This window comes from Pelophylax lessonae (assembly GCF_965119305.1).
Source record: "Pelophylax lessonae genome assembly, chromosome: 11".
NCBI lineage: Eukaryota > Metazoa > Chordata > Amphibia > Anura > Ranidae > Pelophylax > Pelophylax lessonae.
The window spans coordinates 55,152,870-55,204,853 of NC_138778.1; the positions used below are offsets into that span (position 1 = coordinate 55,152,870).

General features: G+C 45.0%; 1 protein-coding gene across 1 annotated transcript; it reads right to left on the reverse strand.

The window, feature by feature from the left end:
- Nucleotides 1-468: 468 nt before the first annotated feature.
- CCNDBP1 (cyclin D1 binding protein 1) lies at nt 469-43,339 on the reverse strand. The gene is made up of 11 exons (XM_082271694.1): nt 43,219-43,339; nt 41,210-41,263; nt 34,317-34,396; nt 27,940-28,021; nt 24,593-24,689; nt 24,424-24,497; nt 17,071-17,147; nt 15,187-15,440; nt 4,997-5,057; nt 3,872-3,918; nt 469-778 (listed from the first exon to the last, which is right to left on the reverse strand). The coding sequence occupies exons 1-11, from the start codon at nt 43,274-43,276 to the stop codon at nt 670-672; spliced, it is 993 nt and encodes a 330-aa protein (XP_082127820.1). The 5' UTR covers nt 43,277-43,339; the 3' UTR covers nt 469-669.
- Nucleotides 43,340-51,984: the final 8,645 nt, after the last annotated feature.

Below are 51,984 nucleotides of genomic sequence, written 5' to 3' on the forward strand. Positions count from 1 at the left end.
ACAACTCTGGACAAAAGACGGCCGATCGGTCGGCCAACAATCGGTGCGTGTGTACGAGGCTTAAGTAAAGAAAAAATCCAACAAGGAAAGCGTCTGTCTAAATTGCAACAGCAAGCTCTAAGGCTCATGTACACTGGCCTACTTTTGCCACGGCAAAAACGCAGCCAAATTGTGTTTTCTTGCAGTCAAAATATTCCTGAATGCGGAAGAATCGTGTTCAGGATAGGAGAGGGAGGTTGAAGCCCGCCTAAGCGCGGCAGCTCCTAAACTCCGCTATGAGCCTATGTGTACATGGACACATAGGCTTTATGGAGTGCAGTTTAGGAACTTTGGCCAAAAAAACACTAAAAGCTCCTATAATCAAGTTCAGGAGCTGTCACTGTAGGCTAGTTTACATGAAGCCTAAAGAAGAGGAAATCCCGTACAGAGATCACACTTCAACTTATCAGTTTTGAGTGAACAAAACCTTTCAAAGAAAAACAAGTTTGTTATAAGTGCTGGATAAACAAGTCTAGAATAGAAGAATCCTTTCTGTCCTGGGAAGGAGTTATGAAAATCTGTCTCATCCTTACATATGAAGCCCACTTCACTCAGAAGCTTTAATAGGACTTGCTGAAGCAGCACCTCACAGTTTTGGAATCCATGAGTTAGGAGTATGGAGTTCTTTAATCAAAGAGCATCCTGGGTTAAGGTTTTAACTTTGTTCATGTTGTGATCAATGGCATTGTTGAGAAACTGCACCCAACCGGTTTCACTGTCAGGACATACATGGCTTGACCTAAAAGAAAATAGACATAAGGCACAATAAAACATGTATTCTTGGGATTTAAAACATTTTCGTTACTTTGTTGAACACACAGATATAACAAATTAAAAAAAAAAAAACAGATTTGGTTTTTGCTCCTGAGCAGCTTCCAATCCCATGTCCCTGCCTGAGTTATATAACCAAACGTAAAGGTTACAGGGCCAAACGTTTCGGGATCCTAGGCAAAAAATAAAGCAACCACTGGGAGAACATACAGACTTTAACCACTTGCCGACCGTCGCTTGCTTGTGAGGGTCTAGGGAGCGAGCGCGCGCCCCCAGAGGCGCGCTCCCGCGTGGTCATGGACCCCCCCGCGCGTGTGACCGGCGGACCCGATGTCCGCCGGCCACTCTGCGATCGGCGGGGGAGAGGGAGAAAGTCAGGCAGCTTGTGTAAACAAGCTGCCTGTCATTCTCCTCGGTGTAAAGACACTGATCACACGGATCTACTATGTAGATCCGTTGATCAGTGTCCTTACAGCTCAAGCCACAGCCAATCACAGTAGAAAGCACGCCCCTAGGGACACACACAGCCCCTCCCTCCCAAATAAAGTTAACCCCTTCACTACCAGTGTATTTTTACAGTAACAGTGCATATGTATAGCACTGATTACTGTAGAAATGTCACTGGTAACCCCAAAAATGTCAGTCAAGGGTCCGATCTGTCCGCCCCAATGTCGCAGTACCACAAAAAAAATCACAGATCGCCGCCATTACGCGTTAAAAAAAAAAAACAACAAAAATGACAAAAATCTTTCCCTTTGTTAGTAAACGCGATAACTTTTGCGCAAACCAATCAAAATACGCTTTTTGCGATTTTTTTTTCCAAACATAGGTAGCGTAAAACAAATTGGCCGAAAATGTTAAAAAATTTTGATTTTTACATTTTTTTGGGGGGGAATTTCATATAAAAAAATGTGAAAAATATTGCTATTTTTGCAAAATGGAAGCTATTTTTTTGTTTATAGCGCATGATCAAAAAATCGCACAGGTGATCAAATACCACCAAAAGAAAGCTCTGTTTGTGGGAAAAAAAGGACGCCAAATTCGTTTAGGTACAGCATCGCACGACCGCGCAATTGTCCGTTAAAGTCACGCAGTGCCGAATCGCAAAATACCCCCTGGTCGTTTAGCAGCCAAAACCTCCGGGGCTTAAGTGGTTAAGGGGTTGATTTTCTAAAACTGGAGAGTGCAAAATCTGGTGCAGCTGTGCCAGGTAGCCAATCAGCTTCTAACTTCAGCTTATTCAATTAAGCTTTAACAAAAAAAATAAAATAAAATCTGCAAGCTAATTGGTTTCTTTGCAGCGCTGCACCTGATGTTGCACTCTCCAGTTTTATTAAATCAAACATATTGGGGTTGATTTACTAAAACTGGAAAGTGCAAAATCTGGTGAGGCATTGCATAGAAACCAATCAGCTTTCAGGTTTTTTGAAAAAGCTTAAATTGAATAACTGAAGTTAGAGGCTGATTGGCTACCATGCACAGCTGCACTAGATTTTGCCCTCTCCACTTTTAGTAAAATCAACCCCTAAAGCTGGCTACACATTATACAATTTACTTGTACAACTTTCCTAATAAATAGGTAGAACCAGACTGATGAGGTCATCTTTGCATTCTCCCTTTCAAGAGGAGCTCCACCCCCCCCCAAAAAAAAAGTTAAAAGTCTGCAGCTACAAACACTGTAGCTGCTAACTTTTACCATTAGGGCACTTACCTGTCCAGGCATCTGGCTGTGTCCTCCCCCGAGCCAATTCCTAAAAATTGGGTCTCGGGTGCGGACACCTCCATCTTGGTAAAAACTAGAGACCCATTCCCCCATTTCCCCCCTCCCCCCCAAAAAGGTGCAAAATGTGGTAGCAGAGGGGATGGTGGTGGTGGTGGTGGGGGAGGTTTGGAGGCAGACAAGTGGAGCTTCCCTTTTTGGCTTTTGGGTGAAGCTCTGCTTTTATTTGGCACTTTCTTTAATCGACATGTCTTCTTGTAGCAGACCTGAAAAGTACTAACCAATCCAGACTAAGTTTGCCACACAGGATTACAAGATGCTGATACCCAGGCAAATTTAGCCTCTTGTAATCTTCTGTGTGTTATTGCATATGAAAATAAAAACTTATATAACAATTGTTCGATTAATACATAACTGCAGTAACTGGTATATTATAGATGTGTGTAGAGCTCAGCTATATGTAATTTAGAGGCCAATAACATCATCCCTGTCCATTCTGGTGCGTTTGCTTACACATGCTATGTTGGGCATTAACATGCATTCAATTAAATGAACAGACAACACACTACAACGGACTGAAAATCGTACAAGAGTGTTTTGAGGATCACATCACACGCCATATTTTAGGTTTTGGGGCTTATCTCGATAAGTAAAATGTGAACAATCAATGGATTTCTGCACAGCTAAAAGGGAGCTGGATAGGCAAGAGCGGAGCAATCTATGAACATTTGCATGGCTGAAGGGGTTGGACACAGCTAGAGAAGCACAATGTAGGCAAAGAGTAGATATTAGCACAGCTGTGGGGACAGGGCTTAGCTAAAAGGCACCTAGTCACCAGTTTATGGTTTCTGCACAACTGTGGAGACTTCGCTTTCTGCATAACTGAGAGGGCAGGGCTTAGACAAATGCTTGCTGGAACTGTCTCTGCTGGAAAACATTTATAATATTTGGGATTACAGCTTGTATTTAATTTCTTTACAATTAATATCCATCTTTCTTGGAGTCCAATACTTAATACCTTTGTGTTCTTTATGTTCTTTGCCAAGCATACATAACTGATTACAACAGCATGTGCGAAGGGGATCTAATTACCGGTCAAGCATCTTGACAGTCACGTGTTTAGTGTGTCTTGAGGACATTATTCAAAGCTAGCTACTTTCCTGAAGTTCCTGTTGATATCATCACCAAACTGTACTGCCCCCATGTCTTTAGGGCTTCATCTAAATACTTTTTTTATTTTTACACTTTGGCATCCCCTACCCTGCCTCCTAATTACTCAGTATTTTTATGAAAAATGTATGTGTGGGTAAACCATGGTCAACAATAAAAAAATCCACAAACCTTGTGATCTCGAGCACTTTCTTCAGCACAGAAGACAACTTAGCGGCCTATAACATGGTATAGGAATAAGTTAGGATAATCAAATATGTGATTCAAACCAAAAAGGTACCTATATTAAAGAAACACAATACTGGAAGAGGCAAAAAGACAAGTTTGTTGGCAAACAGAACAGATCAAGGAAGCAGAGAATGCCTTGCAAAGATGCTGCTTAATGGTACATAGTAGGGAACGGATACATAGGAACAGCTGAAAAAACTCACAAGCATGATAAAAAAAAAAAAAAAAAAAAAGACACACAACCAAAGTTATAATCATTTCTTCAAAAATGTTTTGGCTGGAGTTGGGCTTTAAATGGTCAATCCATCCAAAAGTAATATTGGAGTTATTAACTTAGCATGATAGGCAGAGCCAGCCTCTAGCTTCTTTTATGTCTTAGTTACTTCAAGAGGAGATCGCCAGGTCATGTTTCCTGACTGTATACCTAGACACTATGTTCCACCCAGTATTCTGAATCCCAAGTGTGTAGACTCAGGAACCTAAAGCAGAGCTCCACCCAAAAGGGGAAGCTCTGCTTTAAGGCCTCCTACCCCACTCCTGGTAAAGAAATGGCACTTTTTGGAGCGGGTACCTGATTTTGACAGGTACCCACTCCAATCGCCTAGGCGATCAAAGTGGAAGTTCTCCTTGTGGCAGGTCCCAGAAGACTACGGGACCATCCACAATGAGTATGCGCAGTGAGAACCCAGATTTGAAGCCGCAAGCTGTCACAGCCAGGTGCCCACAGTTAACATGCCAGTACTGGGGACAGACGACTGGAGATGAAAACAGCGGTGGTGAGCACACCACTGGATAGTGGGACAGGTGAGTGGCTAGTTTTTGTAGCTGCTAACTTAATTTTTACACAGGAGACTGGAGCTCCTCTTTAAAAACACATATTCCACCAATAGAGTTTCCAAGAAATGTAGGCAATGGCTGCCATCTACCAACAGTTGTAATATCAGTTTTAGATGGACTGACCCTTTAGGAACACTAAAGTATGGCTTATTAGCAGACAGTCACGTTATTAACTGAAGCAATGGAAAGACCAATGCATTTCAACAGATATGAAAGGAGGAAGATACGTACATTAAAGCGAACAGCTGCTTGGTTCATAGGAGGGTACATACTTAGAGCCAACTCATCCACACTGTTAAAAAAAAAAAATGTATATATTAACAAAACTATTTTTAGACAATCATGTATTTTGAAAGTACAGTGTATATATATATATATATATATATATAATATAATATATATTATTTTTTTTTGTGCAAATATAGGTACAAAAGTTAAAATGTACCAAACTGAGCAAAGACAAGGAAACAAAAACATAGGTAAGCAAGATTCCAGTCAATGCATCACTGTCCAATTGAGCAAAAAACTGAATTTTTGTAAAATCTTACCGTAAAATTCCTTTCTCTGAGTCCTCCGACAGTCGCCGCCACTTCATAATCTTCACTAATAGGGTAATTGACCTTTGCTCCGCAGGAGTAGCTAGGCAACAAGATTTGTTAATATCAAAGCTTTTAGCATATCACACCCCTAGGGGGTGGTCCCCTCAGTCAATACCTCCCTGCCTCCAGCATTCTCAACTCAGTTTCAGTAGCATAGCAGTAGAGTACATAAACAAACCCCAAATGAGGGGCGGGGGCGGCGACTGTCGGAGGACTCAGAGAAAGGAATTTTACGGTAAGATTTTACAAAAATTCCGTTTTCTCTTACGTCCTCCGACAGTCGCCGCCACTTCATAATCTTCACTAATGGGGACATCCCAGAGCAGTGTAGACATGAGGGGTGGGAAAAACGCAGCCGCGCCTAAAGCAACGCAGTACCCACATCAGAGAAAGGAACCTTACCAAAGTAAGAGAACCAACAGGGCAACAGGAAAACGTGCTCAACAGGAGCAACAACCCAGGAAAGAACAAGTAACCCAGGGGTAAAACACCCCAACAGCCAAGGACCCAAACAAGGGACCCTAAGGCACTGCCGCACTTTACGCCCAAAGGAAGCATCTGCCGATGCCTGAACATCCACTTTGTAAAATTTTGAGAAAGTGTGAACGGACGACCAAGTCGCCGCCTTACACACCTGGGCCACAGAAACCTGACGACGATAGGCCCAAGACATACTCAGAGATCTGGTAGAGTGCGCCTTCACAGAGAAAGGAGGAACCTTCCCCTTCAAAGCATAGGCTTGCACAATGGTCTGTCTGATCCATTTGGCGATGGTCGCAGCCGACGCTGCAATGCCCTTCCGAGGACCCTCCGGAAGGACAAATAGAGAATGCGACTTGCGAAAGGATTTAGTCGATGACAGGTAAACCCTGATCGCCCGAACAACATCCAAGGAATGCAAGGCCACCTCCTTTGGATGCTTAGGCTTCACGCAAAGCGAAGGCAAGACAATGTCCTCATTGAGGTGAAATTCCGAGATCCTCTTCGGAAGAAAAGAAGGATTAGGTCGTAAGACCACCTTATCCAAGTGAATCACCAAGTAGGGAGAGCTGCAGGACAAGGCCGCCAGCTCCGACACCCTGCGAGCCGAAGTGATTGCCACCAAAAAGGCAACCTTCTTGGACAAAAGAGACAACGAGATCTCCCTGATCTTCTCAAAGGGAGCATGCTGTAACACGGACAGAACAAGGTTCAAGTCCCATGGAGGTAAAGGGTCCCTCCGAGGAGGGGCCAAGTGTCGCACCCCTTGAACAAAGGTGCTAACCAAAGAATTAGACGCCACAGGGCGTTGAAAGAGAATGGCCAGCGCAGAAATCTGACCCTTAATCGTGGCCAACGCCAAACGCTGGTCCACGCCCGTTTGAAGGAAAGCCAACACCCTCGACACCGAATATGAGCGAGGGGAATACCCCCTGGACTCACACCAGGCAAAATACGCTTTCCAAGTACGGTAGTAAAATCTTCCCCGAAGAGGCTTTTCTAGCCTTGATCAAAGTGGGAATGACCTCAGGGGAGAGACCCCTATCCTTCAGGACCTGGCTTTCAACAGCCAGGCCGTTAAAGCCAGCGACTGTAAAGCAGGATGGAATATCGGCCCTTGAGACAGGAGATCTTCTCGAAGTGGCAGACGCCACGGAGCGTCGACCGCCAGATTCACGAGGTCTGCGTACCAAGACCGGCGAGGCCAGTCTGGTGCCACCAGAATCACCGTGTGCGGTTCCGAGGCCAACCTGCGAAGGAGCCTGGACAGCAGCTGAATCGGTGGAAAGGCATACATCAGACGATACTGATGCCAGGGCGCCACTAACGCGTCTGAGGCGTCTGCCCGAGGATCGCGCGTCCTTGCCACGAACCTTTCCACCTTGTTGTTTAGACGAGACGCGAACAGGTCCACATCTGGGAAACCCCACTTCGCGCACAACATCTAGAAAACATCCGGGTGAAGGGACCATCCACTTTTTTTTACTGGCGACTCAGATAATCCGCCTGCCAGTTCTCCACCCCCGGAATGTGAACTGCAGATATCGCCGGGACGTGCGTCTCATAGTTACATAGTTACATAGTTAGTGAGGCTGAAAAAAGACACAAGTCCATCCAGTTCAACCTATAATGTGTGTGTGTGTTTGCTTTTAACCGTACATTGTATACCCCTGTATGTTGTGGTCTTTAAGGTGTCCATCCAATAGCTTTTTGAAACTATCAAGGCTCCCCGCTGATACGACTGCTTGCGGAAGAGAATTCCACATCCTTACCGCTCTTACAGTGAAGAACCCCTTACGCACTTTAAGGTTAAACCGCCTTTCCTCAAGTTTTAGTGAGTGGCCACGTGTCTTATTGTATTCCCTTACTCTGAATAGTTTGTTCCTTATGCTAGGGTCGCCAGTACAGTATTTGTACATTGATATCATATCCCCCCTCAATCGTCTCTTCTCCAGAGAGAATAAGTTCAGTGCTTGTAGTCTTTCCTCATAGCTGATGTCCTCCATTCCCCTAATTATTTTTGTTGCCCTTCTCTGGACTTTCTCCAGTTCCAGCACATCCTTCCTGAGGACCCGTGCCCAGAACTGGACAGCATACTCCAGATGTGGCCGGACCAGAGTTTTGTAGAGTGGAAGAATAATCTCTTTATTTCTGGAGTGAATCCCCTTTTTTATACAACCCAGTATTCTGTTGGCTTTGCTTGCAGCGGCTTGGCATTGCATGCCACTTCCAAGCCTGTTGTCTACCAGTACCCCCAGGTCCCTTTCCATCCTAGACTCACCCAGAGGTTCCCCCCCTAGTGAGTAGCTTGCTTTCTGGTTACTGGCCCCCAAGTGCATTACTTTACATTTTTCTACATTAAATCTCATCTGCCATGTAGTTGCCCACCCCGTTATTTTGTTCAGGTCTGCTTGCAAGATTTCCACATCCTGCATAGAAGATATTGGCATGCCTAATTTAGTATCATCTGCAAATACTGAGATTGTACTAGATATCCCCTCCTCTAGATCATTTATGAATAAATTAAACAGGATTGGTCCCAGGACAGAACCCTGGGGGACCCCACTTTCCACACCCGCCCACTCAGAGTACTCCCCATTAATCACCACCCTCTGGACTCTCCCCTGGAGCCAGTTCTCTATCCAGGTACTCACCTTATGATCCATACCTACCTTCCTTAGTTTGTACAGTAAGCGTTTGTGGGGAACGGTGTCAAAGGCCTTTGCAAAGTCCAGATACACCACATCCACAGGCTTACCTTTATCTAAGTGGCAGCTCACTTCATCGTAGAAGGTTAATAGATTGGTTTGGCATGAACGATTTTTCATGAATCCATGCTGATTACTACTTATAATACCGTTTTCATTACTAAAGTCTTGTATGTGGTCCCTTATCATCCCCTCCAAAATTTTGCAGACTACTGATGTTAGGCTGACCGGCCTATAGTTACCCGGGATATATCTCGGCCCCTTTTTAAATATTGGTACCACGTTGGCTTTTTTCCAATCAGCTGGCACCATACCTGTCTGTAAACTATCCTTAAAGATCAAGAATAATGGTCTGGCAATCACCTGGCTGAGCTCATTAAGAACCCTTGGGTGCAAGCCATCCGGTCCCGGGGATTTATTTATGTTAAGTTTCTCTAGTTTAGCTCTAAGTCTATCCTCTGTTAGCCATGGCGGCACTTCCTGAGGTGTATTATTTAGTTCGGCCTTACAAGCTGGGTTAGTGTAGCCCCCCGATTCCTTTGTGAAGACTGAAGAAAAGAAATTATTTAACACTTCCGCCTTTTCTCTGTCCTCAGTGGCCATTTTTCCTTTATCATCTTTTATGGGGCCAATGTGTTCTGGCCTTGCTTTCTTACTGTTTATATACTTAAAGAACTTCTTGGGGTTCTTTTTACTCTCCTCCGCTATATGTCTCTCGTGTTCTATTTTAGCCGCCCTGATTTCATCTTTACATTTCTTATTACACTCTTTGTAGTGCTTAAATGCTGCCAATGACCCCTCAGTCTTGTATTTTTTGAAGGCCTTTTCTTTAGCTCTAATATACATTTTTATGTTGGAGTTTAGCCACCCAGGGTTTAGTTTTGCTCTTTTAAATTTATTTCCCTGTGGAATGCACTGGCCCACCCCCTTGTTAAGTATGCTCTTGAAGCACTCCCATTTTTCCTCCGTGTTCTTTGTTCCCAGGGTTCTATCCCATTTGATATTTTCTAGCAGCGAGCGCAGTTTAGGGAAATTGGCTCTTTTGAAATTCAGTGTCTCGGCCCAAGACAGAATGTCGGCTACTTCCCGAGCCGCTCGGGCACTCCTGGTGCCCCCTTGGTGGTTGATGTAGGCCACCACTGTGGCATTGTCCGACTGCACCCGAGCCGGACGGCCCTGAAGCCGTTCCGACCAATGTAGAAGGCAGAGAGTTATCGCTCGCAATTCCAGAATGTTGATCGGAAGGGAGGATTCCTCCTCCGACCAAGTTCCCTGGGCGGACAGAACGCCCAGAACACCACCCCAGCCCGACAGGCTGGCATCCGTGGTGATCACCGTCCATGACAAAGGACGAAAGGACTTGCCCCCCCGACACCGCCGGGGACTGGAGCCACCACAAAAGACCCCTTCGGGTGAGGCGGCTCAACGAAATCCGCAGATCCAGAGATTGCGGACGCCCGTCCCACTTGGCCAGGATCTCCGCCTGAAGACCCCGCGTGTGAAACTGGGCGAAGGGAATCGCCTCGAAAGCCGAGACCATCAATCCCAGACACCTCATACATGTCCGGAGGGACGAACACTGAGTGTCCCTGAGGGACCTGACTTCGTCCTGAAGTGTCAGGAGCTTGTCTTCCGGCAGGAAGACCTTCGCTTGAACAGAGTCCAGGATCATCCCCAGGTAGGGAAGATGAACCGACGGACACAGCGTTGATTTTGGAAAATTTATCGTCCAACCGAACTCCTGCAGAGTCTGCATCGTGATGGACAGGTCGTTCACCAGGCCCTGACTGGTCGCAGACCGAATCAAGATATCGTCCAGATACCCCAAGACAGAGATACCCTGGGCTCTCAATAAAGCCAGGACCGGCGCAAGCACCTTGGTGAAAACCCGCGGAACCGAAGCGAGACCAAAGGGTAACGCCACGAATTGGTAATGATCCTCCGCAATGGCGAATCGAAGGTACCTCTGGTGACCCTCGAAAATGGGGATGTGAAGGTACGCATCCTTCAAGTCGATGGAGGCCATGAATTCCCCCAGAACCAGGGCAGCCACCAACGAGCGCAGGGATTCCATGCGGAACTTGCGAACCCGCACAAAGCGGTTCAGAGCTTTTAAGTCCAAAATCGGACGTACCTTGCCCTCCTTTCTGGGCACAGTGAACAGATTGGAGTAGAACCCCCGAAATCTGTCCCGATGAGGCACCGGAACCACCACTCCCTGGGCCCGCAGGTCCCGCACCGCCAGGTGCAGATCCTGCAAACGCTCCGGAGACAGCTGAAGATTTGAGGGGAAAAATCTGCTCGCCGGCCGAGAGAGAAACTCGATCTTGTATCCAGATCGAACGATTTCCTGAACCCACCTGTCCCGAATGCGGGCCAGCCAGGATTGAAGAAAACCGAGCAAACGTCCCCCCACCCCAGAACCGGGTGAGGGCGCCCCTTCAGGCCGAATTGGCATGGGCAGCGGACCCGGACTGGCCGGACTTCTGCTTACCTGCCCACGGCTTCTTCTGGGGGCCTTGGCCCTTGAAGGGCTTGCCCTTGTGTTGCGACCGAAAGGCACGAAAGGACCCCTGAGAGGGCCTAAACGAGGTATTCTTCTTACCCCGAACAGACTTATTCTTCTGAGTGGGGTAAGAGAGTGCTCTTACCCCCGGAAATTCCCTTTATCAGAGTATTCAAAGACTCGCCAAAAAGGCGAGATCCCGCGTAGGGTAAATTAGTTAAAGTCTTGCGAGATGATTGGTCAACCGACCAACATTTCAGCCATATCAGGCGACGGTTCAACACCGCTACACTTGAGAGGCGTGCAGCCAAAAGGGACTAAATCCAAGTCCGCATCACACAAATACATGACACCCTGGTGAATTTGATCCACCATAGCCAACGTTGTCGGCGGAGCAGAGTCAGCCACCAGGGTGCGCCTGAGCACCTGCGTCCAATCCGCAATAGCCTGGGCTGCCATAATGGAAGCAAAAATAGGCTTCAGCATAGAACCAGCAACCGTATAAGCATGACGGGCAAGAGACTCTAATCTCCTGTCCGTAGGGTCCCGGAACACCGGGATATCCTCAGCAGGAATCGCAGTAGATTTATTCAAAACTGCCACCGCGTGATCCACCTGAGGCGGCACACACCAACGCTCATCAGTGGTGGGTGTAAATGGATAACGCAGCTTGAACTTACTTGGCACAGTAAAGGGCTTCTTTAAATTGCGCCAATGCTCATCAACAGCGCGTTGAAATTCCGCAGGGCAGGGAAAAACCTGCGCTGTTTTGCGTTTCCTTTGCGTCCCATAAGAGGACATCAAAGCAGGAGGACATGGTTCATCCTGCAAACGCAGTGTTTCCTTGATAGAAGCAACCAACTCATCCATGAGTGCAAGCTCTTCAGGCGAGCCAGGGGGAGAATTATCAACTCCTTCTACCTCAGCCTCCCCCTCAGACCCCACAAGGTCATGAGCTGAACGAGACCCTGAGAAGGGCACCCCAGCCATAGCAGCCCCATCGTCCTCTGAATCAGAGGAAATAGACAATCTGGGCCGTTTTGCGGATCGATCAGCCATAAGCATCTGCACCTGAGAAGCCAAGTTCGCCACAACAGCAGCCAAATCAGCCCCCTCGGGGGATGCAGCAGCCCCTTGGCCCCCCACCAAGGTGGGAGGAAACTTGCAATCCTGAGAATCCATGCCCCAGTAATAATTGAAATGAAGGACTGCCCCTTTAAGACTGCGACGAGCGCAGCCCAACGCACACTACTGTATGTACCGACCCCCACAGGGAGAAGGAACACTGAGCAAGGAAATACAGGATAAGGAAGGTAAAAACCTGGAGAGACCACACAGGCTGCTGCCACCGATCGCTGTTCCAGAGCAAAAGGAAGTGATGCAATGACTGACCGCCCTATAAAGCCTATGCAGGCTTCACAAACATGGCCGCTCGGCTGAGGCATTGTAGGCAATGAGAAACTGGCGCCGACATGTGGCTGTATGAGCGATCGCCGCCAAAATGGTGGCGTTTGGCGCCAAAACACCGCGCTGTACCACACAGGGCCGGTCACCATGGTTTGCCGAAGAAAATGGCGGGCCGCATTAGCGGTCGCCGCACAGCATGTCTGAGCCCAGTCTGCCCCATACATCTCACACAGCAGAGCGGGAGAGCCCCCCCCCCCCCCCCCAGCCCACAGAAAGGCAGCTATTCCACACAGGAATCTGACAGGGAGCTCAGCACATACACAGACATGCGGGTCACACAGTCACAGACTGACACCCAAAACAGACAGGTCCCCACATAAAAGTGCACTTACCATTCTGGATGGCGTGGGGAGCCTGCTCCAGCGACCAAACCGCTGTACTGAGGACAGGGAGTGTTGCAGCCAGGACGCAGTGGAACTGCGGTGCGAAACCGCAAATGGCGTCCGGTGAGGTAGCCACCTCACAGGCAGCATCCCTGCAGCGAACAGGGATGGGTCGTTCAATATGCCAGGGAAAACCTGAGCTGAACGCTCGATGGCAGGCTGGGGAACCCCTGGCCCTGAGCCCTGGGATCCAGGGTGGCCAGTCCGAGACCCAGCTCCGCATGATCATCTTCATCTGAAGAAACTAAACTAATGCTGAGAAAAGAACAGCTAAGTAAAAAAAGAAAGAGAAAAATACTCAAAATAAAATCAAAAAGAGAATAGAAGGCTGAGACTGAAAGCCCCAGCACAGGATCAGCCAGCTACTCCTAAGCTAGGCAATTGAAAACTGAGTTGAGAATGCTGGAGGCAGGGAGGTATTGACTGAGGGGACCACCCCCTAGGGGTGTGATATGCTAAAAGCTTTGATATTAACAAATCTTGTTGCCTAGCTACTCCTGCGGAGCAAAGGTCAATTACCCCATTAGTGAAGATTATGAAGTGGCGGCGACTGTCGGAGGACGTAAGAGAAAGACCTGTTTTCAGATTTCCTACAGTATACAGTATATAATTCAGCACATCAAGGCGCACTTGGTGAGTCAAGCCAATCCCAGTAGCTCATAGCTGCATGACATACAAAAAGTATACCATTTTAGTCTGATGGGATTGTGGCCCGTGTGTTTACCCAGGGGGACCAAACGTTTTCAAATTTCTTAGGGCTTCATATTTAACTTATACATAAGGACAGCCAGGTCAATAAGTCTAAACCAGTGGGTTAATGTGGGAGCAGTGTGTGATTTCCACTGAATAAGTATAATTTTTTTAGCATACTAAAACAATAGAAAAGGAGTTTGTGCAATTGGCTTTTCAGCATCTTAGCTGTAAATCTGTAGCCTGAGATCATCTATGGAGCTGTGCCTCTGGCTGCTGGACTCTCCAGATTTGGAGTGAGATTTGGTGAGGTCACTACTATGCTGCTCACTGTCCTCCTTACTGGAGGGGAAGCTGTACCAGATGGCCTGCAGTGCATTTATTCCCTGCATCTGCTTCATTCCATCTGGGGCTCTGTGCTCTCTGCACCTCTCCTGTCGCTTTTTGAATATGCCCCGACAAGCCATCAGATAGGCAGTCACTAGGGGGACAGTTCTGACATGAGAAAGCAAAGACCTGTCTCTACCAAGATGGCTGCCATCAAAATGTCACAAATTACAGAAAAAGGCAAGGTATTTCAGTAATGGGGAGATACCCAAATATCAGACGGTTTTTTTTTTGTTTTGTTGTTCTAGGCACAGCATCCAAAGTTTATGCCCTTCTAAAAGGGGTTGTAAAGGCTCAAAGTTTTTTACCTTCATGCATTTTAGCCCCCCTAATATTTACCTGAGCCTGATCTTCCTCCAGCGATGTGCACGAGAGCCTCGGCTCTCCGAGGATGCTCCCTCCTCATTGGCTGAGACAGTAGCGGGAGTCTCACAGCCGGTGAGTCAATGAGGAGAGAGACGGGGGAGCCGAGATGCGGCTGTGTGTGAATGTAGTATCGATATTCCCATCGCACACTATCCTGGATAAGGCTTCAGGATTAGCGGGTGCTGTAGCAACAGCTAGCTGGAACTGGAAATATCACAGATCAAATGTACATATTTGCCAGCACACCACAGATCATCAATTACGTCCAAATCTTTATTGAAGAATGATCACATAACAGAAGACATAGTGCAACGTTTCCGAGCCATGCAGGACCCCTTTGTCAGGCAAATATGTACATTTAATCTGTGTGTGAATGGACATGCAGAGCAGCAGTGAATGAGCCTGCTTGGGTACCCCCTATTGCAAGCTGCTTGTTCTGGGGGCACTTGGCAGGAGGGAGGGGCCAAGAGCACCGGTGAGTGACCTGAGAAGAGGAGGATTGAGGCTGCTCTGTGCAAAACCATTACGCAGAGCAAGTAAGTATGACATGTTTGTTATTTTAGAAAAAAAGCCTTTAATATCACTTTAGGACTTATAAATTGACAACTGGTAGGATGGCAATGGTGGCCATATTGAAGGAGCAATAAAAATCAGTCTAAGAAACATGTCATAAGTCATTTAAAATGGGATTACCACACAAAAGATTTACTGATTAGTAAGAACGTATACTGTAGACTGAAATAATTTTTTGCAAGATTTACAGTGTGTGGGTGTATTTTAAATATATGGGGATTTTCATTACTAATAATATATAAAAATTGCACATTGCTCATACCTGGGGCTCACTTCCTGTGTAATATCGGCCAGGTCATCCAGCTGTGCCACCTGCTCTGCCGTCTCCACCTTCCCATGAGTCTTCAGAGCTCCCAGCACCTTCTTCATACAGGCTTTAGAGGCCTTCATAAGACCCAAGCATGGAGCTATAAGTCTGTGGTCTGCCTCAGACCAATAAGTATCCTGGTTTCCACGGGCACCCATTTCATCATCTTCTAGGACGTCACTGAAAGGGTCCTCACCACCTGACAAAGCCTGTCACATTGTAGTGTTTTAAGTATCAATTTCAGAGCAAAAAAATAAAATAAACTTAGTGGATTACAGAACCCCAACATTTTTTCATTTAAAAAGAGTGTACCATTATGACTTAAGGTAAATCTAACACTTTGCCAACTCAAGTAAAAGTGAGAGGTTCTACTGGTGTTACTTACTTTCCCCTTTGCATTGTTCACCTGTCAGAGCTCAGAGTAGAAATCTCTGAGCATGCTTAGTGTTTGGAGCTTACACAGAGCCATAACTTTCCCCTGCCCCATGTCACAGTTGGCTTGGCCATTGGCTGCTTTGGTATTACTGCATGCTAGGATAAAGGTGAGAAGGTCACATGCTTCCCCATACCTGAAAGTAATGGGTACTGCCAAGGGCTCCAGAAGACAAATGAAGAGGCAGAGGAGTTGGTCAAAAAACGACTATATGCAAATAAGGTCTCGGCGAGAGGGCGAAGGCTATAAAAAATGTAATCAATGAACAGCTTTGTAGCGTATTTGTGAAGCAGCACTAGACCTTGTCATTAGCTGGCAGGTCTGCGGTTTCTCAAAAGACCAGTTGCTTGGAGTAGAACAATCATTTTATTGGTAAATGACACAAAACATAGCTAAATTTGCCCCCCCCCCCCAATTTCAGGGTTTTGCCACTGCAGGCACATCAGACACTCTGGAACATACGTTAGGAATCAATAGATCGAACGCTTGACAAAAACGCATTGGCTATATCTTATGTCATATACCAATAAAGTGATGGTTGTAATATATCCAGCTGGACTTCAAGGATTTTCTATTTGCATGACATTTCTCAACTACTTTCACGATTGTCACTAAATGGAGCATTCTACAACTATTTGCTAAACACTAACAGAATAGGCTTTATTTTGTGCACAGTACATTTTACAATGTGTGAAAGTTTTCCAAGAGCCTAAACTGGTAGCATGGTGAGTGAAAGAACGGTAATTTTACCAGAAAGATGGCAGAAAATGACAAGGAATGACAAGGAAGTCCTAATTTTTTGCATCCCTTATTGGACTGCTCCAGTTGAAGTTTCAATCAGGCAATGCAAACCAAAAGGCAGGCAGCTACTACTGATGAGCAGTTTTCCTTTTGTTAACCTTCGATGCCCTGGGAATCTTTTGTCATATAATGTTTATTTACAAAACAAAGACTATATTCGTATAGTAACGAATCAGTTTAAAATGTAAACACTTATTTAAAATAAAATTGACCCAAATCATAACATCCCTTTATACACATTTTTAATCATTAAACTACGGCCCACCAGCCCTTGCGGGACTACATGTCCCACAAGGCATTGCAAAACTCTAAAATTCACAGGCATGATTAGGCATGATGGAAATTGTAGTTTCTGAACAACTGGAGGGCCGTAGTTTGAGACCCCCTGCTATAGATGGTCCATATTCTACTGGATGGGAAGCTGCAACAGGTATGTACAATTCATAGGAATGGGGCAATGGCACATCCAGCCAAGATGGTTTCCTTGCAAAGGATGGACCACACAGTGAAAGACCTTTAAGCAGGTAAAAAGGTAAATATTTAATCATGTAGGACTTTTTAAGGGGGGGGGGGGGATAATATTGATCGTATAAAGTAGATCTTACCTGTTCCATCTCTTCTAGTGCATCCTTGACTACACCCACATATCCAGATACAGTCGCTACAACAGCAGCCTGGTTATCTGTTGATATATGATTTTAAGAACAGATTTAAGAATAGTATACAATGCTGTAAAAAAAAAAAAACAAACACAGCTGACCGTTCTTCTCCCTGGAATGATCATAGAGCCCATGTGATCCTTCTATATAGGATTACATGTCTCTATGGTCATTTTTACCAAAAAAATGTAGCAGAAAACAAATTCGCCTAAAATGTAAAAAAATTTAGATTTTTACATTTTTTCTTTGGAGAAAGGCATATAGCAGAATGTGAAAAATAACGGAATTTTTGTAAAATCTTACCTGTAAAATTCCTTTCTCTGAGTCCTCCGACAGTCGCCGCCTCCTCTAAGTCATCACTGTTGGGTATTGACTTCCCATCCGCAGGATTAGCTAGGCATATAGACTTAGTCCAAAGACAAAAGACATTAGCATATACACACCCATGGGGGCTGTCCCATCTGGTCAATACCCCCCCCTGCATCACCCCTCCCAACTCAGTTTGGTAGCATAGCAGTAGGTAATAGGAACCCCAAAAGAGGGGCAGGGGCGGCGACTGTCAGAGGACTCAGAGCAAGGAATTTTACAGGTAAGATTTTACAAAAATTCAGTTTTCTCTTACGTCCTCCGACAGTCGCCGCCTCCTCTAAGTCATCACTGTTGGGATGTCCCAAAGCAGTATAGACATGAGGGGTGGGAGACATAGAAAAGGCAATGCAGTACCCACATCAGAGAAAGGAATCTTACATGCACCGTAAGAGAACCAACTGGGCAACAGAAAAAAACAATGCTCAACAGGAGCAACAGCCCAGGAAAGCAAATACCAACAGCCAGGGACCCAGAAAAAAATTCAAGGGTCCTTCATGGCACTGCCGCACTGAGAACTTTGCGGCCAAAGGAAGCATCAGCTGATGCCAGAACATCTACTTTGTAGAATTTGGAAAAGGTGTGCACCGACGACCAAGTCGCGGCCTTGCACACCTGGGCCACCGAGGCCCGATGCCAATAGGCCCAGGACGCACTCAAAGATCTGGTAGAGTGCGCCTTAACAGGGAAGGGTGGAACCCGTTCCTTCAAAGCATAAGCCTGCTCAATGGTCTGTCTGATACATTTGGCAATAGTTGCTGCAGACGCAGCCATGCCCTTCCGAGATCCCTCAGGAAGGACAAAGAGGGAATCCGTCTTCCAAAAGGATTCCGTAGACAACAGGTAAACCCTGATCGGCCTGACGACATCCAAGGAATGCAAGGCAATCTCCTTCGGATGCTTAGGCTTCGTACAAAGCGAAGGCAGGACAATGTCCTCATTAAGGTGGAACTCAGTGATCACCTTGGGAAGAAAGGATGGGGGTGGTCGCAAAACCACCTTATCCTTGTGAATTATCAAGTAAGGGGAGCGGCAAGACAACGCCGCCAGCTCCGACACTCCGTGAGCCGAAGTGATCGCCACTAAAAAAGCAACCTTTTTCGACAGTAGAGGCAACGATATCTCCCTGATGTTTTCAAAAGGAGCACGCTGTAACACAGACAGAACCAAGTTCAAGTCCCATGGAGGTAAAGGCTCCTTCCTGGGAGGAGCCAAATGTCGCACACCTTGAATGAAGGTGCGAATCAAGGAATGAGACGCCACAGGGCGTTGGAAAAGGACAGCCAGTGCAGACACCTGGCCCTTTATCGTGGCCAGCGCCAGGCGCTGGTCCACTCCAGACTGGAGGAAAGCCAACACTCTCGACACCGAGTAAGAACGAGGGGAGAACCCCCTGGACTCACACCAGGCGAAATAAGCTTTCCAGGTACGGTAATAGATTTTACCAGAGGAGGTTTTCCTAGCCTTGATTAGAGTAGGGATAACCTCAGGGGAGAGACCCTTGTCCCTCAGGACCTGGGTCTCAACAGCCAGGCCGTTAAAGCCAGCGACTGTAAAGCAGGATGGAAGATCGGACCTTGAGACAGGAGATCTTCCCACAGAGGCAGACGCCACGGAAGTGCCACTGCCAGGTGAACAACGTCGGCGTACCAGGACCGGCGTGGCCAGTCCGGAGCCACCAGAATCACCAGGTGCGGTTCCGAGACCAATCTACGGAGGAACCGGGATAGTAACTGAATCGGAGGAAAGGCATACATCAGGCGATACTGATGCCAAGGGGCTACCAACGCATCCAAGGCGTCCGCCAACGGATCGCGCGTTCTTGCCACGAACCTTTCCACCTTTTGATTTAGCCGGGATGCGAACAGATCCACGTCCGGGGATCCCCACCTCGCACACAGCATCTGAAAGACCTCCGGGTGTAGGGACCATGCCCCCTGGTCCAGGGTCTGGCGGCTCAGATTGTCGGCCTGCCAATTCTCCACACCCGGAATGTGAACTGCCGAGATCGCCGGGACATGAGCCTCGGCCCAAGACAGAATGTTGGTCACCTCCCGGGCCGCTCGAGCACTCCTGGTGCCCCCTTGGTGGTTGATGTAAGCCACTGCGGTAGCATTGTCCGTCTGTACTCGGACAGGTAGGCCCTGGAGACGGTCCGACCACTGGAAGAGACAGAGTTTTATCGCACGCAATTCCAGCACATTTATCCGGAGGGAGGATTCCTCCCCCGACCAAGTGCCCTGGGCAGACAGGTTGCCCAGGACTCCACCCCAGCCCGACAGGCTGGCATCCGTGGTAATCACCGTCCATACCAACGGACGGAAGGACTTGCCTTCCGCCACCGACAGGGACTGGAGCCACCACAGAAGAGCCAATCTGGTCTGACGACTTAAGGAGACACACAGATCCAGGGACTGAGGCAGTCTGTCCCACCTGGCCAGGATCTCCGTCTGGAGAGCCCGCGTGTGAAACTGAGCAAAGGGTATCGCCTCGAAGGCTGACACCATTAACCCCAGGCCCCACATACAGGTCCTGAGTGACGAGGACGGATTGTCCCTGAGGGACCTGAGCTCGTCCTGCAAGGTCCGGAGCTTTTCCTCCGGCAAGAACACCTCAGCCTGAGAAGAGTCCAGAATCATTCCCATATAGGGAATAAGACGCACTTTGCCCACCTTCCTGGGCACCGCGAACAGATTGGAATAAAATCCCCGAAACCTGTCCCGATGAGGCACCGGGAGAAGCACCCCCTGAGCACGAAGGTCCTACACCGCGTGATGCAGGTCCTGCCGACGCCCAGGAGGCAAGCGAAGCTTCGAGGGAAAGAATCTGCCCGCCGGCCGGGAAAGGAATTCGATCTCGTATCCTGATCGAATGATTTCCTGAACCCACCTGTCCGAGATCCGGAGCAGCTAAGGTTGGAGGAAACCACGCAAGCAACCCCCCACCTCCGAAACGGGTGAGGGCGCCCCTTCAGGCAGAGTCGGACTGACCCGCCGAGCCGGCAGTGTCCGACTCCTGCTTGCCCGCCCAGGGCTTTTTCTGGCTGCCCTGGGTCTTGAAGGGCTTGCCCTTGGATTGGTTCCAAAAAGGCGAGAACCAGCATATGGAAAATCAGCAACTGTTTTCCGTGAGGACTGGTCAGCCGACCAGCTCTTCAGCCATATCAGTCGCCGGTTAAGTACCGAGACACTAGATAGGCGTGCTACTAATGGGACCTCATTTAAGGCCGCATCACACAGATACATGATTCCTCGGTGGATTTGATCCACCATTTCCAGCCGGGCAGGCGGAACATCATCAGACACGAGGTTGCTCCTAAGCAGCTTAGTCCAATCAGCCACCGCCTGAGCCACCAAAACGGACGCGAAAATGGGTTTGAGCAACGAACCCGCCACCGTATAGGAATGGCGAGCTAGAGACTCCAACCGCCGGTCCGTGGGATCCCGGAAAACCGGGGTATCCTCAGTAGGAACCAAGGTAGCCTTGTTCAAGATGGCCACAGTGTGATCTACCTGTGGAGGCACACACCATCGTGATTCCGTAGCCGGCGCAAAAGGATAAAGCAATTTGAACCGACTAGGTACCAGGAATGGACGTTTTAACGTGCGCCACATTTCATTAACGGTGTAATGAAACTCAGCTGGGCAGGGGAAAACCTGCGCAGACTTGCGGGTCCCAAATGAGGACACAACGCCCGGAGGACAGGGCTCATCCGCTAAATGCAAGGTTTCCTTAACAGAAACAATTAACTCGTCCATGGTCGCCCGTTCTTCAGTTGACCCTGGGGAGGAGGTATCAACCCCTCCATCTCAGCCTCCCCCTCAGACCCCGGGGGGTCCAGGGATGAGCGGGACCCTGAAAAGGGCAGACTCGCAGCAGCAGCCATATCCCCATCTGAATCAGAAGAGAGAGACAATCTGGGCCTCTTTTTTGTAGCACGTTCAGACATCAGCATTTCCATGTTAGACACCAAAGTCGCCACCACAGCAGCCAAATCGGGTCGCAGCGGGGCCGCAGGAGAACTGGGGACCCCCACTAAGGAAAAAACAGTGCAATAAATGTGTACTGCCCCTTTTAGATCGCTGCGGAATGCGCAGCCCACCGCTACAGCTACAGTGACAAAGACCCCCAAAAGGAGAAGAGAAAACTGAGCCAGAAGCAATAATACAAAGGAATATTGAGAGCGATAACCTGCAGAGCCCGCAGAGTGTTGCCACCGATGTCCTGCTGCATATGGAAAGGAAGAGCTGCTGAAGTAGGCTGAACTTAAAGACTTTCAGACTTAGGGAAAATGGCTGCCCCAAAGGATTGCATTGGAGGCTTCACGAAAATGGCCGCCGAACATGCGGTCGGACCGATCGTTCTACACCCACAAAAATGGCGGCGGATGGCGCCAAAACAGCATGCAGTATCGCCCACAGAGAGTCTTACCATGCCTGCCCAAATCAAAGATGGCGGACCGCGCGAGTGCACTCTGCTGCGGTCACCACACAACATCTGCACCCCAACAATGCACCGAAGTGACACAGGGAAGGGGACCCCCACACAGACAGAAAGCGATCCCCGCAGGGACCGCATCAGGGAGTCACACAGGCACAGACATGGGGGACACACAGCAACACAGACTGCCACCCCAGACAGAGGCCCCACACAGAAGTACTTACCTGTACCAGATGGCGTTGGAAGACTCTATGCACGGTAAACCGCTGTCCTCACCTGACAGGGAGAGCCGTGAGCCAGGGACATGACACTGCAGCACCGCAGATTTGTCCTGTGAGGTAGCCACCTCACGGCTGCATCCCTGCAGCGAACAGGGATGGGTCATTCGTAATGCCAGGGCGAACCATAGCTGAACGCTCGATGGCGGGTTGGGGGTCCATCTGACCCTCCTGCCCTGGAAACCCAGGGCGGTCAGTCCGAATCCCAGCACCACATGATCCATCTTCATCCGAAAAGAAGACTAACACTAGAAGCTGACAAAATAAACAGCTAGTAAAGTAAGAAAAAACTGACATTATCAAAAGAAAATCAAATAAAAAGGTTAGGAAGGCTGAGACTGAAGCCCCAGCACAGGGAAGCCTGACTACTCCTGACGCTAGGCAGATTAAAACTGAGTTGGGAGTGGTGATGCAGGGGGGGTATTGACCAGATGGGACAGCCCCCATGGGTGTGTATATGCTAATGTCTTTAGTCTTTGGACTAAGTCTATATGCCCAGCTACTCCTGCAGATGGGAAGTCAATACCCAACAGTGATGACTTAGAGGAGGCGGCGACTGTCGGAGGACGTAAGAGAATTTGGGTTTTTTTTTCAAAATTGTTGCTTTTTTTTTTTGTTTATAGCGCAAAAAATAAAAATCGCACAGGTGATCAAATACCACTAAAAGAAAGCTCAATTTGTGGGAAAAGAAGGACATCAATTTTATTTGGGTACAGCGTCGCACAACCGCACAATTGCCCGTTAAAGTAACGCAGTGCCGAATCGCAAAATAGGGCCTGGTCAGGAAGAGGGCAAATCCTTCCGGTCTTAAAGTGGTTACCGTATTTATCGGCGATATTTAAAAAAACGGCCAGGAAGCATTGCCGAGAGAAGAAGGGGCGGGCTGGGCCGAGGAGAAGGAAGGACGAGCTGTCATAAGAGCAGAAGGGGGCGGGCTGGGCCGAGGAGAAGGAAGGACGAGCGAGCGCAGTCATCGGAAGTCCCGCCTATGACAGATGTCACACGTCCCGGCAGAGGAGGCGGGACTTCCGATGACTGCGCTCGCTAGTTCTTCCTTCTCCTCGGCCCGGCCCCTTCTGCTCTTATGACAGCTAGTCCTTCCTTCTCCTCGGCCCGGCCCGCCTTCTGCTCTCAGCCTTTTTTAAAAACAAATTTGGTCAGTTCCAATGGCGCTTGCGAGGCTGCATATTTGGACATTGCGCTTGCGAGGCTGCATATATGGACACTGCTGGTGGGCTGCATTTATGGACACTGCTGGTGGGCTGCATATATGGACACTGCTGGTGGGCTGCATATATGGACACTGCTGGTGGGCTGCATATATGGACACTGCTGGTGGGCTGCATATATGGACACTGCTGGTGGGCTGCATATATGGACACTGCTGGTGAGGATGCATTGTTGGACACTGCTGATGAGGCTGCATTCATGGGCACTGGTGAGATATCATTTGATTTTAAAAAAAAAAAAATGTTCTGAGTTCAAAGCTGTTTATTTTAAATTTAAGCTTTTTTCCTGAAATTTCTCTCCAAATATTGGGGTGCGTGTTATACGCCAATAAATACGGTAATTAAAATATGTACATTATCAGCCTTGATTGTAAGTTTTGGCCCAACTGAATGTGAGACTGCACGCCAATGCTGACCCCCCAGTGCTTCACAGCATTGTCAATGCAGTACAATGCATCCTATCAGGACATGTGTCAAGGACACAGGTGTACCTTTGATCAAAACTACACTAACGTACCCTCTTCACAAGGTTTACAGCCCTGCACTGTACATTATAATGCTAGGGGACCATCAACAGATTGGAGCTGTGGGGAGAAAAGGGCAGCACCAGACTGGGTGAAAATCCTGCCTGTACAAATTAGACATAGTGAGCATTTATCCCTTGCAGTGAAGAAAGGGGTGGAGTAGGGCCACTGCAAGGATAGATTTTTATTCTACAGTTCAATTCCAGGAATTACAAGTACGCCTTTACCTTCATTACAGCTAATATAAGATGTGTCTAAACGGACGCAGATAGTGCTAATATTAAGCTTACTTCAGCACATTGCTGTGACCAGCAACATGAGTATCAGCCTTTTTGCTTTTTTATCATTTACTTGCATTGAAACAATGAATGTATTTAAAAGAAAACAAAAACGACTTTAAAAAGTAGATAAAACAACTAGAAACCAGAAAATGTACGCAGGCAATGAGACAAAGTGAGTTACCTTTAGGAATCTGCTCAAACTGGTCGCATGCTTCCCACACACTACCTGTGGATACCAGCTGTGCCTGTGTCAGACTACAAGTGGGAAACATGAGAAGCCACATACGTTATGAAGAATAATTTATACACATCAGTCATAGTATAAAATATTTTCAGATCTCACATAATACCTTTGTATGCGAGAATTTAGGATTACTTCTAGGAGTTGCATGGCGCCCTCTATCACGTCAGCCACAGCCTCTCTAACTGTCTTTCGAAGTGTCATACCTGTATACATGGTACATACAACACAGTATTACAAATACATCACTTAAATGCTGGCTGGGCTCAGAGACTCCTTTTACTGTACACTGTGTAGCCTTAAGATGGATACACACTATACAATTGTCTTTAGATTTTTTCCCTTAGATTTACCAAAACCATATAATAGGAGGTCAAACGTAAAAACCTTCAATTTGTATGTAATCAGGCAGGCCCTTGCACTACACAGTTGAAGGTAAATCTAAAGGAAATCAAACAACAAAAGTTGTATAGTGTGTATCCAGCTTTAAAGAGCACCTGTCATTATAAAAGAAATACAAAAATGTCTTCTGGTAACTTTAAGTGCCGGTTCACATTAGTGCGATCACAGAGATTGCATGTAATTCGGAGCGCACTGCTCCTAAATTACATGCGATCTCTGTGCGGTGCAAATTTCAGCCATAAAATTTGTATGGCTGAATTCGCACCACAATCGCACCTAACACGCACATGACCCTTTTTTTTTATCCGCAGCAGAATCGGATCGCATGGTGGTTCACACTAGTGCGATCTGATTCTGTGCGAACTTGCAGCTAGCACTGCGATATGCGATCTCAAATGGGGGTGTCAACTTTTAATTATAGACAAATGTATATGTATAGGTGGTTCCTGCGCTATCCAAGGTGATTTTAATCCCTTCCTAGTGCTGCACCACGATACTGATACTATAAACCAGTCTATACAGCAATTGAGAAACAAGGGGGTGATGGTGCGCTTCAGAAGTGAATTAAACTCAAAAACAATTAAAATATTTTGTTACAATCTGTCTCAGTGCCGTGCTTGTGAAGATGGGTTTTTTTTTTTTATTTATTAAATCAATTCCTAATATCCCTTAAATCTGTGACTGTGCTTCAATAAACTTTGTGATCAAACTTTTATATCGTGATGAAAAACAATCTCCAAAGTGCTTCAAAGTCACATATAAATTCAAATAAAATAAACTATGTGATTAAGAAAAAAATGTCAGTTTTTTCAAATCACCACAAACAACACAATCAGGTGTGTGACTTCAATCTCGATCTCAAACCACAAGGTGCTTCTGTGCAATTAAGGTGTTGTGACTTTTTCCTCCACCAGGTGTCACTTTTAGGTGCTCTAAATTCTCACCTCAACAACATGAATAAACCGCCTGTGTTTATGTGTCTTTTCCCTTGGTGTAGTTCTTTATGGCTCCCGGGTCCTTCCTAAAGGGTCCTATATGTGGTCCCGATGTACCTCTAGGGCTCCGTATTGGTGTGCGTTATGTTGTGGTTTCTTTGTCTGCTACCATGACCTCAGGGGCTCATCAAATAAAGAGGGCCATCATGGTGCAGTATTAAAAACGATTTATTTCACAAAAAAGAGATACACTTACTTTTAATTGACCCTCTGCGTATCGCATATGGCAGTGTGAACTGCCAGGGGTGCGGATGCGATGCGGGAACACGCTGCATATTCGCAGAATTCTCGCATCGCAGAACTGTGAACTGGGACTTAAGCGTAACTCCACTTTTGTTGAGAAAAAAAACATTCCCCTCTGGGTGATCTATGTACATTGCAAGGATTTTAACAAACTTTGTTGCAGATTCCTATGTTTTGTTATTCTGAAGAAATCATTGTTTGTTCCTCTATGCCTCTGTGCTGAGTGGGTCAAATGGGAGTGGTTTCATAATTATCTATCAGCTGTGGCAGCTGCAGGGCACTAATGAGGAAAGTTGCTGGGCCTGCATCCCTTTAGACATGTTCCTATTGGGAATATCTCACCAAAAATGACATTTCTGTTGCAGGGCATGCCAGAAATCTGACTTGTATCTTAGGCAGACTTCTGGGAAAATTGGTGAGCCAATCACACAAGCAGGAAATTATGTTTCTGGGGTGTGGTCAGTACACATTTTGTGTACAGAACAGATCCAGGTAGCCATATTGCATTACATTTTCATAAAATTACAACAGCTGCTGATTGATAAGGAAATGTAATTTTTAATAGCATTCAGCCACACCATGATTTGTGTCGCAATTGTATACGCTATATTGTTTCTTTATTTGCTGATTTTTTTCCCCTATGAAAGTGGAGTTACCCTTTAAGGAGGAACTCTAGCAACAATACTTTAGTTTTGGATAAAGTGAGGATAGTTTGGAAACTCGCTCCAATGTGTTTGTATTTCTGTCTATACTTCAATTACAGATATTTCGCTTTATTAACTATGTAGACACAGGAACAGAAGTACTGGAACAACAGGTGGCAATAAAATCTTTTTTAGTAGTTGGAGAGGGCCTAGAATTTCTGGCTGTGTAGTCACTGAGACAGGATGAAAGGGTAAATCTTCGTATGAGGATACAGATGGGAGTAAAAAGCTGTCAGAGGCTCCAATTCTTCCAATCTTTTATCCAAAAACAACATTCCAATTTTATGTTAAGATATGTATGGCGCTGTCAGTAAATTAAGAGATTTTGTAGACATGTATGATATCTCTATTTCCTATATTGTATGTTCAGCCACTCTTGTTCTACGATTATTATGTGCATCCAGTAAATAAAATTCAGCAATTATATATATAAAAAAAAAAAAAAAAAATAGGTCCTGCTCAGGGGAAATAAATTTAATGTTCCAACTTTTTGAGAACTGGGCTGTTTGCACTTCAGTGCTTTTGCTGCAGTATTTAGCATTGCACACCCAAACTCTTTCATGCAGTGGTTTAGGTATGTTTTGCATACAGTGATTTGTTTAGTGTCCTTCAAGGATGACTTCACTGCAGCAAAACCACTTTAAGGGCCGGTTCACACTATTGCGAGTGCGGCGATCGCATGTAATTCGGAGTGCACTGCTCCTTCATTACATGCGATCGGATGTGCTTATGCAAATTCAGCCATACACTTTCTATAGCTGAAATTCGCACTGCACCCGCACAAAAGACGCACAGGACCCTTTTTTGCAGCCGCATCAGGATCGGATCGCACAGTAGTTCACACTTGTGCGATCCAATCCTGTGCGAACTGTCAGATCACACTGCGATATGCGATCAAACTGGGGGTGTCGTTAACATTTAATTGACACCCCCTGCGTATCGCATATGGCAGTGTGAACTGCAAGAGGTGCGTTTGCGATGCGGGAACAGGCTGCGAATTCACAGCCTTCCCGCATCGCACAAGTGTGAACTGGGACTAAGAACACATTTATGAGATCCCCATTTTTATTGCAAGGGGCTCCAACGTCATCACTTTAGGGGGCACTACTCACCTTGCTTCTTGGGGAGCGAGTAATACAAAGTTGAAGCTGCCAAAATAGAATTGAGAAGCCCATCACTGAGCTTTTGGCAGTCCTGGAAGAAAACAGAAACCGCTAGAGAAGTTCTGTTACGAAAGTTATCATTACATTTTAAGTAAAATTTTCTGTATATTACAAGTATTGCATGATCACATGCCTTGTAAATAAACGGTCAGTTCATAACAAGTATATTTCTGTTTTTATTAGAATTTATATGGTTTTATGCCCCTTTTTTCTCAGGGTCTTCGGCAGATATAGCTGCAACCCAGCTCTCAGCATCATCTACTTGCCAAAGTCATTTTCAATTTCCTTGATTTGCTCTATCCACTGAACTGACTGTGAGTCATTAAAGAGCGACTTTGTAAACCAGCATCCACCTCTTAGGGCTCATGCACACTGCAGCTCAAAGAAGCTGCTCCTATAGGCTTTTTTTTTCTGCCTGGAAACTCCCCTCCATGTTAGCCAATGTGCCCATGCATACTATGGCTTCTTCAGTTTACATGCATATGCTCTTACAGGCACCCCACCAAACTCACTTTTTTGAGAGCTTTCGAGCAGAGAAGACGCCTAAGTGCCTAAAAATGTGCAAAAGAGCATGAAGAAGCTCAAAGAAGCTCGAAAACACACAAAAAACAAACAGAAAAAAAATGAGTCGAGGGGAGGGTTTGTGAAAAAAATGCATGAGCTCAAAGGAGCTCAATAAAAACCTGCAAAAGAGAACAAAAAAGTATAAGCTTCATCAAGCTGAAATAAAAGCTAAAACGCCTGTAAAGGCATCTTCTTTTGAGCTACAGTGTGCATGAGCCCTAACTGAAATGTTACTTTTGGGTCAACTGACCCTTTAAGGATATATAAATATATGCTGATGCTGGCATAATCAGCCGCATATAATCCAAAGCAAACAAATATATAGTGTCAAATAAAAAGGTAAAGACACATTTCAATCTCCTTATTTGCTCATTAATGCATACCTTAATAAGGCCAGAAATACAGCCAATAATTTTATTGTACAGGAGATGGTACACATATGAAGAGAGATTGGATTCATAGTGGGTCTGCCAATGACATTGTCAGGGATTTGTACATTTATGGGTAGTCTAAATTCTGTATAATTTGTAGTAAAATTAGCATAAATGCTTTTCCAGTCAAGTGTGTGTAATGTGTTGTGGATAAACCAGCAGAGCCTATGAAATGTGTGAAATGTGTGGTGGATCTAGTATGAGTGCTGTACCTGCAGGGTCAGAGTCATGTGAAGTGGATGTAATATTAGCACAGCACCAACAGTTAAGTCTAGGTAATGTATGGGTAAATAAAGTACAGGTACTACACCAGTACAGTCTATATATGGTATGGTAGATATAGCATGGGTGCTGCACTAGCAAAGGCTGCAAAATGGATGGTGCATCCAGTAGGAGAGGTGATTCAGAAAAGTCTTAGTAATGTACACTTCATCTAGTTTAAGTGCTGACCTATCATAGTCTTAGGCTCCATGTACACGGGACGCTGGAAATGGACGTTTAGGAGCAGTTGGGCGTTTTTTTCAGAAGTCCCTGAACGCAGCTCCATGTTATCTTATCTGTCCATGTACACATGGTAGTTTACAGTCATTTGCAGGCAGTTGCGTTCAGGGACTTTTTTTAGAACGCAATTATATTGCGTTCGAACGTGTGTTTCCCGACGTTTCAAACGCAGAAACGCGGCCGAACGTGACTAAACGTGACTGAACGTGATGAACCTACGTTCAGCCACGTTATACGTTTTTTTTCTTCCATTCAAAATCAATGGTTCCCTATGGGAGCCTATTGATTTGAATGGAAGGCGCACCGCAAGTCAGATCAGGATGATCCGACTTGCGGCGCGACCTGCACTGTGAGAATCTTAAGGGGGAACTCCACCCAAAAATGGGAAAAAAATTGCGTGGGGTTCCCCCCCAGGTTCCAAACCAGGCCCTTCGGGTCCGGCATGGAATTTGAGGGTAGCCCCACGCCGAAAAAACGGCGTGGGGTCCCCCCCCAAAATCCATACCAGACCCTTATCCGAGCATGCAGCCCGGCAGGCCAGGAAAGGGGAGGGGACGAGCGAGCGGCCCCACCCCCCCTGGACCACACCAGGCCACATGCCCTCAACATGGGGGGGTGTTGGTGCTTTGGGGCAGGGGGAGCTCTGCACCCCCCACCTCAAAGCACCCTGCCCCCATGTTGATGAGGACAAGGGCCTCATCCCCACAACCCTGGCCGGTGGTTGTGGGGGTCTGCGGGCAGGGGGCTGATCGGAATCTGGAAGCCCCCTTTAACAAGAGGGCCCCCCAGATCCCGGACCCCCTCCCTGTGTGAATGGGTATTGAGGTACACTGTACCCCTACCCATTCACCCCATAAAAGATAGTGTATGTAAATAATGACAGGAGACGTTTTGGAAAGTTTATTAAAAATCTTCATCCGGCTCTTCGGGGTCTTCTCCTCTCCGGGGGTCTTCTGCTCTTTTGCTGTCCGCCCTTCTGCTGTCCTCTCTTCTTGTCTTCTCCTCTCCGGGGGTCTTCTGCTGTCTTCTCTCCGTGGGGTCTTCTGCTCTTTTGCTGTCCGCCCTTCTGCTGTCCTCTCCTCTCCGGGGGTCTTCTGCTGTCTTCTCTCCGTGGGGTCTCCTGCTCTTTTGCTGTCCGCCCTTCTGATGTCCGCCCTTCTGATGTCCTCTCTTCTTGTCTTCTCCTCTCCGGTCTTCTGCTCTTGTGCTGTCGGCTGTCGGCTCTCCTTCTTCCTCCGGTCCTCCTCCGACGACGTCTCCAGCGATTATGCCGGCCTCTGGTCTCTGCAGCTTATTATATAGCCATTAGGGGCGTGGCCGCCAGATGACGTCATCGGGAGACCACGCCCCTTGTGTCACATGTGACGTCACATGTGACACAAGGGGCGTGGTCTCCCGATGACGTCATCTGGCGGCCACGCCCCTAATGGCTATATAATAAGCTGCAGAGACCAGAGGCCGGCATAATCGCTGGAGACGTCGTCGGAGGAGGACCGGAGGAAGAAGGAGAGCCGACAGCCGACAGCACAAGAGCAGAAGACCGGAGAGGAGAAGACAAGAAGAGAGGACATCAGAAGGGCGGACATCAGAAGGGCGGACAGCAAAAGAGCAGGAGACCCCACGGAGAGAAGACAGCAGAAGACCCCCGGAGAGGAGAGGACAGCAGAAGGGCGGACAGCAAAAGAGCAGAAGACCCCACGGAGAGAAGACAGCAGAAGACCCCCGGAGAGGAGAAGACAAGAAGAGAGGACAGCAGAAGGGCGGACAGCAAAAGAGCAGAAGACCCCCGGAGAGGAGAAGACCCCGAAGAGCCGGATGAAGATTTTTAATAAACTTTCCAAAACGTCTCCTGTCATTATTTACATACACTATCTTTTATGGGGTGAATGGGTAGGGGTACAGTGTACCCCAATACCCATTCACACAGGGAGGGGGTCCGGGATCTGGGGGGCCCCCTTGTTAAAGGGGGCTTCCAGATTCCGATCAGCCCCCTGCCCGCAGACCCCCACAACCACCGGCCAGGGTTGTGGGGATGAGGCCCTTGTCCTCATCAACATGGGGGCAGGGTGCTTTGAGGTGGGGGGTGCAGAGCTCCCCCTGCCCCAAAGCACCAACACCCCCCCATGTTGAGGGCATGTGGCCTGGTGTGGTCCAGGGGGGGTGGGGCCGCTCGCTCGTCCCCTCCCCTTTCCTGGCCTGCCGGGCTGCATGCTCGGATAAGGGTCTGGTATGGATTTTGGGGGGGACCCCACGCCGTTTTTTCGGCGTGGGGCTACCCTCAAATTCCATACCGGACCCGAAGGGCCTGGTTTGGAACCTGGGGGGGAACCCCACGCAATTTTTCTTCCCATTTTTGGGTGGAGTTCCCCCTTAAGATTCTCACAGTGCAGGTCGCGCCGCAAGTCGGATCATCCTGATCTGACTTGCGGTGCGCCTTCCATTCAAATCAATAGGCTCCCATAGGGAGCCATTGATTTTGAATGGAGGCAGAAAAACGCTGCTAAAAGCAACGTGGCCAAACGTGCAATAACGCAAATGGAAAAAGCTACTGAAAGCACGTTTAACAGCTGCTTTTTCCCGGCGTCAGAAATAGCTTTGCAGGACGTTTTTTCTAACGTCCCGTGTACATGGAGCCTTAGTAACATACACTTAATCTTTTATAAGTGGTGATGCAGCAGAATCTTTGTAATGTACACTTAACCTATTGTAAGTGCTGATCCAGCAGAGTTTGGGCAATATATGGCATATATAGCATAAGTGTTACGCCAGCAGAGTCTAGAGTAAGCCATATATGAATCAATTTTCTTTCTATCCACCATAGGTGGAAGGAAAGAAAATCGCTTAATTTCCCCCATCAACAAAGTTTGTATTAACCACTTTAGCCCCGCTCACATGGAGGCTACTGCGGCAAAGTGCCGCGATCCCGTCCAGCGACGTAGACCTACGTCGCTGGACTCCGCCCCTTGTGGGTGGCGCTCGCGCGCCGCTGGAGGCTCGCTCCCGCTGTGTTCATTCACAGCGGGAGTCGGGCCAGGGGAGGAGCAGCAGCGATTGCCTCTGCTCTGCCCCGATCGTCGGGGATCGAGTCTGGAGATCCGCCCGCTGTGTGTAAACACAGCGGGCGGATCTCCATAGTGACAGGGACTGACAGATCGGAGTGTTCAGCATAGCTGGACATGCGATCTGTCCTTCTGTCACACAGTCACCTCCCCCCCCCACAAGTCAGTAAGCACCAGGCATACATTAACCCCTCCCTCTCCAATAAAATTAACCCCTTCCCTGCCAGTGTCATTTTTACAGTAACAGTGCATATATATAGCACTGATTACTGTAGAAATGTCACTGGTACCCCCAAAAGTGTCAAAAATGTCAGTCAAGGGTCCGATCTGTCCGCCGCAATGTCGCAGTCCCGCAAAAAAAAAAAAAAAAAAAATCGCAGATCACCGCCATTACGCGTTAAAAAAAAAAACACCAAAAATTACAGAAATCTTTCCCTTAGTTAGTAAACGCAATAACTTTTGCGTAAACCAATCAAAATACGCTTATTGCGATTTTTTTTACTAAACATAGGTAGCATAAAACAAATTGGCCAAAAATTAAAAAAAAATTTGATTTTTACATTTTTTTTGGGGGGGAATTTCATATAAAAAAATGTGAAAAATATTGTTATTTTTTCAAAATAAACGCTCTTTTTTTGTTTATAGCGCAAAAAGTAAAAATCGCACAGGTGATCAAATACCACCAAAATAAAGCTCTGTTTGTGGGAAAAAAAGGACGTAAATTTCGTTTTGGTACAGCGTCGCACGACCGCGCAATTGTCAGTTAAAGTCGCACAGCACCGAATCGCAAAAAGTGGCCTGGACGGAAGACAGCAAAATCCTCCGGTGGTAAAGTGGTTAATGGGGGAATCATGTAAATAAAATCGCAATCTGCAATTGTAGCAGCGCTAATTCCTCAAAAATATAATGGTACTCTCATGTAATTTGAATCTCAATAAATATATAAATACACCTGTTAAATTGTCGTGATGGAATCACTCCAATATAAAAATATGTCTAAAATCGTGGGTACAGAATTAATGAAATATGTGATTCAATGAACCAATAGCTCAATCCACAAAAAACAGTAGCAGGTGCTTACAATACAAAGTGCTGAAGTGTATTGTAAGCACCTGCTACTGTTTTTTATGGATTGAGCTATTGGTTCATTGAATCACATATTTCATTAATTCTGTACCCACGATTTTAGACATATTTATATTGGAATCACAACAATTTAAACAGGTGTATTTATATATTTATTTAGATTCAAATTACATAAGAGCACCATTATATTTTTGAGGAATCAGCGCTGCTACAATTGCAGTTTGCGATTTTATTTACATGGTCTACCACCCATTGGGTCTTGAGGCAGCAGCTATTTCCTCTCTTAATTTTATTCTTTGGCGCGAGTGTTTCTTTTTCATTTTCAATCAATGGGGGAATGCCTCCCGCAGCACTATTGTGCCCTGCCGGCAGGGGGGGGGGGGGGGGTCGATGGGAGCCAGAATACAATGATTACTGTTAGCAGCTATAGCCACTTGCAGCACTCGCATGTAGAAAAAAAATCAGACAGTCTGGTTGTACCCAAGTGGATCGATGGATCGACTTGGATACAATCAGCCTGCCCATACATGGATCGAAATTCAGACAGTCCCTGCTAACCGGACTAATTCCGATCTATGTATGCCCAGCTTTAGAAAAGTAATCTTGACTTAGTATGAGTGCTGATCTAGAAGCATCTAGATGGAAGTTTCTCTCAATCTTCATTGACAGGCAAGAATTAGCTTACCTCTTCTGATGGCAATGGAGGCTTGGAGTAAGCCAGACTAATTTTAGTTGCCTCCTGAGAAGTTGCTTTCATTGCTTGCCCTAAGAAAGAAAACAGAAACATCAAACCTACAACATTTGTATAAAGGCCTAACAATCTTGACATACAACCTATTTTACAAGCTTTCTATATACAAAACGTGTTTTCTTCATATCTTCTTTATATATGACCCAAATTTTGTAGCTAAAGGTTTGACTGCAATGAGAGATATTCGCAGATTTAAAAATGCTGTAAAGGAGAATGCTTTCAGCCTGGCATCTACCTGTAATGGTAAATAATAGGATTGATAAGCTGTACTTAGCTAAGAGGGATACACAAGGAGTAATAACTGGGTGATTTTCTTACAATAAATGGTATTCACAGTTACAGCTACTGAAAGACTTTACGGACAATATTTTTAGCACCATTAAATGTTTTTTTTATAACTACTGGTGTTAGGAAAAAAATTATTTTTTTCCCCAGTAAGGCAAACTAGCCAGAGTCTCCTGGAGGGCTTAAAGTGGATTTCCACCCTAAAAAATTTTTTTGCACCATCCGCTAGCTTAGATGAACCTGAAAAAGAATTACATTTTTTTTTTTTTGTTTCACTTACCTTCTTTTTAATGAAAATATACTTACCTTCCTTCCTCTTCCTCCCTCTGCGGCCACAGCCTCACTTCCTCCTTGCATTGACTCCTGGTAGATGAGCATCATCGATCCCAGGAGTCAATGCGCCTGCACCGGTGTCACTCGTCACTTCCGGTGCAGGCGTGTCATTCCCTGCTGAACAGCTTTTGGGCATGCCCAGAAGCTGTGCAGGGATAACGCCCCTGCACCGGAAGTGACGAGCAGGGTATTCTGGAATCGAAGAGGACACGAAGAGGGACACTCCGGCTTCAGCTGCCAACACCTGAGATGGCAGCGCTGGACAAGACATTTTCAAGGTAAGTATTTCTTCTTACAGGTAAGTGAAACAGGGGACAGTTCAGAGGCTATCGTTGCTTAAATGCACTAGCCCTGACTGTCCCGGGGGTATTTGTAGGTAAAAACATTTTTCTAGGGTGGAACTCCGCTTTAAGAGATAACAAAACTGATGGGTATATTTTTTTTTTTTATCCCCAGCACTAGAGTAGAACTCTTCAAATGAGATGCTGAGGGAGGAGCAGGCCAGAAGGCTCCGCGTCCGACAAGTACAATACATGTTTTTCCCATCAAATTTGTTGAAGCAAACCTGTCCCAAAACTGGGAAATTCAAACCTAACTTACTATATAATGAAAGCATAAGTGGAGTTTACCTGCATCAGAAACCTCAACAATATTCAGTTCATTTAGGTATACAGACAGCTGAGGTTCTTTGCAAACTTGAGCGCTCCCTTTTAGAAGATGACCTTCTCACGCAGTGCTACTGGGAGTTTAACCTGATCAGAGGTTTCACTGACCAATAGCTTCTGAAAGTGAGGCCAAGCTAAACTTTTACTAAAAAAATAAATAGATATATAATTTATTTTTTTCTCACACACCTTTAGCTGTCCATATATCTGGATCTACTGCTGATTTTGACATGTGATTTTAACCATAAAGGTAACCTGTATGTATTAGTTCAGTTTGAAAAATATTATGCGACAGAGGTAGACTAGAGCTCTTCTTTAGGAATGGTTTATAAAAACATATTCATATTTTATTAATTATGTTTGATTACCAGTCCTTAGGGTTTACCAATATTATAACAAACACAGCAGCCCTTCCTTCCCCCTTCATGTTAGCTATCTGAGCTGTACACACTGGTGCCAACAACCCATAGTTCCTTATCTCCGGCTCTCCTCCAGCAGCCACTGAAGCCTACATAAATATAATGGGTGTGGCAAATGTTGCTGTATGGTCGACGATGCTAACTGCATTAAAATGCATTTCATTTACGGCAATGTGATTTGTCATATATCAGTAATGGCGAACCTTGGCACCCCAGATGTTTTGGAACTACAATTCCCATGATGCTCAACTACACTGCAGAGTGCATAAGCATCATGGGAAACATAGCTTCAAAACATCTGGGGTGCCAAGGTTACCCATCACTGTCCTATATCAATGCCCCCTTCATTCATCCCTATTCTGGTTTGAGACTTTCATAGATTCTTTTTTTTTGCCCATATCACTTCCACAATCCTTTGCATTGTGCAGATTGATTAGGTTGTCCAGGAAGCTGCATCAGCCATCAGGTGTTGGCTTTTATTTCTCTTTCAATAATGTTTATTCAGAGATTTTACAGTAGACAGAGATTACAAGTGCTAATATACATAGCAACACACAACATCTCATTTTGGGAACAAAGTAAAAGGTTACAAATATAAAGATAGCAATCTTCCAAGTAGAGCTGCACGATTAATCGTAACAGAATCGAGATCGTGATTCACTCCCCCTGACGATCTTAACATGACACTTGCTTGATTCTTTACATAGCTGTGAGGGAGCAGCTGTAAAAAAAAAAGCCTATCAGCATGAGCCCCCGTAGGTCGCCTCCCATAGGGAAGCTGCGGACCCGTTCTAATAGGAGCGACACAAGTCGCTCCGACCTAGAAAAAGGGTCCGGAGCTTCTTTGGGGCGACCAGGAGGCGACCGCCATAGACTTCAATGTTATGAAGTCCGTGGCGGCCGCTCCGAGGTCGCGGTGCGAAGTAGCGTCGCCCCTATGTGAACGGGGCCTTAGTCTCCCACTGAACTGTAAACACAAATGATTACATTGTATCTTTTCTTTCCCTCTGCCGGAGGAAGGAAGTTTAACCTCTTAAACTCTTAAAGACTAAACCTTTTTCCTACGCTTGTTGCTTGCAAGTTAAATCAGTTTATTTTTCCTAGAAAAGTAGTTAGAACCCCCAAACATTTATATATTTTTTTTTTTTTTAGCAGAGACCCTGCAGAATAAAATGGTGATTGTTGTAAATTTTTATATCACGCTGTATTTGCGCAGCAGTCTTTCAAACGCAATTAATACAGTTTAATAAAAGCAGTTTAATGAATAAAAAAAAAAATAAAACAAAACCGTAAAGTTATCCCAATTTTTTTTATAATGTAAAAGATGTTACACAGAGAATCGTGAGAGAATCGTGATCTTTATTCCAAGCAAAAAAATCGTGATTCTCATTTTGGCCAGAATCGTGCAGCTCTACTTCCAAGTATAAAGAATGAGTAACAGGAGATCCAGGCTATCATTGTGTCTAAAATATGCTAATTAAGATTAGTGGTCAAATGTTTTTCCAGCCTGGTCAACTACAGCATATTAGGAATGACTCGTTACCCATCTACACTAACAGACTTGTCAACATAGTAGTGTGAGAGGATATAAAGGCACAGGGCAGCCACATGCAGATTTTGGGAAGTCCAGACTCTCTAAGCCCCCTACTGCAAAGCCGCACACCCCACAAACCTCAATCCTCCACACACCCACACTTTCAAAAGGAGTCTTCCCAAAGTGTTGGGAGATAGCAAAAATTTAAGATTTAAGCAAGAGAGAAATAGAAAAAGACACTGGAGAAAAAAAAGTGGTGTACAGAGGCATCCAGTCCCTCAGATCCAAAGCAGAGCTGTCGTTAATGTATTGGGTGGTTCCCATTTAATAGTTGATTCAGGGACCTCAGACTTTCTCAAGTAAGGTAATTTTGTTGCACAAAAATGGCGAGAGGCTTTTGTTGACCATAATCCACGACAATTTTTTTTTTTTACCAATACAAAAGGGATAACTGGTGATTTCTAGGATCTAGCAATGGAAATGTGCGATGACGCGAATATGAAGTGCCACGAGTGTCTCCCCTCTACTTGGCGTCCTAATAACGCTTGTTGAGGGCATTTTGTTAGGTTCGCTTGAGTAAAGGGAATAAATTAAGTTGTACGTGCAAATTCAAAATCGTCATACCCATGGACATTTTCACCATAAGTGGTACATTGTGCCTTCAAGTCTACACCCTCGAAAACATTGCGAGGAGGCCCCCGGGACGCACAAGGCCACTGTAGCTGGAACCATATACTACTTCCAAAAACTTTATATATGGCTTCTAGGCTTTTATTTCATAATCAGGAAATATGATCTAAACAAACATTTCCTACATTGATTGTACCAGAACAGTTCAGATCTGTAATAAACCTTTAAAGAGTTTGTAAACCTCAGAAATTTTGTTTTAAAAAAAACGAACACCTGAAAGACAAACACATAATGAGCTAGCATGCATTGCATACTAGCTCATTATGAAATACTTACCTTAGAACGAAGCCTCGCAGTGCCGACCGCTCACCTGTCTCACGGGTGACATGTTAGGTCGCCCTTCTTCTGGGTTTGCGGCATCCGGCCATCTGATTGGCTGGAGCCGTGGTGACGTCACCCCTGCGCATACACGCGGGAGCCGATGGTCACGGCATGGGGCTCTGAAGGAACGGCACGAGCGGCCGTTCCTTCAGAGCGCATGCGCCAGTGACGTCACTGGCTGCATGCAAAGTAAATATCTCCTAAACGGTACATGTTTAGGAGATATTTACAGTACCTATAGGTAAGTCTTATCATAGGCTTACCTATAGGTACAAGTTGCAGAGGAGGGTTTACTTCCTCTTTAAAAAGGAAATATCTGTTTTCTTTTAGGGCTAATGCATACAGAAGCATTCAGGCATAAACCACAAAAAATCAGCGTATTTCTGCATCCGGATGTCTCCGGTGTTGATGTAGAGTTGTGGCCAGCAGCCAGCACAAATAAATGATGGGCTGTCAGATACTGCAGCTGTACTCCTGTAACCACACATCCGAGGGCACCACTGTAGAACACCAGGCTGAGCTCCAATGAGGTCACAAAAATCGAACAGGTTAAATGATAGACATTAGGCATACTGCATCTTTCTACCTTAGGTCTTCCCTTATAATTCATTTTGTTTATTCCAGGTATTGTAGATATTATGCATCCAGGGGGTTACATACATACATACATACATACAAGGATGGATGAGCGGCCCTGGTCATGAACTGCTTGCATGCAGGGCTGCTCATCCTTCCCTGTACATGTGTAACCACACCGATGTGTTGGTTACAGGCAGACAGCCTGTCACTGAATAGAACAGGCCGTGGCTGCAGCCGTACCGCAATACCTGTGACTCCAGGTCATGGAAATACGCTGAATTCTACCAATATATGCATCCCTGTGCATACCCTTAAGGGTGCTGCCATCACAAATTTGTAATATAACCTATAAAATAAATTGGATAACATTTCTGGTGAATGTATTTTCATATACAGGTAAAAGATCAGCTTGTTTATGTTGTCATTATGTTAATATTTGAAATTCATGTTTCCAATTCTGTATGTACACAGGGGCAGTCAGATTTTCTCATTACATTTGCAGGTTCTGCTTCCTCCTTTGCACTGATACACTGACTCACTGAAAGCACAGTGCTCCAGGTGATCCTCAAGTCCCTATATTTAACACTAAAAATAGAGACGAGTATGTGCTAGGGATGCACCGAAATAAAAATTCTGGGGCGAAACCGAAATTGCAGGATGCCCTTGGCCTAAAACCGAAACAGAAACCGAAAATGACTTTTTTCCCCCAAATAATTTTAAAATAGATAGAAGAGGGGCATACACCAAAAACAGGCAGCGACGTACACCTGTCGCTGCCACCCTGTCACAGTATATTTACTGTGACGGGTTGGCAAGAGGTTAATTTAATTACCAATGGTATTTGTATTATGCAGCATGAGGGGGTTGATGTATTGCCACTGCTGGTCACTGATGCATTAGTGACCAACCAGTGGCAGTTAATTAACCCCTTTGTGCTGCATTAGTGCAACCAGTATCAGTGTTAACACTGGTTGCACTAATGCAGCACAAAGGGGTTAAATAACTGCCACTGGTGGATCACTAATGCATCAGTGACCAGCAGTGGCAATACATCAACCCCCTCATGCTGCATAATACTAATACCATTGGTAACCTCGCCTCAGCGCCCCCCCCCCCCCCCGCCTCAGCTTCCCTCCCCCCTGCCTCAGCGTCCCTCCCCATCCCAATGATGCAATCTCCTTACTCTCCGCTCCTCCTGTGTCCTTCCTTTCAAAAGACCCGCCTCTGGCCGGCGGCCCGCCTCCCAGTGATGTCACTACTACTACGATGTGCATGAATGAACTAACACACCGGGCGGGCGGCCGCTAATAGCTGTAATTAAGTGAGCCCTTCCCTGTCAGTGGAGATACCCGCCTGATAGGGAAGTAAAGGGCTCACTTAGTTATAGCTATTAGCGGCCGCCCGCCCGGTGTGTTAGTTCATTCATGCACATCGTAGTAGTAGTGACATCACCGGGAGGCGGGCCGCTGGCCAGAGGCGGGTCTTTTGAAACCTGCGCTGCGCCCGCGGTGGCCATCATTAGTATCAGCATCTTTAACCCATTTTCGGCCAAAATGGGGTAAGCCCAATTTCGGCCGAAAATTTTGGTGCACCACTAGTATGTGCCTATGACGAAGGGCTGTTCGTATAAGTGGGGTCTAGTATACCTATATAAATCTATGGGAATGCATAATTGATTAAATCAGGTCAAATGGAGGTCAGAAGGAGGTTAACTAGACCTGCCAATGAATGATCATTTCAAATTGATGTCATCAACATGTTTGTCAAAACCTACTATTAGTGCAATGTGTACCCCATACGTATTCACATGGGGGAGCAGAATCTGAGGACCTTCCCAGCAACAGGACTCATCTGCCAATCTCCAACAGTTCAACCACTAAGTATTCATAAAAATGACTCGCTGCCTGGCCATCTTATAAGAAAATATAGAGGAAGACAGCCCAAGAGAACACAAATCTCTAATGCCTAAGGTGTATATGGCCAGAGCCAATCATTTCTTACCCAGTGTTTCCCAGAACTGCGGACTAAAGTTGCTGCCTTCGCTGGATTCCCCATCTGCAAAAAGAAAAAGAAAATCACTTTCAATGTCTATGCATTTGGCCAGTGATTGGTTGGCCCAATTCAAAGAGATATTAGCTTGTGAACACTAGAGTAAAGAGCAAGCAGAATGTACATCAGGCATTGTAAACCTCTCACATGAAAAAATGAACAAAGCATAACCCTCTAAGCACAAATGCCTCGTACACACGCACCGATTGTTGGCCGTGAATTTTCGGCCAACGTCCGATTGGCCAATTGTCGGCTTGTTAGTATGATGCTTCCGACAACCGACTGCGACTTTTTGGCCGAACAAAATCTGGTGTGCATGCTATAAAATTTTTGTTGGCCGTCAATAGAACGGCCGATTGTTCGTCAGTCAGTACAGATTTAGGCAGAAAAAATCAGATGAGCAAGACTGGGCATGCTCAGAGAAGAAAAAACACACTGAAAGTAAACCAGCACATGACATCACTTCTGAAGTTGGTTTTTGTTGGCCGATAAAATTTGTGTGCAGTCTAGAGCACATTTCAACCAACACAACAACACTGGACAAAAGACGGCCGATCGGTCGGCCAACAATCGTTGCGGTGTACGGGGCTTTAGTGTCATTTCTGTCTGCTGCTTCATTCCTCAGCAATCAGCATGAATCATTTCTAACAAGTTTTCCTGACACCAAGAGAAATAAGGTGACAGGGAGAGACCTCCAGCTGACTGACAGCCTGAGCTCGGTTTCTGTGTGCTGTGTAAAGGGGGGGGGGGGGGGGTTGTGCCTTCACTCCAATCAGCTGTCGATCAGAAAAATCTTCATGGGCAATGCTTTAAACATTTCTACTGGTCAACAGCCCCCTTGGTTGCCTCTTATCCACCTACTCCTAAGTTTGACCCATGGTTACTGTAGCCGTTATTTTGTTAGCGCCTCTGGCTTGTACTCATCTTGTCACTCTGTGTCTGTTTACCAATTGTTGTTACCTGTTTACTTTGTTCTCCAATAAAATGTTTGAACCAGAAAAATTTCTACTGGTTACCAGTTTAGAGTTTCAAAGATGGTCTAGTGCTAGAATTATTGCTTTCGCTCTATCGATTGCGGCGATACCTCACATGTGTGGTTTGAACACCTTTTACATATGTGGGCGCGACTTGAGTATGCGTTCGCTTCTGCTTTAAAAAAAAAAAAAAATCTTATTTATTTTACCTTTTATTTTTACACTGTCCCTTTAAAAAAAAAGTTTGTTTTTACAAAAATATGAAGCAGAATACTTATTGGTCTAAATTGATGAAGAATTTTGATTTCTTAAATTTTTTTTTTTTGTTTTAGGAATAAGCAGAAAGTAAAAAACATTTTAGTTTTTTTTTTCAAAACTGTTGCTCTTTTTTTGTTCATAGCGCAAAAAATAAAAACCGCAGAGGTGATCAAATACCACCAAAAGAAATCTCTATTTGTGGGGGGAAAAAGGACATACGTGTTATTTGGGTACAGCGTCGCATGTCTGCGCAATTGTCAGAGTAACGCAGTGCTGTATCGCAAAAAATGGCCTGGTCGGGAAGGGGGGTAAAACTTCCAGGGCTAATTTCTGTAAAGAGAGATCAGAACCTGTTTTTTTTTCCTGCTATTCATGTCCCCACTAGGAGATATCTTTTAATTTCCTGCTGCAGAGACACAACAGGAAGTGTTGGAAAATCCCATCTTTCACTGTTGAAACCAGAACTGAACATCCCCCATTAGCAGATGTCCCTCCACATGTCCTGCCAGGAAGTCAGTGCTGGGAATTCTGGTTCCCTGACAGGAGATCACAGCCAGCTACAGGAAGAGCCAGGACTAGCATTCTGTAATACTGACTGACAGCAGAGCAGGACATGTGCTCACCATCCATGGTGTCCCATAACTATCCCCCCTCCACCCTTCCTCCGTCTATTCCTCCCCCATGTATTCATTACAGATAGCAGACAGACAGAGCAGAGCGGGGTCTCACCTCGCACTTTCCCCAGCACAGCGCGCAGATTTTCCAGCAACCTCTGTAGCGGCTCCATATTTCCCCCGGAACCACTGCTCTCGGTCCTCAGGCACCAGTCGGAAATCTAACAGCAGCACACCCACCCCTCATTTCCGGTACCATAGAGTTTGACACAAGTGATAGAAAGAATACAAGTCGTGCAATTATTTGTCAGAGGAAACTTCATAACTAAACAAAGTGTGCATAGAGGATTATAAACAATGTGTTTTCTTTTCAGTTAGCTTTCATGCACAGGAGCAGGAAAAACGCTTTCAGTGGCATATTCTGACACTTTTCACATAAATGTAAAAATCTGCATTTTTGCTAGAAATGTACTTAGAAACACTAAAAATCATATATATATATATATATAATAGTGTTGTGTCATTAGAATAGACTAAAAAAAAAAAAAAAAAAAGAATAGACTAAAACATCAAAACTATATGAGATAGTACATTCATCCCAAAATTTATTGAAAATCAAGGACTACTAAGTCCTACCACATCATGGCAAATATGAGGGCTTGAGCAAACAGCGGGGATTTTAATGGTACTTAATAAAATGTTAAACCACCAATCATTAAAAAATAGAAAAATACAATCTTTATTTCAATTTCTTACATTATACGAATGTGCACAGAAAAAGACAAATATACAGAGACATCACAAATATTGGATTGTTCATTAACCTCCCTGGCGGTATGATTCTTTTGGATTTTAGGTGCTGAAAGCGGTACCATTATTTTAGGTGCTGAAAGCATGTAATTCTTGTGAATGAGCAGCCCAAACCAACTGTATACATTTATTATACATATTATATATATATATATATATATGTATGTATACATATATTATGTATACATATATTATATATATATATATATACGTATATATATATATATATATATATATAATGTATACAGTTGGTTTGGGCTGCTCATTCACAAGAATTACGTGTATATATATATATATATATATATATACGTGTATATATATATATATATATATATATATATATATATATATATATATATATACATACATATATATGTATATATATATAATATGTGTGTATATATATATATGTATATGTGTATATATATACGTATATATATATATATATACTGTATATATATGTATATATATATATATATATATATATACATATATTTACATAAAAAGTACAGTAAAACTGCAGGAAAGGGCACTGGAGGGCAATGTAATGTGATTTTATTTTATTTTGAACGATATCAGTGTGTTTGGTGCATTTTACATTCGAATTTGCCGCCGGTTCCACCCCCCGGCGGACGTCACGTCGCCGGAGACGGAAGCCGGGGCTCGCAGACGATCGGGAGAGAGCTCCGCCGCCGCACACCGCCCGCAGTCTTCGCTGGATCCCGGAGAAAAGGTAAGTAAAACCTCCTCCAGCATCCAGCGATCTTCTTAGCGCTACCCCGAGTGTGACTCGGGGTTACCGCTTTTGGCACTAAAATCTAACCCCGAGTCACACTCGGGAATACCGCTAGGAAGGTTAAAACCAAAAGCTCTTTTTCAAAGTTAAACTCAAGTGATCAGCCAAGACGGCTAGATCCAGCGGACAATGCCCTGACTTGATCACTTGAGGTTAACTTTGAAAAAGAGCTTTTGGTTTTAATGAACGATCCAATATTTGTGATATAATGTAAGAAATTGAAATAAAGCTTGTATTTTTCTCTTTTTAATGATTGGTGGTTTAACCTTTCATAGTTGCCAACATTTGAAAAAAATTTCCAGGGACACTTTGCAGCACAGCTATCAATTACTTACCACACCCACTTCCATGAAGCCACGCCCACTCCGCATAATTAATCTCCGCCTACTTATCAGATTATAGGGTCTACTTCATAAAGAGAGAATTACAGGAAATTCAAAAGGGAATTGAAAACTTAAGGCCAAAGTAGCAGAGTTGGAATAATTCTCCCATTCAGCTGCCTAAAGTTTAAAATTCTCATCACAATTCCCTGCATTTCTAAAGTGTGAAATGTGCTCAGGTGTGACCATAGAAAAAATGGAATATGGAAATATAAATAAAGTGCAAGGTGTAAATAAGTATGATTATACTATCTGGTATAATTAGGTTTTATTGTACTTATTTACACCTAATACTTTATTTAGATTTACATATTCCATTTTTTCTATGGTCACACCTGAGCACATTTCACACTTTATTCCCCTGTCTTTGAATTCAGCCCTCTGTAGGGTGATAATTCTCATTTACATAAAACAATGTAGCATCCTTTCCTTCCTAACACATTACCCAGTCCATACCAGTATAGATCCTAACACATTACCCAGTCCATACCAGTATAGATTCTAACACATTACCCAGTCCATACCAGTACAGATCCTAACACATTACCCAGTCCATACCACTATAGATCCTAACACATTACCCAGTCCATACCGGTATAGATCCTAACACATTCCCCAGTCCATACCAGTATAGATCCTAACACATTACCCAGTCCATACCAGTATAGATCCTAACACATTACCCAGTCCATACCAGTATAGATCCTAACACATTCCCCAGTCCATACCAGTATAGATCCTAACACATTCCCCAGTCCATACCAGTATAGATCCTAACACATTCCCCAGTCCATACCAGTATAGATCCTAACACATTACCCAGTCCATACCATCCTAACACATTACAGAGTCCATACCAGTATAGTCCATACCAGTATAGATCCTAACACATTACCCAGTCCATATTATCCTAACACACACCAAGTCCATACCAGTATAGATATCCAGAATGAGATTTTTCCCATTGAGGATTGAGGTCTGTTTTCATTTTTTTGAGCAATATATATATGTATATATATATATATATTTATGCACACACATACACACATTTATCTAGAGCTAGAAAACTATATATATGTATCAATTAACAGGTGTATAAATTATATCTATAAAAAAACATTATTGATAGTAGTAATTAATGGAGTGTGAGGCCTCCAGCTTGTCGGAAGGTGCTCTGCCTCCCCCTGCTGGCGGATTTTGGAAAGTGCACCATGCTGACACCCTGCCTTCGGTGACACGTTAAATTTGCGACAGGCGGGCACAGAGAGAGAGACAACCTGCTGCCAGAACTACAACTCCTAGCTGGGGTGAGAGCGACACTGTGTGGCACAAAATAAAAAATTGTGATTTACATTGTTCCTGATTAACAGGGACACTGTAAAATGCCCGGGACAGGCTCCTATTTGCCGGGATTGTCCCGGGAAAAATGGGACAGTTGGCAGGTATGACCTTTTATTAAGTACCATTAAAATCCCCGCTGTTTGCTCAAGCCCTCATATTTGCCACGATGTGGTAGGACTTAGTAGTCCTTGATTTTATATATATATATGCATACATGCACACACACACTATATTACCAAATGTATTGGGATGCCTGCCTTTACATGCACATGAACTTTAAAAGCATCCGAGTCTAATGGGCCATACACACTATTGATTTTTTCCTTTAGATTTACCAAAACCATATAATATGAGGTCAAATCTAAACACTTTAAGGTCCCTTTCACACACTGGGTCCGCCGATCCCCCGCTGAGCAGGCGGAGACACAGCTGACAGGTCCCCATGCATCTCTATGGGGGAATCAGATGGGAACGGACCATCTGTCCATTCTCATCTGATCCGATCCGCCAGACGGATGGAAAAGACATGTCTCCCCTGACATCCGATGCCCCATAGAGATGCATGGGGAGTCCGTTCAGATCCGCCAAAAAAACTGACAGGCCTATCTGAACAGACTCCCTGTGTGAAAGGGGCCTAAGGGTCCTTTCACACGGGCACAACCGCCGACAGAGTCCATTCTGTTCAGCGGGGGATTGATCTGCCGATCTCAGCTCCATCTCCGCTCTGTGTGCAGAGACGGAGCTGTCAGATCCCCGCTGTTCTCTATGGGGAGATCGGATAAAAACAGACAGCCTGTCCATTCTCATCTGATCGCATCCCATCCGATCTGCAAAGTCCGTCCGGATTTTATGGACAGGATCAGATCGGAGAGCAGCGGGTGTCAGCGGACATGTCATCGCTGACATCCGCTGCCCCATAGGGATGCATGGAGCATCCGATCAGGTCCGCCTGAAAAACTGACAGGCGGATCAGATCCGATCGCCCGTGTGAAAGGACCCTTAATTTGTATGCAATCAGGCAGGCCCATGCACTACATAGTTAAAGGTAAATCTAAAGGAAATCTAACAACAAAAGTTGTATAGTGTGTATCCAGCTTTATGGGCCATACACACTATAAGATTTTCTGAAGACTTTTTCCTTTAGACTTACCAAAACCATATAATATGAGGTCAAACCTAAACACTTTCAATTTGTATGCAAACTGGCAGGCCCTTGCACTACATAGAAAAGGTAAATCTGAAGGAAATCTAACCACAAAAGTTGGATAGTGTGTATCCAGCTTTAGTCCATAGGGTTCAATATTGAGTTGGCCCATCCTTTGGACATTGGAAGCTGAAAATCTAGAAAAGTTTATACATACAGTATATCTGGTAAAATACATGATTGATATAGATATTCAATATCGAATCTCAGTGTTAGTCAACAAGATATAAGGGGGCTGGCCTTAAAGCGTATCTATGGTCAAAAAGTAAAATCATATATTTATTTCCACATTGTATTTCAATTATTTCTTGCCTACTCCTAATATTCTGAACAATCTTGAAGTTTGTAAATGTACCCTGTGAAGATCCCCACACATTTATTTTCTTGGATTCTATGATACATACAGTGTATTGTAAAAAGTATTGGGACGCCTGCCTTTACACGCATAATGTTTGATGGCATCTCAGTCCTAGTCCGTAGGGTTTAGTATTGGGTTGGCCCACCCTGTGCAGCTATAACAGCTTCAACTCTTCTGGGAAGGCTGTTCACAAGGTTTAGGAGTGTGTCTATGGGAATGTTTGACCATTCTTCCAGAAGCGTGTTTATGAAGTCAGGCATTGATGTGGCCTGGCTCACAGTCTCCGCTCTAATTCATCCCAAAGGTGTTCTGTCGGGTTGAGATCAGGACTGTCAAGTTCCTCCACCCCCAAATTCGCTCATCCATGTCTTTATGGACCTTGCTTTGTGCACTGGTGCACAGTCATTTTGGAACAGGTGGGGGCCATCCCCAAACTGTTGCCACAAAGTTGGAAGCATGAAATTGTCCAAAATGTCTTGGTATGCTGACACCTTAAGAGTTCTAAAGGGCCCACCCCTAAAAAACAACCCCACACCATAATCCCCCCTCCACCAAATGATTTGGACTAGCATGTCCAAAATATTAGAGTTACTTGGTCCACTCCATGTTCTCCTGGGCTTAGGAGGACACCACCTGGATCCAAACGTACGTGTTTTGAGGGCAGTACCCTCTTCCTTAGTTTGGCACTGAGGAGGAGGGTACTACTCTCGAAACGTGTAAGCCAGTTTGTCACTGAGGAAATCAGTACTACCCTCGAAATGTGTAAGCCAGTTTTGATCCAGATGTGTCCTCCCAAGCCCAGGAGCACATGGAGTGGACCGACTAATTCAAATATATTAATGAGCTTTGCCTGATATGGTGTTTGTGAGTAGATTTATTTTTTTTCTTACTTACAATAAATTTTCCATTGGGATAATACACTAGGCTGGTGCACCCTCTCTCTGTTTTTGCAGAACACTATTGGGGCTCCCCCAGCCCTATGAGGGCAACAAAGCGTGGTGCGTCCATATTTCCAGTTGAAAAGTGGATGTATTTGAACAATTGGTGCCAGATCACCAACACACTCATGCACAGGAGGTTTTTTGTTTTGTTGAGAAATCATTTTTGATCCTAAAACATTGATGTTATCTTGCATATTTATAGTCTTTACTAGCATTAGATGACACTATTAATCTATATAATGAGAGAATACTATTTCACTGTCAGCCATTTTGCTAATTATGAACACAGCAGTCTGAAAAATAAAAATACCTTATTCTTCACAAGTAAAGTACCTGAGGGTTCAGTTGGTTCTAGGGTTCGTTCACTCCAGGGAAGTCCAGTGCGATGTTTAATGCATGCAAATTACTGCACTTTATGTCATACATGTATTAAGCTATGTTGCATTTAGGCAACCTTTGCATTTGAGTAGGCTGCCTAATGCACCACAACATTCCAGAAATATTGAACTGCTGCATTTGTGCTAGCATAGCACACAACAAGGCACAGAAGTGCATTATTGCACATTGAGGTATGTTGTGAGGGTACACCAATGCATGTAACACGCAATACTGGAGCACAGTGAGATGAATGGCCCCTTAAAGTGTATGAAGCCACATTTTTTTTTTGTTTTGTTTTAAATAGCTGAATGAGGAGGTAGAATTCCTATCAAGTTTCACTCCATTCGGGAGATTCCGCCTCTCCATTTGTCCTTGCAACCATTATCATCAGGATAGAAGATGATAGGAAATCCAAAATTGTTGCCACCAGAACAGGACTAGAGGGGAAATCGTCCAATGGGGACACTTTTCGTCCAACGGTGACTACATTCTACTTTCTCGCCAGCTATACAGAGACCAAAATTCAGCCGCTTCAGCAGGGACCTGCCAAATTTCAATCCATGTATAGGCTGGCTGATTGTACTCAAGTTGATACATCAATGGACTTTAGTACAACCAGTCAAATTTTTCTACATGTTATTACTGTACTGGCAGTGCTTATATCTGTTATCAGTAATCATCATATTCTGCTGGCCAGGAAGGCTTCCTACGCCCCCCCCCCCCCCCCCCCCCAATTACTGCTAGAAGAACACAATAGCGCGGCGGGTGGCGGTCAGTGTTAATGGGGAAATCAAGCAAATTTCTTTCCTAAAAAAAAAATTGTATACCCTATGGCTTGCTTTACTTTCTGCTGTGTCTACAGACTCAAAAGTAAAGATTATCCATCAATTGGGTGACAAAAATTTTTTTTGTGGTTTTAACCATTCCCTAGTCTAAAAGGTAAATGTAAAAATGTACTATTTGTCAAGTGTTAAAGTGCACTAAACATTTTCAGCGCACCTTTAAATCCTTACATTTACTATTTTTTTTAAAGCTATAAAGCAAACAAGAGTTGGATTAGCTGACCATTTTTGTATATGAATTTTTTTGATCCATGTAATTGTGGTTGTGGCAAGACTGTGTGCTTTGCATATATACTTTGTGCTTGTAACAATGGGCTTCTCATATTTGTTCTGTTAAATATACAATTGAAAGTGTTTCATTATCTTTGTATAATGACTGTAAAAATACTGTTTTCACCTTCTTTTTCAGTCTCTTTGCAGCCACTTCCTGTCTAGCTGCATGCACGTCATTTCTTAAGATGGGAATCCTGGTGGTCTGGAGCGTGGGGATCAGTGGTAAATCTTCTTTCTTCCTCTCTTCTTTATCCTTTTCTTTAATTACAATTCTTCTATAATTTCCAATTTTGAACCAGACTCTTTTCTTTTTTTCTGTACGTTTAAGAATGGGCTTCGAGGTTGCCTTTAACTTGGCCCACGCTTGGAAATGTGGTGTTCTTTGGATTGACGTAGGCAAATTTGGTTCATCTATGCAGAATTTACCTTGCAGAACTTCCCTATCAACCCCCCCTTAAGTTACTATGCCTATAGTGTACAGATCATGTTTACCATTGCACTCACTGCATTTTTTTATGTCTTCACCTAGGCCCCTCAGGCAAGGATGGCTGTGGACAGTAGCTATGATATGGTATAGTTCTATTACAAATAGAATGTGTTGATTTTGATCATTTCCACTGTAAATAAAAATCATTGGAAAAGAAGATGGGAATCCTGATGGCGGAAATGTGCAATACATCAACAAGGCCACTTGTAGCCTTCATTAAGAAAGCATGTGACAGTATGATAATGCACATGATTGGGAGACAAGGACAAAGCATCACACCCTACACCAGAATACTCCTGAACAAGTACTTTAATTGCAGAATCACCAGGTATTATTTTAATAAAAAATTCAGCTTGGAAATTGTTAAAAATTACACATAGAGCACAGAGCAGCCATAATAATTATTATCTGGGTTATACGCCACCTATAGGTGAATGGACACTGGCAACTAAAAAGACAGAAAGTTCCCCTCTATATAACCCCTCTCATACAGGAAGTACCTCAGTTTTTTCGCCATTGTCTTAGAGGGGATGGTCATGGTTGAAGAAGCTCTCCATATTTTAAATTTATGCTATGGTCCCGGATAAAGATGCCCTGCAGGATTCAAGGGGCTTGGCAATTGGATCCATCCGAAAGTGTAAGACTAAAATAGATGGTACCTGAGCCTCGGTAGATAGAAGACTGCAAGGTGTTGCCTTTAATGCGACCCCAACCCTACAGGTCCAAGGAAGTGGCCCCAAGATTATAGGGGGACCCGTTCCTTGAAGGTCCACACATGACAGAACCCGCTGTGATGGGTGAAGGTTGGATTCTAGTGGGATTGGTAAGTAAGGTTACTTTAAATGAGATGCACTGTTACCTATATGATATTTAACAGATACCGGGTGCCATGATTTATGTCTCCACTAGAGGGCAGTGATGTTTATTCTGCTGTGGTATGCATACCTTGATCCTCACAGTGTTTGCACAGCCAACCCTCCTGAAGCCTGGTGGGCAGGGGACTAATATACCCAGCCCGTGTATCAACTTTTACCTTCAGTGGCAGTTCTCTGCTGCGGTATATGGCTGCAG

Excerpts from the sequence above, each read along its gene's own strand:
- CCNDBP1 (XM_082271694.1), bottom strand. The coding sequence starts at position 43,276 with ATGGAGCCGCTACAGAGGTTGCTGGAAAATCTGCGCGCTGTGCTGGGG. Across the intron at positions 15,441-17,070 it reads CACTAGAAGAGATGGAACAG|GCTTTGTCAGGTGGTGAGGA; the intron begins GTAAGATCTACT and ends ACAATGTGACAG. Across the intron at positions 3,919-4,996 it reads AAGCAGCTGTTCGCTTTAAT|GCCGCTAAGTTGTCTTCTGT; the intron begins GTACGTATCTTC and ends ACCATGTTATAG.